Here is a 51,715-nt window from a genome sequence, read left to right as displayed (position 1 = left end):
TAGGTGTCATAACCAGCCATAAAATAATGGAATATCACAACAGGTGTTATGATGCCCATGTTATGACCTTGTCATAACGTGTTATGGCGCTGTGTGTCAAGTATTTATTTTGCCTAAAGATGGTGACACTACACACTTACAATAGGCCTAAATATCTAAAAATACATGCAGAAATTAACATCCCATCATGCTGGTCATGTTTAAAAATGTGTGTGTACACACACACTGAACAAAAATATAAACACAAAATGCAACAATTTCAATGAGTTAAAGAATAGATAAGGAAATCAGTCAATTGAAATACATTCATTAGGCCCTAATCTATGGATTTCACATGACTGGGAATGCAGATAGGCATTGGTTGGTCACCAATACTTTTTTTTTTTAAGGTAGAAGCATGGATCAGAAAACCAGTTAGTATCTGATGTGACCACCATTTGCCTCAAGCAGCGCGACACATCTTCATAGAGTTGACCGGGCTGTTGATTGTGGTCTGTGGAATGTTGTCCCACACTTCAATGGGTGTGCGAAGTTGCTGGATATTGGCGGGAACTGGAACATGCTGTCGAACACCTCGATCCAGAGCATCCCAAACATGATCAATGGGTGACATGTCTGGTGAGTATCCAGGCCATGGAAGAACTGGGACATTTACAGCTTCCATGAATTATGTACAAATCCTTGCAACATGGAGCTGTGCATTATCATGCGGTGATGGCGGCTGATGAATGGCACAACAATCGGCCTCAGGATCTCGTCACAGTATCTCTGTGCATTCAAATTGCCATCAATAAAATGCAATTGTGTTCATTGGCCGTAGCTTATGCCTAACCATACCATAAGCCAACCGCCCCCATGGGGCACTCTGTTCACAATGTTGACATATTCAAACTGCTCGCCCACACGACACCATACACGCCATTTGCACTGGGATTAATCCGTGACGAGCACACTTCTCCAGCGTCCATCGAAGATGAGCATTTTTCCACTGAAGTCAGTTACAACACATAACTGCAGTCAGGTCAAGACCCTGGTGAGGGCGACGAGCACGCAGTTGAGCTTCTTGAGAAGGTTTCTGACAGTTTAGAAATTCTTCACTTCTGCAAACCCCCAGTTTCATCAGCTGTCCGGGTGACTGGTCTCAGATGATCTCACAGGTGAAGCAGGATGTGTAGGTCCTGGGCTGGCGTGGTTACACATGGTCTGCTGTTGTGAGGCCAGTTGGACACACTGCCAATTTCTCTAAAAAGACATTGGAAGCGGCTCATGGTAGAGAAATTAACATTCAACTCACTGGTAACAGCTCTGGTAGACATTCTTGCAGTCAGCATGCCAATTGCACGCTCTCTCAACTTGAGACATTCGTGGCATTGTGTTGTGACAAACCTGCACATTTTAGTGGCCTTTTATTGTCCCCAGTACAAGGTGCATCTGCATAATGATCATGCTGTACAATCATCTTCTTGATATGCGACACCTGTCAGGTGGATGGATTTTCTTAACAAAAGAGAAATTGTTCACGAACAAGGATGTAAAAAAAAAATTGTGCATATGGAACATTTCTGGGATCTTTTATTTCAGTTTATGAAACATGGAACCAACACTTAAGTTTTATATTTTTGTCACATACACACCCTTCAGAAAGTATTCATACCCCTGGACTTATTCCAAACGTTGTTAAAGCCTGAATTCAACAGACTTTAATACCCCATAATACCAAGCAAAAACTTTTTTATTGAAAATGAAATACAGATATCTAGCTTAAGTATTCACACCCCTGATTCAACACGATATAATTATATTTGGCAACGATTAAAACTAAGCCTCAGAGCTTTCCACACCTGGTTCAAAATAATTGTAAAATGCTTCCAAGGTCTGTCAAGTAGATCATTGCTAGACAGCCATTTTCAGTTCTTGCCATAGATTTAATACAATTTAAGTCAAAACTGTAACTAGGCCACTCAGGAACATTAAAAGTAATCTTGGTAAGCAACTCGTGTATATTTGACCTTGTGTTTGAGGTTATTGTCCTACTGAAAAGTTTTAGTTAGAAAACAGACAACCAGTTTTAAGATTTTATTTTTATCCTAAAAATAAAAAACTCCCTTGTCAATGACGAGCACACATGTTGCAGCCACCACGTTTGAAAATATGAGTGGTACTCAGTGAAGTGTTGTTGGATTTGCCCCCAACATAACACTTTGTATTCAGCACAAAAAGTGTAATTCTTCGCAGTTGTACTTTAGTTTATTGCGAACAGGATGAAAGTTTTGGAATATTTTTGATCCTGTATAGACTTCCTTTTCACTCGTTTGGGTTTGTATAACTACAATGTTGTCGACACATCCACAGTTTTCTCCTTTCACAGCCATTAAACTGTTTTGAAGTCACCATTGGCCTCATGGTGAAATCCCTGAGCGGTTTCCTTCCTCTCCGGCAACTGAGTTAGGAATGAAGTTATTTACTCTGGATGGTGTATCAATACACAAATACGCACTACAAAGATATAGGCGTATATCTTTGTAGTGCGTATGTGTATTGATACACCATCCAGAGTAAATAACTTCATGCTCAATGGGATACTAAATGTCAGCTTTTTAAAAATGGATTCTTACCCATCTACCAATTCGTGCCCTTCTTTGCAAGGCATTGGAGAACCTCCTTGGTCTGAAATTCACTGCTAAACTGAGGGACCTTACAGATAATAGAGAGAGGTTGTCATTAAAAACAATAATGATATAGAGTGAGTCCATGCAACTTATGCACATTTTTAATCCTGAACATAATTAGGCTTGCCATAACAAAGGGGTTGAATACTTGATTTAAGCTTCTATACATTTCTAAAAACACAATTCCACTGACATTATAGGGTATTGTGTGTAGGCCAGTGACAATCTCAATTTAATCCATTTTAAATTCAGGTTGTAACAATGTGGAAAAAGTCAAGGGGTGTGACTACTTTCTGAAGGTCCTGTAGGTCAGGGATATGAGTAATCAATGAGGCAGGTGGTTTAACTCAACACTTAACTGTATCCATTCTAGTCAAACAGCAAAGAGAGCAATCAAAAAGCAATGTCGCCAGCATACGGTTGTTATTTTGCAGTCCATTTAGAACTAAAATACAGGGCACAAAGGAAATTGGGTGTTTTCCGGTGGGGTCTGAAGTATTATGTGCTGTTGGTCTGTGGTAGAACTGCAGAGAAATCCAGCGACATAGGATCCTCTTCCTCCGCTGAGAGAACACGATCAATCTGCTGCTTTAATTTATCATCCAGCAGGGCAAGGCCTATCGTGAAATAATCCTGCAACAAAATGCAGTGTTTAGAGACAAGATTAGCACAAAGACAATTCAGTCAAGTGGGCCTAATAACATTCTGGAATATATACAGTGCCTTGCGAAAGTATTCGGCCCCCTTGAACTTTGCGACCTTTTGCCACATTTCAGGCTTCAAACAAAGATATAAAACTATTTTTTTGTGAAGAATCAACAACAAGTGGGACACAATCATGAAGTGGAACAACATTTATTGGATATTTCAAACTTTTTTAACAAATCAAAAACTGAAAAATTGGGCGTGCAAAATTATTCAGCCCCCTTAAGTTAATACTTTGTAGCGCCACCTTTTGCTGCGATTACAGCTGTAAGTCGCTTGGGGTATGTCTATCAGTTTTGCACATCGAGAGACTGAAATGTTTTCACATTCCTCCTTGCAAAACAGCTTGAGCTCAGTGAGGTTGAATGGAGAGCATTTGTGAACAGCAGTTTTCAGTTCTTTCCACAGATTCTCGATTGGATTCAGGTCTGGACTTTGACTTGGCCATTCTAACACCTGGATATGTTTATTTTTGAACCATTCCATTGTAGATTTTGCTTTATGTTTTGGATCATTATCTTGTTGGAAGACAAATCTCCGTCCCAGTCTCAGGTCTTTTGCAGACTCCATCAGGGTTTCTTCCAGAATGGTCCTGTATTTGGCTCCATCCATCTTCCCATCTTCCCTGTCCCTGCTGAAGAAAAGCAGGCCCAAACCATGATGCTGCCACCACCATGTTTGACAGTGGGGATGGTGTGTTCAGCTGTGTTGCTTTTACGCCAAACATAACATTTTGCATTGTTGCCAAAAAGTTCAATTTTGGTTTCATCTGACCAGAACACCTTCTTCCACATGTTTGGTGTGTCTCCCAGGTGGCTTGTGGCAAACTTTAAACAACACTTTTTATGGATATCTTTAAGAAATGGCTTTCTTCTTGCCACTCTTCCATAAAGGCCAGATTTGTGCAATATACGACTGATTGTTGTCCTATGGACAGAGTCTCCCACCTCAGCTGTAGATCTCTGCAGTTCATCCAGAGTGATCATGGGCCTTTTGGCTGCATCTCTGATCAGTCTTCTCCTTGTATGAGCTGAAAGTTTAGAGGGACGGCCAGGTCTTGGTAGATTTGCAGTGGTCTGATACTCCTTCCATTTCAATATTATGGGATGTTTAAAGCTTGGGAAATCTTTTTGTATCCAAATCCGGCTTTAAACTTCTTCACGACAGTATCTCGGACCTGCCTGGTGTGTTCCTTGTTCTTCATGATGCTCTCTGCGCTTTTAACGGACCTCTGAGACTATCACAGTGCAGGTGCATTTATACGGAGACTTGATTACACACAGGTGGATTGTATTTATCATCATTAATCATTTAGGTCAACATTGGATCATTCAGAGATCCTCACTGAACTTCTGGAGAGAGTTTGCTGCACTGAAAGTAAAGGGGCTGAATAATTTTGCACGCCCAATTTTTCAGTTTTTGATTTGTTAAAAAAGTTTGAAATATCCAATAAATGTCGTTCCACTTCATGATTGTGTCCCACTTGTTGATTCTTCACAAAAAATACAGTTCTATATCTTTATGTTTGAAGCCTGAAATGTGGCAAAAGGTCGCAAAGTTCAAGGGGGCCGAATACTTTCGCAAGGCACTGTATATATATGGACAGAGAGGGAAGTACTACTGTACCTTCTTCTTTGTGGAAGGCGCTACCACTGGAGGATTGAAGGTCATGTCTTTAGCTCTGTAGTCCTCAAACAGCTCCACTGGGTGCCTGAGAGGTGTTAAAGGTAATTTACACCCAACAGAGGCTAGCGCTTTTACATACTGCACATGCACACATCTTTGGTTAATATCGCACGCACCGTAGAGAATGTCTTCAGGGTTCAAACACATTTTGACAGATGGAATTTCATTACCTTTAACCAAATTGCCAAGACAACAATTGGCAGCGTCTCTATGTATGTATAAAAAAGTAAGCACGACACTGGGAGGCTGCGCTCTGATCCCATGTACCATCTCCTGTCGTTGTGCAAGGCACTTACACCCCCCCCCCCAAAGTACAAAACCTGTTAGGGAACTATAGAAGTGTATTAATTCAACCATTAAAAAAACAAAAACAAGCACACATGACTTAAAAGCCAAACATGCACGAGTAGAATCAGAGGACAACACACAGTCTGGGACTTATTCCCATTGTGGTCCTCTACTGGGGCTGCAGGATTTGATCAAGCCCTGCTCAGACACATCAGAGACAGAGGTCCGGTTGAACAGATCATTTATAAAACGTGGTTTTGTTGGCGGGGGACTGGAATAAAAGCCTGCGTACCCATTGGCTCTACTGGAGGATGGTTGACCACCCTTGATGTATAAAATTACAACCAAACACGTTATGCCTTTTGAAATAATTTGCTCATTTAATATATCAAAGATCAAATGGCTATGGTAGTCTACAAATCTTTTTATTCAGCTGAAGCAAGCCCACAAATGTTCTTCAGGAAATGTACCTTTTCTAGTGTAGTCATATTTAGCTATCTTAGAAGTGTTTACTTTGAAGGGTGACTAGTATCTTGAGTTGCCATGTCCCAATCAACAAAACAAGTTTTGAAGCCACATAATCCGAAAGAAAGGCTACACCTAATATTTTTTCCTAAAATTACTGTTCGATTCACAGCAATTGAACCAAACCCCAACTAATACAACGATCGTATTGGTTGGGGTTTGGTTCAATGGCGAAGTGACTCATTCGTTGTGTGGCCTTACTTGCGAGTGTCGGAAGAGAGTTTTTGGGGACACGACGAAAACAAATACCGTAATTGCTGGACTATAAGCCGCTACTTTATTCCCACACTTTGAACCTCGCGGTTTATACAATGATGCGGCTAATTTATGGATTTTTCCCACTTTCACAAGATTCATGCCGCCAAAAAACAGCACCGTCACATAATGTGACGTAAATCGAGCGCGCTCAAACTTCCCATCATTCTGATTACGGTAGTCATTTTGTCACCCTCATCATGGCAAAGACACGGAGAAATGCATATGATGCAGCTTTCAAGTTGAAGGCGATCGATCTGTCTGTTGGAAAAGGAAATAGAGCTGCTGCACGGGAGCTTGGCCTTAATGAGTCGATTATAAGACTTTGTAAACAGCAGCGTGAGGAACTGACTCAGTGCAAAAGGACAACAAACCTTTCAAAGGGAAGAAAAGCAGATGGCCCAAAGTATTTGCAGCCACTCGACATCAGCGTAAATCGTGCATTTAAGGTGGCGCTCCGTGTTCAGTGGGAGGCTTGGATGACAAGTGGGGAGAAATCCTTCACTAAAACGGGACGCATGCGAAGAGCAATTTATGGTCAAGTCTGCCAGTGGGTCCTGACAGCGTGGAGCATTGTCAAAAAATCCACTATCATCAACGGGTTTCGAAAGGCTGGACTGCTGCGTGTTGAAGGGGCAGCATGAGCTCAGCGGGGTATTTGCCTCCGGATGAAAGTGAGAGCGACAATGAAAACGATCCAACATCGGATGAAGCAATTCTGAGGCTATTCAACTCCGACACCGAAGGAGATGACTTCAGTGGTTTCAGTGCACAGGAGGAGTCTTGGTAGGCTACTGTTTTAATTTTTGTTACAAGCCGTGTTTCGTTAAAGCCTATTTATTTTTGTTACAAGCCGTGTTTCGTTTAAAGGCTGTGTAAAGTTAATTTGTTTCAATGTACCGGTAGGCACCTGCGGCTTATAGACATGTGCGGCGTATTTATGTACAAAATACATATCTTTTAATAATTCAGTGGGTGCGGTTTATATTCAGGTGCGCTTAATAGTCCAGCAATTACGGTAATAAAGCGTTAACTAGAGGGTACAAGATATGTTTTGAATTCGCTGTCTCGTTATTAGTCTGTTCTCCATCATATTTTATAGGCCTACCTAGGGTGACCACATTTACAAATGCGGGACAGTGTAGCCTACATAAATAAAAACTCAAATCCCCCTCATGGTGTAGATTTTTTTAGGCATCGGGAACGCAAATAAAAATGACATTCCTCAAAACTTTGTACCGACAGATGTCTTGAATGTTATTATAGAATTGGCCAGTGCATAAAATTCATCCTCCAATTGCAACGTCTGCCAATGCCCACACATATTGACTCAAGAAAAGTTTTTTTATACCCTCAAACACCAAGTTAGAGACACCTAATTTCAAAATAAGGCTTCGTTGAATGATATTTCACTTTTACTGGTGAAACGTCCAAACTGCATCTGCATGCCAATCATTTGATCTCAATCAGTTTCATGGGAATATGCATTTGGGTCTTCTTGAATTAATATTTTGTGAGCAAATTAGAGCAGATGGTAAACTAATATAGCCTTCCTGGATTTTGTTTCAATCAAAGCACTTTCTGCCTAGTGGCACTCGCTGCTGAGTTTTGGCCACATTAGATTTATTTAGTTACTTTTCAGCTAAATGTCCTAAAATCTTTTTTAATTAGTTACACCCCCCAAAAAACACCTAACATTACACTATGCTACTAGATTTGGTTCGGTTGTGTAGAATACTAAATAATGATTGTGATATTCCAAGACATCAATTCAACTTTTAACTTGACTAAATCAGCACCAGTGTGAAGTGGCAGAGCCACGCTCTTCGTCAGAAGCATGCTTTTTGTAAGTTTCAGTTAGGCCTAACTGTTTGAGCTGGAAATGTTCCAAAGTTGAGCTGAAACAATAAAATGTTATTGGTTGACATGACATTGGCCTATGTCTTGTCTTGCGCTGCGCAGAATATCAGATATCAACAATGATTGGAGAAGTGTTAATCACCACCAGTACCACACCCGTTATGATACATATTTTCATTAGTGCAACATGACTGCAAGAGACAGGTTGGAATGTCTACCTGCAAAAGGGACAAATCAACCTTTTTTTCTAAATTAGTGGTGTTTGAATTTGTTGATCAAACGCAAGTGAGATGAGGGCAGTGGGAAGGTAGACACCTAAAATGGCGGGTAATTCAAGAAAGGCCAGTACATTGCAATGCATTTACAAAATAATACATATCGGAGCAGTCAGCATTGTACATCAAGACGCTAAACTTCAACACGTTTCGACTACTCAAGTCTTCCTCAGGCTGCTTTGTGGACGGAAGAGGACGTGTCTCTAGAAATAGAGGTGGGGACAGGGAAATAACTACCCAAAAGGTATGTGGACACCACTTCAAATTAGTGGATTTGGCCATTTCAGCCACACCCGTTACTGACTTGTATAAAATTGAGCACACAGCCATGCAATCTCCATAGACAAACATTGACAGTAGAATGGCCTTAAGAGCTCAGTGACTTTCAACGTGGCACCGCCATAGGATGCCACCTTTCCAACAAGTCTGTTTGTAAAATTTCTGCCCTGCTAGAGCTTCTCCGGTCAACTGCAAGTGCTGTTATTGTGAAATGGAAACGTCTAGGAGCAACAATGGCTCAGCCGCGAAGTGGTAGGCCACACAAGCTCAAAGAACGGGACCGCCAAATACTGAAGCGTGTAAAACATGTCTGGCCTCGGTTGCAACGCTCAGTACTGAGATCCAAACTGCCTTTGGAAGCAACGTCAGCACAATAACTGTTCGTCGAGAGCTTCAGGAAATGGGGTTCCATGGCTGAGAAGCCGCACACAAGTCTAAGATCACCATGTGCAATGCCAAGCATTGGCTGGAGTGGTGTAAAGCTTGATCAATCACTCTTCACCATCTGGCAGTCCAAAGTTCAAATCTGGGTTTGGCAGATGCCAGGAGAACTCTACCTGCCCAAATGCATAGTGCCAACTGTAGAGTTTGGTGGAGGAGGAATAATGGTCTGGGGCTGGTTTTCATGGTTCAGGCTAGGCCCCTTAGTTCCAGTGAAGGGAAATGTTCATGCGGAGGAGTATTTCTATCTGTAACTAAGCCCTTTTGTGGGTCGGCTCCCAAGTGGGTCTAATTTATTTATTTAAATTGACCGATTTCCATATTTGAAATAACTTGTTGCGTTTTATTTTTTGGTTCAGTATACAAAACAAATCTACAACATCACGTCAGTGTATAGACGCAACAAACGTGGGACATGATTGTTTGGTTGTAGGATGCGGGACTCTCTGGCACAATTTGGGACGTGTCACCCTAGGCCTTCTGCTGTAATGTCCGGCTGTCACTCTCTTCCCTTGAACAACGGCCAACTAGTCTCGCACACATGCAACTGATGCGCGCGAACACAGGCACACTAAAGTGTCCTTCCCATCCTGGATGATATGTAGATTTTTTTATTTGATTGATAAAAGAAAAACGGTGCCTAAATAAATTACATGAATAGAAATTATAATTAAATTACTAAAACTTTTTCTGGCCTGGATTTCTTTGGACTTTTCCAGGATTTTCATGACCATACAAACCCTGGGATTGTATGAGTATTTGTAAAATAACTGGAGGAGCAGCAACTGGCTTTTCAGAGGATAAATGAAATGTGAGATTTGAAGTTTGGGGATCCTCTCGTTCTTACCTTCTAGCAAGTTGAACGATTAGCGCTCCAGATCCTTCACTGGGAGCCCCTGCACAGAGGTGAGTGGCAAACCTCCTGACCACTGGGTGGTAATGTCTCTGCAACACAACAACAGCAACGCCATCAGCTATACCTGTGTGTGTGTGTGTGTGTGTGTGTATTTTTTTTGTGCGTGTGCTTTTTGCGTGTTTACCTTGAGTGTGTGTAGCTCCCACAGTGCAGTGTTCTGAGGGTTGCAGTACTCTGGCTCATCCAGCTCAGGAAGGAACACCCCACTACCCTGAGCCTCATTGTCCAGGAGGATGTCACACTTGGGGAAGGTCTGCGGAGAGAGGGTGAGCACAGTCTTATTAATCACACACACACACACACACATATATATGGTCACTCTTCATGGACTCTCTCACACACACAATCTCTCTCCATAATACACGCAGATGCACACACGATAAACACTTACATGCATCAACGTCCTGTTGGATGCCAGGATTCCCACGGTAGCATTGGGCAGTGTGTGCAGACTGAGCGTGCTCAGTCTCTTGACAAAGGCCAGGGCACGCTGCAGGGTCACCTGTTTCCTGCGCTTGGTCAGCATCACGTCGAGACAACGCAGCACGATGCTGATGTCATCATTAGATGCACCTGGGAAGAGCATCCACATTATTTAAAGGCCCAGTGCAGTCACAAACTAGATTTTCCGGTGTTTTATATACATTTCCACACTGAGGTTGGAATAATACTGTGAAAATGATACTGCCCTTTCAGTGTAAGAGATTTTTCAAATACACCCTGGGGGGGTGGAGTTTTGGCCTTCCATGGTGACATCACCATGCTGTAAATTAATTAACAGACCAATAAGAAAAAGTTCCACAGCTCTCTGCCAATAACGGCACATTTTCCCCACTCGGACCACTCCCAGACAGTCGTAGCAAAATTCTTATTTGAGAAATCGCTCTTTGCTAAGAAGTTATTTCTGTTTCTTTTTGACCATTTTAATTCACAGTAAGGTATTTAATAGTACCCAGAAATGATATGATATTGAGATACAGAACAGCTGCACCTTTTAACACTTATGAACAGTCACTCCAGGTACAGGTGGACCTTCAGAGCACAACGGATCTAGTGTCAACGAGCCAGACATGGGTTTAAATAAGCTCTTGGGTGGTTTGACTTACCAGCATTGAGTTTGAGCAGCGTCTTGTACAGGTGGCTGTAGAAATTCAGTGGGTCAATATTGAGGACATCACCTATCCGCAAAAGAGGGAAATTAATTAAAAGGAACAGTAAACTACGTCAACGTTCGTGATCCGGGACTGAGATAAATTACTGCGAAACAACACATTTAAGTTCTACGTGGTCCGTCTCCTAAATCAGCATTTTTTAGTGTCTGACATCACGCACCATATTGCCGCAGCAATATGTAGCTAGACATGTTTGAGTCGCATCTGAGATCATTTTAGCTAACCCTAAATATTTTCCTAACCTACCACGTTAATTCTCCTATTGACCCTCCAGGAGATTGGCGCTAAGATGGATACAAACGTTTGAACAATTCAAAAAAATCCTGTGACCCTAATACGATGTAAGCATACTGTGTCTAGAACACAATCAGCAATTTACATCGCCATGATGAAGTATATACATTCGCTGTATATACATATCGCTGATGGGCTAAATTTCTCAAAACCAAGTGAAATCTCAAAAATAGTGTCCTGACATATACATCCAAAATATGGATTTGGTTCAAAAAAGTGAACCTATCCTTTAAGCACATACAGTATGTAATATACACAGTATTCAGTGAGGTTAGACCATCACCGACCTTGACCAGAGAGAATGTTGAAAGCTGTCTGAATGCAGTGAAGGCTTTCCCGATAGGTCAGATCCTACAAAGAAAAAAGGTCATTAGCCAATGATACACGATGATGTGAATAGTATTTTGATAGGATTGGTAGAATATGTATACTCACTCCTGATTGGATAAGATGTTGAAGAACGTTCAACAAGTCATCAAAGAACTCCAGGTTGATTAGATGGGCAAACCTTAGGAGAAAAATATTTTGTCTTAAAAGAAAGCCTCCATATTTCATAAACAAATATTTCCATTTGTCAGGAAGTGACTCATGTCTCTGGGAACAGGTAGCCTCTCTTACTTTGCTAGACCTTCTAAAACAGAGGGAAGCAGGATAGACTTCTGAGCTTTCTTCAGTATTCTGAAGTATATCAAGAACACTATGTTCAAGGTCTCTGTGTGCTAGGAGAGAGAGAACAATTGGAATGACGGTTAGACCTTTTGTCGTGAGAAGCGAGAAAGTGTTTTCACAAAAACAAATTGAGTCATTTCAGGCCTGTTGTAACTTTGGGGAATAGACACTCACCAGTTTGAGCTTCTTGTCTTTGCTCTCTGATGCCTCAGCCTCTAGCAGCTCTTTCTCTAGTTTCTCTTCAGCCTTCTTCCACTGTAAGGATGACAGGACACATCCATTACACTCTTCTCACAGACACATAAAAAAAAATGTACACACAGATTGTACACAGACAGACACAATATAAGCAAGGCAAAGTGCAGTCAGCCTGTGCAATACGTTAGGAAATAAAGAACATTGTGTTCTTCATTTCACCTGCCACAATATTACGATGCTTACGGTAGTCGCCAGTCACGTGGTATTTTTATTTTTTTACAAGCACACAACAATGAGTCATTCACTATTGTGCAGCATGCGCCAGGTGATCTAATTACTGTATGGATTTCACAACTAAATGTTTGCCAGCTAGATCTCATAACTATTACGTTAATTGTCTGAAAACGGTGCCCCTTGTGTTCAGTGCCGGTATTACCAACTATCCCGGTATGGCACAAGGTATGACAATCTGGATACCTCCCAAGCCTAGTACAAAACCAAAGATATTGATAGTTTTAAGTCCGTAATTTTGTGCAATTGATGACCAATCCGAGCGAAAAACACTTTAACCAGGTGCTGTAGACTAGAGTGCCCATAGGGTTGTGCAGCAGGCTGAACGTTTGACGTCCCTACACACAGGTGCGTGGGCTACTGACCTTCCTTTGCATCCTGGACAGATTCTTCTTTTTGTCTTTATAGTTCATGAACTTCTTTTTGGGAGCTGTGTCATCTGTATCTTTCTTCACCTCCACCTCTTTTATCCTCAGGCAGAGGAGAACCTTGAGTAGCTGTGGGGGTGAAGAAGTGGGAACATTTTAGATGTATTTCTTTAAGAGCCATGTCATAAAAATAAAAAAAATAAAAAAACTTGAATAGTACCTCTGGTCTGACGTCATAATTTCTGCTTTTAACCAGTCCGGAGATAACTTTGACTGTCCCAAGTGAGGCATGGCCCTGTTTGTCCTGCTTCAGTAGCTTCTTGACTGCTTCACAGCACATGTCAGACACCTGGACAGACAACATAACGCCAACTCAGTCAGACAAGAGACAAACACAATCCTTCATATATCTAAGATAAAACCGCAGCCTTCGATTGATAGCCAAATGAATCTTAATTAAGAGAAACCCGCCTCTACAGAGCCCACTCCCATTGTAAAGTCTATAGCTAATATTGTAGTGAACCCCACGTGACAAGATGTAGAACTACGGGCTTGATACGGAGCCTCCCAGACTCACCCTCTTGACAGGGTCGTTCATCAGGGGCACCACCGTGACGATGATGTTGTTGTGGAAGTTGAAGTGTGGCAGGGCCACCAGCAGCTCACAGATACAGCGGATGGCCACCTCAGCCAGGCCCCTATAAGACTGCAGTGACACAGCCTCGCTCCTCTTTCTCTTCTTCTGCTTCCAGTCTACGGGGCAGGGGGTGCACACAGCAAATAGTTACAACCAACAGCAGCCACTCATTAATATCAACTAGTCACAACAAGTCATCAATGTCAACCAGTCATAACAAATAGACAAATTGGCTGACACCACGAAGATGATGTGCGCGCGTTGATGTGGACCGGAAGGTGTGCGTTGTGATTCTGAACGGTCAGATAGCTCGCAGCAATGTCAAGAAGCTGCCGTGTGGGGAATTGTAGGTGGCTCATTTCATCTCGTTATTGATATCCTGTCTTGTTTTGAGGTGTTTTGACTGATGTCATGTCCATTAGCCAGTCCCAGCAAACATTAGCCAGTCCCAGCAAACATCAGCCAGTCCCAGCAAACATCAGCCAGTCCCAGCAAACATCAGCCAGTCAGAACAAGTCATCAATATCAACAAATAGAGATAGAAGTGGACTACCTTTGACCGTTTGCTCCAGGTTCTCCAGGTAGAACTTGTACTGGCTCACCAAGCCCTCCTCAAACTCCCTCAGTTGCTGGGTCTCTTTCTTCACCTTTGAGGCTTTCTCGGTCTCTGTCAGGGGTCTGATTCTGTAGGAGGGGACGATGTCCTTGAAGACCTCCATCAGAGAGACCATGACCAGCTTTCTGACCGTAACGGCCACACAGGGGTCGGTCTCCATCAGCATGGCTCGCAGCTCTTTCAGCTTCTTGATCTGAACAAAGATGGAAAGTTCAGACATTGGCTTTACACAGAAAACATCAATACCAAGAACAGTGAAACAAAACATTTCCTAAGTCTACTTCTCTCTGCTATGTGATTATTGGTCTATGTGACATAAAATAATAATATTTTGCCATGGGGACTAGGAAGCAAGAGTAGCCCGATGGCGAGTCGAACTGAATAGAAGTAAAGAGCGGGTTGGCACGGTCGAGAGCTTTTCCTGACGTACCAATTGGTGTCATACAACAGCTCTCAACACCGCAGACTTCCTTGTTGGTATCAGGTCAAATTCAGGCATAACAGCAACCTCTTCTGTGTTAAAGAAAGCACAACGTTTATTGTACTAAAAAGGCAAAGAAAGACGACTCGCACACCTGTGCAGTGCGGAAGTTAATGTTTGCAACCATGAACATGATCCGTTTAATGTGTATCGGTTAACGTAATCTGTCTTCAGATTTCACAACTCCCTTTTACTAAGGAAGCCCGAAGTCTCCTCATCCCTAAAATAAACCACGATAGGTAAGTTAGCATGGCGATATTATGTGCAACGCAGACGTTCCATTTTCTCCTGAGATTGCAAAACTATTTGTATGTTGATGTAGTAGTGCCCATCGGTTTGAACGTGTTGAAGTCGTGTTTTTACTGTCAGTTGCTGGTTTTAAAAAACACCAAAAACTCCACTAACCATGATCCTTTTAGTGTTTCTGCCGTCACAGAAACAGACCCTGGGTCTGTTCTAACATCTCCACCTGCGAATCCAGGGTCATCATTGTGCTTCCGTTGTGGGTGCGGTAGCGAAGCAACCTTTATTTGCATGCAATTAACATATGTATCACCATTTCTCCCGACAGTGGAAAAACTGCTCTGGCGCGCAACATGAAGCAAGAGGCGTGCTTCACATGCACTGTACTGAGCTGTCGTCAGAGGTCCGACAAGGCGTACCGCGTGGTTTCAGACGGCACTCTATTCCCGCTCTTCCAAAGAGAAAGTGATGTATTTTTTGGGGTTCGGTGCGGAGATGCAGGGTTGTTCGAACCAGGGCTTACGTTGGTGGTGGGGTCTGAGAGGATGTCTGATCCCAGACTAGCGATTCGTAGTTTCCTGTTGGTCAGCTTCTGTGTGCGGAGCGTCAGCTGCTCCTGAGGGGTCAGGGCCGGCCCGGGCATAGCCTCATCCTCTGTGGAAACATACCAGCAACAGAGACAAGCACCTCATCTACTGATCAGGACTGGGCTACCAATAGTTGGTCTAACAATACATTCTACACAGAGAGGATGACTGACTCAAGTCAATAAGGGGTTCATGGTGCTGGTACCGTTTTCAAATTGCTCCATGCCAGTCGGGGCATCTCCTTCCTCCTCCTCAGCCTTTTTTTCTACAACTAAAAACAAGACAAAGCAATCCAACGCAATTGTATCAATAGAGCTGTAAATTCTAAAAAACTTTTAAACAATAAGACTTAGGTGGAAATGTAAACTTACAGGTGAAGATGTTCAGGGATAACACATATTAATCATCCTACCAGGTTTCTCCATGCTCTGAGGGATGAGGCCTCTAATCTTGTCTTTGATTGGCAGGAGGTGAATGACCTCCTTTTCCTCTGTTAGCTGCATCTTTCTGGGCATCTTCTCATAACTCTCTGGCCCCTGCTGCTCCCCCTTGCGCTTTTTGGCATGCACTGGACCACTGCAGGTATTCAAGTAAGGTTAAGTGAGGAGAGAAGTTAGACATAGCTATACATTTCAACATGTGTATTATGATCTACTTGTGATGGGATGTACATGAGATTGACAGAAAGATGGTACATAATAGTGATGGGGGGATACAGTTACATATCAGATATCATTTGAGACGATATGTGCGCTAGATGGCTGTACCTGCACCAAAATGGCAGTAGTTTTCCTTCATAGCTTGTTCTCCATCTTATTTTTAAGTAGGGCGCTAATTTGTTTTCTGCACTTTTATTTCCATGACTGATAAACTCGTTTTCTATAATCTCTCTTGTCCCTCTGCAGCAGACATATGGTGAGCAATCCCTTTGGAACATACGATCGTAATAAAATAACAATATCGAATCGCAATACATATTGTATCGGCATCTAAGTATCGTGATATTTTTCACATTATTGACAGTATGAAGCTTGGTGGGAGAAAGGGGACTCACTCAAGTAGCAGAGCAAAACTATAAACACGGATGTTACACATGGACTGACGGACTACATTTAACAAACCGAACATTGAAATAGCGTTACAGAAGGCAAGTACAACCCCAAATCGGTCCGTCAATCAATCAATACCGAAATATTAAGATACGGTATACCGCCCAGCCCTACATGTGTATACAGACCAGCCCTACAAAAATACTGTATGGACTGTGTAATTACCTTGACGACAGGTCTCTGGTAAGGAAGGAGGCTTTCTGAGCCATTGCCTTGATCTGCTCCAGGTCATCTTCCTCCATCATGTCCATTGGCAGGGACTCCACAAACTCCTCCTCCTCTTCATCCTCTGTAACAGAAACCAGACAGGGACATGTAATTAACGACACCAAACAGGACTCAAAAAAACAATAAACGATAATAACTTTATATAGGTTACGTAATTATTTTGATGCCATAGTGTGGAACAGTGCACGAATTGGAAACCAAACTATACTGATTACAGTACATGCATCATTCAGCTTGAGTGCTAGATGTCAGGGCCTAGATGTTAAGCTATACTACTGTATGGGTGGGTCGTCATACTGCACACACCTGGCCTCTTCTTGTAGCGCTCCAGGGGGAGGGGGGTCTTCAAGACAGCATCTTTGATAGCTGCCCGGAGCTTCTTCTGCTCCTTGCGGTGTTTCTTGTCGGTGCTCTCTTTCTTGAACTGACGATTCTTTAGCTTGTTGTCAAGCTTCACATTGCTCGTCTTCAGTAGCCTGCGAAAGCTCGGCTTCCTCTTCTTACTCCTTGGCTGTTGGTGAGAAAAGGTCGTCAGTGCTTTGTATTCATAAGGACAACCTGGGTGATGATTTGGGGTTGAATAGTTACGAGCTAGTACAGCTAGACTTGACTATGGTATGAAATGAATGCATGTCAAGCAATGTGAATTCTTATATAAGCAAACAACACATAGCTTGGGTTCCTCTCTGGTGAAAATCACTGTCAAACCTGCAAGCTGCAACTAGTTAGCTAATAGTTCGTGTAACGTTATTTCTATGTAGTTGAAGCAATGGTGACAGGCTGTTTACAATAGCCCAATTTCTCGAAAATATGTGGATAACACAGTGTCCACTAAAATAATGATGAGTAACAGTAGTTGAAAAACTGTTCAGTGTAAATTACAGCCATTCTGCTGACAAAATGAGTAACTACATAGATAGTAACGCTGCTAGCTAGCTAATGTCTATCTAGCTAGCTATCTAGCTATAACACGATGTACTTACCGGAGCCATCGTAAAATACTTATTTTAAAGATGGAGCGCTTGTTTAAGTCGATATCAAATACGTTGTCTGAAGTGTATTACAATAATAGTTAGCTATCAACTGTAAAATGTTCCCACACGTGCGTTTCTTTCCTTTTCCGGAAGTATATATTTTTTTCAAAGTAAAGATCATGGAAGTGTGTTCTCTTCACGGATGAAAAAATAATCTAATAAAAATAAATGCCACCTAGTGGTCGGGAAGACCTGTTTGCTTGGGTGTGTTGTGGGTGCGTACACCGGCAGTAAGGAAACACTGACTGTCTGGGAATAAATAGACAATATTTTAAAAATGCAATTATCATATCTTTGATTTATTCACATAATTCATAACTTCTGGTCTGATACAGTATCACAGAGGTACTTTTTAAAATTCATTTCAAATATATTTACAATTGTTCTAACATAGTAGTATGAAAACTGTACAATAGAGCATAGAAAAAATGCAAAAGAAACAATATACAACTTTTTTTATATCCAATATATAAGATATGAAAAATGTCCTGTAGAACCATGAACTACAGCATTGATTAAAACATATGTTGCATCTCAACATATAAGTCAAATGTAAAGTAACAAAAGATGCGAGCAACATCACAAACAATGTTTTAAAAGTAAATTATGTTTCATGAATAGGTGCTTTGAACAAGGGTCTCATTGCTCTTTCATTCACAACAATATTAGAGCTTCACTGTGGATTCATTCACACACAAAAGCAAAACAGAAACTTCATGTGCCACACGTTCTCTTTTGCACTTTCTATGGGTCTTTCGGAAACAAGTGCTTACTGCTCACTGTAATGAAAACCTATTACTGTTAGTTTAGTTGAGCAGAAACTATTCAATGTCAAGCTTCAGAGACTTAAGAAATGCATGGGCTGTGTCACTGTTTTCATTTTGTTCCATGTTGTTATATTGGCTTGGTCCATTAAATCATATACTGTAAATCTATGCTTGGAGGTGCATTTTCATTAAATATCTTATGTTAGTGAGATAAAATCCACAGGTGTAACTAAGGGCCTCACTCAATTAAGAAACTCCAGACTTTTGTGATGGGACTAGATAGATGTAATGAATTGGGTCTAACTTCAGTATGTCATCATACAGTACCAGTCAAAAGTTTGGACACCTATTCATTCAAGGTTTTTTCTTTATTTTACTATTATTTTAGAATAATAGTGAAGACATCAAAACTATGAAATAGCATATATGGAATCTTGTAGTAACCAAAAAGTGTCAAACAAATGTATTTTACATTTGAGATTCTTCAAAGTAGCCACCCTTTGCTTTGATGGCAGCTTTGCACACTCTTGGCAGTCTCTCAATCAGCTTCATGCGGTAGTCACCTGGAATGCATTTCAATTAACAGGTGTGCCTTGATAAAAGTTAATTTGTGGAATGTCTTTCCTTCTTAATGTGTTTGAGCCAATCAATTGTGTTTTGACAGGGGTGGGGGTGGTTTTCAGATGATAGCCTTATTTGGTAAAAGACCAAGTCCATATTATGGCAAGAACAGCTCAAATAAACAAATAGAAACGACAATCCATCATTACTTTAAGACATGAAGGTCAGTCAATCTGGAAAATAACAAGAACTTTGAAAGTTTCTTCAAGTGCAGTCACAAAAACCATCAAGCGCTATGATGAAACTGGCTCTCATGAGGACCACCACAGGAAAGGAAGACCCAGAGTTACCTCTGCTGCAGAGGATAAGTTCATTAGAGTTAACTGCACCTCAGATTGCAGCCTAAATAAATGCTTCAGAGTTCAAGTAACAGACACATCTCAACATCAACTGTTCAGAGGAGACTGTGTGAATCAGGCCTTCATGGTTGAATTGCAGCAAAGAAACCACTACTAAACAACACCAATAAGAAGAAGAGACATGCTTGGGCCAAGAAACACAAGCAATGGACATTAGACCGGTGGAAATCTGTCCTTTGGTCTAATGAGTCCACATGAGATTTTTGGTCCCATCCGTCGTGTTTTTGTGAGACGCAGAGTCGATGAATGGATGATCTCCATGTGTAGGTCCGGCCGTGAAGCATGGGGGAGGTGTGATGGTGCTTTGATGGTGACACCGTCAGTGATTTATTTAGAATTCATGGCACACTTAACCAGCATGGCTACCACAGAATTCTGCAGCGATACGCCATACCGTCTGGTTTGCGCTTAGTGTTACTATCATTTGTTTTTCAACAGGACAATGACACAACACACCTCCAGGCTGTGTAAGGGCTATTTGACCAAGAAGGAGAGTGATGGACTGCTGCATCAGATGACCTGGCCTCCACAGTCCCCCGACCTCAACCCAATTGAGATGGTTTGGAATGAGTTGGACCACAGAGTGAAGGAAAAGCAGCCAACAAGTGCTCAGCATGTGTAGGAACCCCTTCAAGCATTCCAGGTGAAGCTGGTTGAGAGAATGCCAAGAGTGTGCAAAGCTGTCGTCAAGACAAAGCATGGCTACTTTGAATCTAAAATCTATTTGGACTTGTTTAACACTTTTTTGGTTACTACATGATTCCATAAATGTTATTTCATAGTTTTGATGTCTTCACTATTATTCTAAAATAATAGTAAAAAAGAAAAACCCTTGAATGAGTAGGTCTGTCCAAACTTTTGACTGGTACTGTATATTCATGATATACTACCATAAACACTCTAAATTCAATAAAATTGCCAATGGTGTTCAAGGCCTCCATCTTCAAGTATGAAATTCTTTGAGGTCCATTTACCATGATCCATCTAAGGTGATCAAAGCCTCTCAATTAAAGAGAGGAACATGATCATTCAAATGTTCCACTGCTGAATCATAAACTCTTAAGTGCTGGGTTGCAATTCCTGTCCATGTCCTTGTTGTCCTTTATCAACGCGTGAAATACCTGGAGAGGAGAGAGCAAATCTTAGCATAAAACTGCAACTGGTCATTCTTTTTAGGCAAACACAATAAATAAACACCTGTAGGTGGTGCTGTGTAGCCTACATTTCCACAACAACAAAAAAGCAGACCATCATACAGGTTCTTTCCAATTTATTTCTGTAATTGACATACACCGAGTATACAAAACATTAAGAACATCTGCTCTTATCGATGATATACAGTAGACTGATCCCTTATTGATGTCACTTGTTCAATCCACTCCAGTCAGTGTAAATGAAGGGGAGGAGACATTAAGCCTCGAGACAATTGAGACACGGACTGTGTATGTGTGCCATTCAGAGGGTGAATGGGCAAGCCAACATATTTAAGTGCCTCTGAACAAAGTATGCTAGTAGGTGCCAGGTGCACTAGTTTGTGTCAAGAACTGCAGCGCTGCTGGGGTTTTCCACGCTCAACAGTTTCCTGTGTGTGTCAAGAGTGGTCCACCACCCAAATGGCATTCAGCTAACTTGACACAACTGTGGGAAGCATTGGAGTGAACATGGGCTAGCATTCCTGTGGAACGCTTTCGACACCTTGTAGAGTCCATGCCCCGATGAATTGAGGCTGTTCTGTGGGGCAAAAGGGAAGGTGTTCCTAATGTTTTGTGTACTCAATGTACATTCATTCACCTGTAGGTGGTGTAGTATATGAATTGTTGGACCCAACAAGTGCGAATCTATGATAAAGATGTCTTCCATATAGCAGTGGCTGAGTTATGTGTAATTTCTAAACTGCTCCTTGCCACACAAGTGGCACGTGACGGACGGGCAGACCAGGGACTGGACATAACTACAGGCTATTTTTGAGGAATTCTGGGAGGATGATCCAGTTCACTCAATAGGCTACAGAAATGGCTTCAACCCAACCACATAATAACATTATTGTATGTTTATTGTCACTCCGCTCAAACGTATCCATTTTCTCACTTTCATGTCTTCTTCTGTTTAGAGGAACTGACCTGGGACCATTTTCTGTTTCCATTGAGCATGGGCGCGGCCGCAATGCAGGCGAACAGCCTATCTGAGCCTATATCCTCAGGGAGGCGTGTCAGAAACTGGGCGCTGCGGATGAAATCCAACTGTAGGAGCACGTCCTCATACAGACGCAGAATCCCCAGACCCGTCCGGAACAGGAACTCCTCGCCGTCACGACAGAATACGTCCCACACGCGACACGCCACGTCCAATGGCAACGACTTACTGTACAGAGTGAAGATCCTGTACACAGACACAGAAGCATGCATTCACAAACGAACGAACGCAAGCAAGTTCACCACACACACACAAAAGTGGCAGTTAGCAGAATGGTGAATGCAGATGATTTAATCTAGAGCTGACAGTAGCTGTGCTCTTATAACTGTGAATACTGAGCTGATAGCATGACTGGAACTAAAAGTTGAAGGCCACACTAAAGAGAGCTGCTACATACCTTCAAATGTTCACAGAGATCCCATAGGTACTTACCAGTCTATGAGATAGAGATCTGGGGTGAGGTTGGAGCTCTGGAAGTGGTTAAATAGTCTTGGGAGGTTCTCTTCAAAGAACACCTCGAATGCAGCAAAGTATTTCAGCATCTAGAGAAGAAGAACGGTAGCGAGAGATTCAGTGACGACTAACTCAGTCCTGTTAAAGTCGTTTTTAGAGAGAGGACAATTTTTCCACAGTGGCCCCTGCGGAAGTGGGCCTCACCAGATCATGGTCCACTCTGAAAAAGGCCAGCTGACAGGGTTTGTTGAGCAGGTTGGCGAATGCGATGAAGGCATCAGCTTCCTCCAGGTTGAGGATTAACACTGCAGCTATGAAGGACATGCCCTGGACCTGAACGAGAACAGAGCCGCCATTTCACTTTACAACCCCTGCAGTATCGGAGATAATAAGGACAAAGAGTGCTGTTTGGACGTGTTACTCACATATCCCACGTCAGGTCTGTAACAGGTGTAGGCCCCCAGCACACTGTGGAGGAGATCATGATATGGCCCACCCTGTGGTTGAAGACAATCAGAGGATGAGAAATGCCATGGAGCGCACACACACACACACACACACACACACACACACACACACTCACACTCACACTCACACTCACACTCACACTCACACTCACACTCACACTCACACACACTCACACACTCACACACTCACACACTCACACACACGGGGTAAGATATTTACTGTACCTTCTGGAAGATAAAAAGAGGAGGGAATGTGCGGGATATGTCCAGCTTGATCAGGTCCAGACTGGACTCTCTGTCTGCCAGCGATGCCCCATCTCGGATCGAAACACGAACAAATTATGTTAAAAACATCATAAGAGAAAGGATAAAACGGAACCATTTCAGTTTGCTACAATAAACTGATCTCCAGCTTGTCTGACCTCTCTGTATCGTTGTTTGTGCATGATAGGCCGAGTAACTCAGCAATCAATGACCGATACAGAGACACTGATGCAGTGCCAATATTTTGTAACCTAAAACGATGCCAAGAGGAGACAGGCTGCAAATCTCTCTGTTCAGCTCTATTAAATCCTGTTGGATCCATCTCCTAAGGCTCTCGTTGGCAAAAAAACAGTCTTTCTAATGCGCTACAGATGTTAGCGCTTTGAATGTCACTATTGACTCTCAGTACTGGACCAATGGGCAGACAGTCTGACATGATGGTAGAAACAGGCGCTTTACAGATCACTGGAGGAAAAACAACAGAAAGCCTTTGCACCAAGCCTGCAAATGGCTCCTGAGTGAGGGGGATTTGTGCAGTAATGTGACGCCAATGTGGCGGCAGCACTGCTAAGTTTTAGTTCCACAATGTGTCAAGGACCTCAGATGTAAAAGCAACGAGAGGAAATAGCTTTGTCTCAAACAGGAAGAGAGGAGAATGGATGTGTGTGTGCGTTTGAGGCTGAGATTCACAGTCTTGTCCCCTGAGGGCTTCTCTCTCCCCCCCCCCCACCCACCCACCCACCCACCCCACCCCCGCCTCAGACCAACCGTCAGCCTCTGTTTCTGAACCCGTCTCACTGAAACTCCTCCATCTCTCCTTTGCTCTGGAGAGGAATATTTCATACAGCTCTGTAGAAAAAGGAAAGAAGATTACTCTCTCAATGAGTCAGGACGTCTACTTTGCATTTTTCTGGAAACCACAAAAGCACTTTCTGGCAGTGAAACATGGAGGCAATCCAGAAATTCCTCCCACTCACAACACAACAGGCTGGTACATATACTCCAGCTGAAAGTGGGGAAAGTGCTTGTTTTAGAAAACAAACAATACCCGCGCACTACATTTTTAGATGTACAACGTTGGCCATGTTAATACATTCCAATGTACTTTACGTGTATTGACACATAACTTGACTTTGGATGTATTTTTCTGAATGCAAATCTGATCCTATTCTGCTATACTGAATTATGCTGAGTTATGACTATTGAAACACCATTACATACCTGGGGTGATGTTGAGCTCGTTGCCTATGGCCAGGCTCCAGACCTTTCCTCGGACGTTGGGGGGCAAGCCCTGCCACCAGAGCTCTCGCACCCGTCGAGTGTTACGCCTACAGGGGGACACAAACAGACTGGCATGGGTCTGCTGCACATGGGAGCCCTGACCTATGCCTACAAGCCTACTGACCGACTGGTTTACTGACCAAGTTACTGACTGGCTGATTGAGTCGACTGGTTCACTGACTGATTGGCTGTCTGGCTGGCTAATTAAATGGCTGACTGGCAGAAAAACTGACTGAGTTACGGACTGAATACTGTCCCAGAGGAGGCTCCTCAGAGGGTGAAGGACCGTCCTCCTCATAGCTAAAACCAAATCATTGATTAAAACACTGTTTTGCAATGAAAGTCTACAGTAACATCACCAGCACTCTGTAGGGTAACGCCATGGTGAAGCCACAGGACAGTTAGCTTCTGTCCTCCTTGGGGGTACATTGACTTCAATACAAAACCTAGGATGCTCATGATTTTCACCCCCTTCCATAGACTTACACAGTAATTATGACAACTTCCAGAGGACGTCCTCCAACCTATCAGGGCTTGCAGCATGAACTGACATGTTGTCCACCCAATCAAAGGATCAGAGAATGAATCTAGTACTGAAAGCATAAGCTACAGCTAGCTGGCACTGCAGTGCATACAATGTGGTGAGTAGTTGACTCAAAGAGAGACAAAGACAATAGTTCAACTGTTCTTAACAAATTAATTTCTTCCAAAATTAAGGAGAAGCAAGAGAGAGAGAGATTTGGAAGTATTTTTTAAAAACGTTCACTTAGCACATGAATGCAGCTAGCTAGCTAGTTTAGCCTACTCAAACACTCGGCTCAAACAGAGAGGGATGCTATGTTAGCCAGCTGGCTATGGCTATCCAACACTGGAACTCTTCCAAATCAAGGTAAGCTTTTATTAAGTTATTGCCACCGGGGCACACCGGTGTAACTGCTAAACTGCTTTCTGACTGTACACTGTACTGCATGACTATGATGTGACAACAATGTAGGCTGTGTGTAGCGGTTAGCGGTCAATGGTCATGATTTGAAGGTTTGGCTTGGAAAGTTTTTTTTGCCTGGTCACAGACAGCTGATGTGTTGTGCACTGAAGTCCACAAGCGAAGGGGAAATGTGAGAGGAGGAGAGCGTGTAGATAGTTGGGAGAAGGAATTATATATACAACGAGCAAAGTGATCATGCTGTTTTTATGTGGCTACTATGAAAGTGAACTGTGTTTGCATGTGATCAGGGGTGTATTCATTTTGCCGATTCGGTTGAAAAATGTTTCTTAAACGGAAGCAAACGGAATGAAACGGGGATAACAATAACTGAATTTATCCAATAGAAACTCTCATTTGCAACTATTTGGACTAATGATTACACCCTAGATCAGATAGATGCAGACAATAATTTGCAAGGAGGTATTGAATGTGTCACTGTCTGTCATCTTGATTACTCAAAATTCTCTATCTGTGCACCTACGTTGTAAACTTTCATTCATAGGCTAGGTTGTAGCAACATCATGATGGGTAAAGGGAAAATTAGAGTATCATGTAATAGCCGAAACCTATCGATGTTACATTGAGCTGGGTGAATGGAATATGAATGACAGTCATCCAATATGCTGTAATAGAAACAAGGCCATGCTCATAAAAAATGTATCATCATCCCTCATCTTAAACGGCACCGACCGCCACTGTACTGTACTGACTGGATACTCTCCATCGCTTCCCCATGCCAGTGGAGAGTTGTTTAGCAGGAAGTGACTAGCTAGCTAACTCACGTGTTTTCCCAGTTGGGCAGGATGTCGTTGTTCCAGACCACCATGGCGTTGGCGATGCTTTCCTCCTGCTTAAACCTCTCCTTCATCTCTTTCCTCTTCCTCTGGGCCTCCTTCAATTCTGTGGGGAGGGGGGCACAAATCCTTTGGTTACACTTCATAATAACTTTTAATGAATACGCCATTAGAAATGCTTATAAATGTTAACAGATGCTTATAAACGCGTTAAAAATATATATATCTTATTTTCCTTCTGCTTTACAATTGTTATTATGATGTAAAGTGGCAAAAGTATGTTCAAGTTCTGGCTTTAGCAACGGCTTCAACTGACAGAATGAGCCAAGTAACATCTGGAGGTCTATACAGTGGACAGGTCAAATGCGGCTGACCTCCATTGCACAGCCCTGAAAAGACAGTGAAATGGAAGGGGTGAGAGAGAAATGCATTTAACAGTACCTCTCTTCTTGGCCTCGGCCACCATCTCGTCATACTCCTGGCGGTGACGCTGGGCCTCCTCCACAGACTTGGCAGGAAGGTTCCTGCCGAGAGAGCAGAGGAGACACAGTATCAGTGTCTGTCAGTGTCAATTTCACCGTAATCAGTGCATATCACATAACCGAGGACACAAAATGGTTACTTTTAGTCAAGTTCAACACATTGAGGATTAAAGAGAGATTAACACCTACAAACAGAAAGACTGACTTTGCCTTGTAGACAGTGTGTTTGTTATGGTTCAGGCAACACACTCAGATTTCATATATCTATTCTTAATGAGGGCCTGAGGTCTTGGATCAGAGAGAGCAGCTGAGGTGACCAAGGAGTCTCACAGACAGAGAAACTCAACACCACTTGTTTTTGGACGCTGTGTGCTTCTCACTGTGTTCTTAATAGACACCACACCCTGGCCTGAGCCTAGTTGAAAATAATGTAGTGTGTGTAATATAGATCCAGTGCCTTGCAAAAGTATTCACCCCCCTTGGCATTTTTCCTGTTTTCTTGCATTACAACCTGTAATTTATATGGATTTTATTTGGATTTTGTGTAATGGACATACACAAAATAGTCCAAATTGCTGAAGTGAAATGAAAAAAATAACTTGTTTTAAAAAATTATAAAAAATTCAAAACAGAAAAGTGGTGCGTGCATATGTATTCACCCCCTTTGACATGAAGCCCCTAAATAAGATCTGGAGCAACCAATTACCTTCAGAAGTCACATAATTAGTTAAATAAAGTCCACCTGTGTGCAAACTAAGTGTCACATGATCTGTCACACCATTTCAGTATTCATACCTGTTCTGTTCTGAAAGGCCCCAGAGTCTGCAACACTAAGCAAGGGGCACCACCAAGCAAGCAGCACTATGAAAACCAAGGAGCTCACCAAACAGGTCAGGGACAAAGTTGTGGAGGAGTACAGATCAAGGTTGGGTTATAAAAATAAATCAGAAACTTTGAACATGCCTCGGACCACCATTAAATCCATTATTACATTTTTTAAAGAATATGGCACCACAACAAACCTGCCAAGAGAGGGATGCACACCAAAACTCATGGACTACGCAAGTAGGGCATTAATCAGAGAGGCAACAAAGAGACCAAATATAACCCTGAAGGAGCTGCAAAGCTCCATAGTGGAGATTGGAGTATCTGTCCATAGGACCACTTTAAGCCATACACTCCACAGAGCAGGGCTTTACGGAAGAGTAGCCCAGAAAAAAAGAAGCAAACATGTTTGGTGTTCGCCACAAGGCATGTGGGAGACTCCCCAGACATATGGAAGAAGGTACTATGGTCAGATGCGACTAAATTTAGCTTTTTGGCCATCAAGGAAAATGCTATGTCTGGCGCAAACCCAACACCTCTCATCACCACGAGAATACCATCCCTACAGTGAAGCATGGTGGTGGCTGTGGGGATGTTTTTCACCGGCAGGGACTGGGAACTAGTCAGAATTGAAGGAATGATGGTTGGCGCTAAATACAGGACAATTCTTGAGGAAAACCTGTTTCGGTCTTCCAGAGATTTGAGACTGGGATGGAGGTTCACCTTCCAGCAGGACAATGACCCTAAGCATACTGCTAAAGCAACACTCAAGTTGTTTAAGGGGAAACATTTACATGTCTTGGAATGGCCTAGTCAAAGCCCAGACCTCAATCCAATTGAGAATCTGTGGTATGACTTAAAGATTGCTGTATATCTTCGGAACTCATCCAACTTGAAGGAGCTGGAGAAGTTTTTCCTTGAAGGGCAAAAATCCCAGTGGTTAGATGTGCCAAGCTTATAGAGACATACCCCAAGAGACTTGCAGCTGCAATTGCTGCAAAAGGTGGCTCTACAAAGTATTGACTTTTGGGGGGTGAACAGTTATGCACGCTCAAGTTATCAGTTTTTTTTTCTTATTTCTTGTTTGTTTCACAATAAAAAAATATTTTGCATCTTCAAAGTGGTAGGCATGTTGTGTAAAACAAATGATATAAACCCCCTAAAAATCCTATTTTAATTCCAGGTTGTAAGGTAACAAAATAGGAAAAATGCCAAGGGGAGTGAAAAGTTTCGCAAGCCACTGTAGGTCTAACCTTTCTCAAAACATTTGGCCTTTTCCCTCTGCAAGGACTGGAGGGCATAATAAACAAGAACAGAGGAACAGACAAAGAAATGGAAAGATGTGACAGAAATAAAGTGGAGAGAGAGTCAGAGGGAGAGATAGTGTGGACTTACGCAGGCCTGTCCTCCAGTATAAGAGCTGTGGTGGACAGTGGCTCAAACTCCAGGTTCTTCCTCCGGCCCTGTTGAGGCTGAGTAGGGGACATCCCAGCTGACGTTCCCCCAGGCCCAGCCTTGCCCACCCTGGCCTCAAACTCCTGCAGATACATCAAAAACCTGAATCTCTATAGGTACTAGAAAACACAGCTCAAATACAGGTCAACTAGCCTCTTGGGTTTACATTTGAAAGGGAGGAAAGATAGTGGCTTTAGCCGTGAGGGGTGACAGGATCAGCTGACAGGCTTGTGGAAATCACAAGGCCCATGCAGGCAGCAGCCTATGTGTCTGGGGAGGGAGAGAGAGAGAGGAATTAGAGAGAGAGAATGAGGGGACTAAATAGTGTGTGATGGTTGGGGGGGGGAGAGAAAATGGAGGGACTGTGGAGTGTGTGATGGTTGTTGATGACTGTGGAGAGCGATCTGGAGAGAGGTTGAGAGAGAGAGAGCATCCTTAGGGTGTACAGTTGAAGTCAGAAGCTTACATACACTTAGGTTGGAGTCATTAAAACTCGTTTTTCAACCACTCCATACATTTCTTGTTACCAAACTACAGATTTGACAAGTCGGTTAGGACATCTACTTTGTGCATGACAAGTCATTTTTCCAACAATTGTTTACAGATTATTTCACATGGAATTCACAGTATCACAATTCCAGTGGGTCAGAAGTTTACATACACTAGGTTGACTGTGCCTTTAAACAGCTTGGAAAATGATGTCATGGCTTTAGAAACTTCTGATAGGCTAATTGACATAATTTGAGTCAATTTGAGGTGAACTTGTGGATGTATTTCAAGGCCTACCTTCAAACTCAGTGCCTCTTTGCTTGACATCATGGGAAAATCAAAATAAATCAGCCAAGACCTCAGAAAGAAATTGCAGACCTCCACAAGTCTGGTTCATCCTTGGGAGCAATTTCCAAACGACTGAAGGTACCACGTTCATCTGTACAAACAATAGCAAGCAAGTATAAACACCATGGGATGACGCAGAAATTATACCGCTCAGGAAGGAGACGCGTTCTGTCTCCTAGAAATGAACGTACTGTGGTGCGAAAGGTGCAAATCAATCCCAGAACAACAGCAAAGGACCTTGTGAAGATGCTGGAGGAAACAGGTACAAAAGTATCTATATCCACAGTAAAACGAGTCCTATATCGACATAACCTGAAAGGCTGCTCAGCAAGGAAGAAACCACTGCTATAAAACCGACATAAAAAATCCAGACTACGGTTTGCAACTGCACATGGGGACAAAGATCGTATTTTTGTAGAAATGTCCTCTGGTCTGAGGAAACAAAAATAGAACTGTTTGGCCATAATGACCATCGTTATGTTTGGAGGGAAAAGGGGAGGCTTGCAAGCCAAAGAACATCATCCCAACCGTGAAGCACGGGGTGGCAGCATCATGTTGTGGTGGTGCTTTGCTGCAGGAGGGACTGGTGCACTTCAGAAAATAGATGGCTTCATGAAGAAGGAAAATGATGTGGATATATTGAGGCAACATCTCAAGACATCAGTCAGGAAGTTAAAGCTTGGTCGCAAATGGGTCTTTCATATGGACAATGACCCCAAGCATACTTCCAAAGTTGTGGCAAAATGGCTTTGGAGTGGCCATCACAAAGCCCTGACCTCAATCATACAGAAAGTTTGTGGGTAGAACTGAAAAAGCGTGTGCAAGCAACGAGGCCTACAAACCTGACTCAGTTACACCAGACTAGGTCTTAGGTCTTAGGTCAGTTAGGATTAATTGTCAGGAGTTGTGAAAAACTGAGTTTAAATGTATTTGGCTAAGGTGTATGTAAACTTCCGACTTCAACTGTACATCATGAGTCATGTCTAAGGGGTCAATAAATGCCCCTGATATCCAATGCGTTTGTTTCGTGCAAGTTGGTGCATTGACTATCTAATAGACCAAGTGACTAGATGTATCACCATACATCCCTCAGCTCCACTACACAAAACAAGACTCACCTTTGACCTTTCACCATGCATGAAACGGCTACTGTATGGATGTCAATGGCTACATTGTCTTGTGTTGTGGCTCCTTCAAGACATTTATGGGTAGTAGTTACAAAGGGGGCTATCAGAAGAAAAGGCTGGTAAGGACGGGGGAGGGGAGTGGCGTCTCAGGAGAGTGAGATTGACCAAAACCAGTGAAGAATAACAGCCACCATAGTAAAAGTGGAGAAATAGGCACTGCTTTTTCACCATTTGATTGCTGCTATCCTATAGTACTTAGAAAAGGTCAGAGTTGAACTGTGTTTAACCAACACCAATGCTTTTCTAGAGGCACACTATCATATATAATCACCAAGTGTATACCAGAAAAGCATATAGATCTCTGGGACCATTTGTAATGTCAAAGTGTATATACAATCATCATGTAATCAACTGTGTTTATTAATAAATGTCAAGTCAAATATATCAATGTAAGGTAAACCAAAAAAGCAATTCTTAGTAATTTTCCCAATTTCACTATCATCAAAATCAATCAATCATAGCACATTTTTGGACTCATGCAGTAGTATTTAACCAATTAAGTAGAAGTTTGTTGAAAAATAATGTTAAAAAGTAACATCTACATTCTTAAGACAAGTTGAAAATGGTACAGTAGCTGCTTTCTGTCATGTCATTTTGATTTATAGCTGTGTAAAAACACTGGTTTTAAATGTCCAAATTCATAATCAATATGCTGAAATAAGTTGTGATACTGCATGTTGAAGACCAAGACATAAACATTACTCCCTACACACTTGTCACGCTTGTGTTCAAATTCTTTGTATTTTGCTAAATTAGTAACTTAAAAACTGCTCATGCATCAACATTTGTCAAGCAGCCACGCCAGACAGAAATTGATTAGCTTGTTCTACTGTAATCAATAGCGTGCACAGAGGAATCACTCACATGGATATTGTATGTAAATCAATGGTACTGGGACAATTGTCTGCCGCTACCATTTTTCGCTCTTCTGAAAGACAAACGACAACGAACTTGGGTATACTACCAGTCAATAGATAAGAACCTGTAGTGGCCATTTATCAACTCATCGCCCTGAGGGACAAAGTTTACGGTAGATGACCAATACGAAAAAGTAAACAACAATGGACAATTTAAAAAAATAATTACTCCACAGGTAGTTCCACATAGTGACAGCTTGACTGTCAAATCTGTGTATTTGTTTGTGGCCAGAGGCTTTTAGAAAGAGTGCGCCCTGATTCTCCCATTGCCATTTGAGTTTGAAAAGGACAACCACGTTCTTACATGCTGACCACAGCGCTTGAGTCGCATGCGCGAGCGTCGCAAAATAAATGTACACATATATGTTATTCAATTATCGCGCACGTCTACGTAGCCAGGCACTAAAAATAGAACTTGGTTCTATTTGTAAAGCACAACGTGCTGCAAGTCCTGCCTCTCCCATCTCCTCATTGGTTTTTAGCAGGATATACCTACGTGCCATCTCCTCATTGGTTTTTAGGAGCATATACCATCGTGGGTGATTGAAAGATGAACTGAGGTCCACACTCCAGTTCAGTCAGTTGTGGTAATGCACCTTAAAGTTGGTTGCCAACCGCCATATAAAGTCCAGAGAAGAAGAAGCCTGAAGGAGGAGAGATTACTAGAAACGAACTCGGTTGACCGTTTTATCTGTGGATTAATTGTCAAAGTAGAGGACCTTGTGCATTTCAGGTAAAATAACAACCCAATGTTTATTTAGCAACAGCAAGCTAGCTAGCTAGATTGCCATAAATCTTAAATGCTTTTCGACCTGTCCCCAAATTAATAGAATTGGTTCAGAGTTTGTTTTGATATTTCAACCTGCGTGTCCTGATCGCGTCTGGTGTAAGTGGACAAAATCAACTTGCGCGCATGCAGTCTGGTCAGCATTGCTAGACATGCGACAGACAAGCGCATATGATAAAATCAATGGTACCAAACCAAAGATATTCATTTATTTAAATCAATCGATTTAGTGTCATCTTGATGACTATAAATGTTTATATTAAGTTCACCAATCTGAGGTTAAAATGTGTAATTTCACTTTGTTGCTTGAGGTGAAAATGCAAGCTTGTGTAAGGTAGTAACACAAACTGCCCACATTAGGGAAATTAGCGTATTATTAAATAACTGAATATGGCAAAACAACTCAACATGTCAATTTCGGATGTTAGAATATGTTGCCTAGTCAAACAATTGCAACAATGACATCTATTTTTCACTCATTTAACCATTTATAGTTTTTTTTTTTTTAAATGCCCTCAAACACAATTTAACTAGGAGCTCTAATCTAGTTTCCAGTGTGTCTGTGTAGCTTCCTGAACGTCCGCTGTCCATAATAAGGAATACAGGCAAATCTAATAGATCTATCACATTTGAGAACGGATGTAAGGGAAAATGGATCACAACATTCTGGATTACAACATTTTGAGCCACAGAGTCTATGAGCTGCTGGAGCTATGGCAAGAGTCTCAGAGACCTTGTGATTGTCGAAGATTACTTTGATACTGCATTAAATTCTGATAATTTTTTCCCCCAGCATGCATTTTCCCCTACTCTGTTAGTACTAGGGTGGGCATGGACATGAGTTGTATGGTCAATGGAAATGGTTGCTTAGCAGCCCCATGCAGATAGGAGATTGAGAAGATGACTGAAAAGGAAACTCGAGAAAGTCCATACCCCTGCGCTTAAGAGATTTGGTGTGGACACAGACGCGAGACCATCTGGAGTACTCTCCTGATGAAAGAAGAACAACGTTTAAACTCAGTTCAAAAGTGTCTATCAAAAAAAGAAGAAGAATAGTGTCAAGTAATTCAGGGTAACCACTTGATTTAGATAGTCTGTAGAGCATCTACAGATGGACTATCAGTAACATTTCAACTAACTATCTATTAACCCTATCCCAAACCTTAACCCTTATCCTAGCCCTAAGCTTAACCCTTATTCTAAACCTAACTCTAACCTTAACCTTAGCAGATAGTTTGTTGATCGTATGACCACCTGTAGAGCATCTACCGATGGACTATTCGGACTATCCAAATAAAGTGTGACCCTTCAGTACACATCCAATCCACATAAGCAACTTTGCCCTTTGGCACTGGAAAGGAAGATAGGCAACTTTATTGAAAGGGCCTCTGTTGGAGATGCAATTCAATCCCTACCCCTGCAGGTAGAATAACTGCATGAAGAATCAACCCATCACCTGAGCTTCTATACGGCACATTTCTGGAACACATTACAGATGGACCCTCTGACACCTAGATCCCTACTCTAACCAGTGTAGCTCACTCTAGATGAGGTCACTCTCTTTTAGTCATAATCTCAGTAGGACAGTGAGGCTTATAAACGCTCATCTCTCATCTCGTCTGCAGCTGTATGTACTAGAGTTGAGTGCACTACTAATCCAGTGAAGGGAGACATTTAACTGGCTTCAGTGTCTGTTTCCATCCAGGCATGAAATCATGCATTAGTGCCTCCAATGACTGTGGAGACGGACCTGTAGCTGCATGGCAGAGTAGGGGAGGGAGACAGGGAGTGAGGAGAAGAGGGAGAGAGAGGAAGGAAGGACATAGCCAGGGGCTGAGGGCAGGAGACGACTGAGGCCAGGAGATAAGGGCATAATTCAAGCTCAATCGAGGCTCAACATACCAGGCAAGAGGCATACACCTTGAATAAGACCTACTCTTTACTCAGGCAGCTAGCCAGCCCCAGGGACAGAGCCAGGCCCCAGGGCCTGCCAGGCTCCAACCTGGATGACCTGAACCCTACTCTCTCGTCAGTGTTGGGAAGGAGTAGGCCAAGTACAGGCCGACTAAAGCCTTTGTCACACCACTATATATAAGCTCTGATGCCATTATTACCAGGCACTCTATTATAGGATTCTCAGAAGAAATTATATCTGACATTAAAGAATCTACTCGAGCTGTGAGCATGAGATGCTATCAGTATGCTACCTGGTCAGACAAGTATAGGTGAGTTGTCAGAATAGGGCGTAGGGAATGATTGTTATGCTGTGTCATTGCGTGTTGCACAAGGCTGCAATTTTACTGTGTCAGTTTCAAGTGGCAACTAGTGAATCGTGTGATACAAAACAAAAGGGCTGCAATGCAATGTATCATAGGTGAAGGAGTTGAACAGAAGGGGTGTAAATTACTTGGAGATTAAACAGTTGTAGTCCTTTACTTTCTTTAAAGCATTAAGCTATGTTAACAAATTGAGGTTAGGTACATAAGGCTGACATAATCCCTATTCATTAGGGTTAAGTCCTGACTAGCACGTGGGAAAAAATTATCTAGGCTAAATATTGAGCTCATGGCATCCACCTCGACTTTACTAGTACATTCCTAGATGACGCACTTGCTGGATTCCCTCCAGGCGGGGTCAGATAGCTTTCTCTCCCATACACAATACTTTACAGGAAGTTAGGTCAGTTAATAGGTCTGTGAATAACTACTGTAGCAGTGACATCGGGGCCAACATTCAAAAAGCTTCTCAGAGTAAGAGTGTGGATCTAGGATCAGTTTTGTCTTTCAAATAATAATGAATAAGATTATATGGACAGGGATGACCTGATCCTAGATCCGCACTCTAACTCTCATATGCTTTATGTATACGGGCCCAGGGCCTCCATGTCAATGAAATCCTTTTCATTATGATCTAAAAGACACAGCTGATCCTAGATCAGCACTCCTAATCTGACATGCTTTATTCATGAATATGGGCCTGGGACACCAACCTGCTGTATGGTCCTGGAGTCCTTGGGAGCGCTCTCTCTAGCGGGAACCTTCCCAAACAGCTTCCAACCAGGAACATTCTGAGACGGACCCTTCGGCTCTCTCTGCTTCTTGGGAAATAAACTCCTGACCAGACAGAAAAGCCAGGACAATGAGTGGGCAATTTTTAATGATGACACACTTATTTCATTCCCCCTGTCAGCTAAACGGTTTTGATGAGTCGACGTACTGAGAAATCAGGGTTATTAAATGTCTTTCTGAATCACTTCCTAGATCGGACAAAAGTCATACTGATATGGTCAGTTCAGTTGCCACTGAAGGAGTGATATGCAGCCACTCTTATTTAATCAATTGGATCAATTTCACCTGATCCTATGCGGGACCATAAACCTAGGGGTTAACACTTCACATGAAGGTTCACAAAGGAGCTATACGTAGCTCATAAACTGTTATTTATTATATTATATCAATCAAATGTATTTATAAAGCCCTTCTTACATCAGCTGATGTCACAATATTATAGCTACCAATCATGGCCTAAGTATTTATTAGAGATGTATAAACTATCTATGAACTAATAATGAAGTGTTTCTAATTCATTAGCACCTACTGTAAAGTGTAACAACCTAGGGGACGTCCGTGTGTGGGAACACCGTTACTACAGTATTCACTGCAGCTGGCTCCATTTCCACCAGGTCTCTGCCTGCTCTAAATGTTGAATGAGACAGAGGCCTAGTTCTAGTCGCTGGCTTTGTTTGTTATGTCCTGGTGTGCCGTTACAATACCAATACACAGTTTTGCAAGGCGAGGAAGATTAATGGCAGTGACTGCTGTTTTAAAGGGTTTAAATTGCATCAATAATATGGCTATACGGAGTATAAAAGGCACACCTTGATGTAAAGCGAAGTAAGCACATGGTGACAAAGTTTGTACCTCTCGTTCCTTGCAGAAAATGCAAATAATCTCAGCCAACAAATACAACAACTCATTTACCTGCCAAAATACTCAGCAATGCCGGGTCTTTTGGACTGTAAAGCCAGTTCTGAGGGGTCTGCCGAGACTACACTCAGGCCCTCTGGTATATCCCCTGGGGCAGACTGACGTCTGCTGGACTCAAAGGTGTTCCTGGAGCTCAGACTGACGTCCATGAATCGGAGGTCACTGTGGCCCTGGGCCCCCAGCTCCGCGAAGGTCTCCCCATCCTCCTCCCCTGGACTGAGAATGGTGGAGGAGTCATAGCTCACACTGTTGGGCACAGTCCTGGTCCTGAGCGCCTGAGGATGGGGTCTGGAAGAAAGATCATCTCCTAGGTGACCAGATGCTGAAGGTTCCTCTCCCTGAATGGTGTCTGGTTTAGCACTGACCCTACAGGGGTCTTTCGTTGGTGCTGGGCTTGATGGTAAACCCTGAGAGTTGAGATTGGATGTAGCACCACCAGATAGATCTCCTGCTACGTTAGCTTGTGTCCTAGGCTGGGCCCCGGCTCCGTCAGGTTCCACTCTGATATTGCAGGATTCGTGATGTCCCTCCCTTGCACTCATTGCAATTGAGGAGGGTTTTTCACACTGTGTGTTAGAGAGACATGTTGCAGCTCCATCCAAAATAATTGTTACAACTGTCTCTGTGTGTAACTTGGCGCTGCTGTGTCCTATAAATAATCCACCATTTGCCATTTTGGCCTCCTTGTCAGGGGTCATACTCCAGTTAATAGGTGGCCTAATAACAGCATCACTGCTGAGGGTGCTCTGAATAACACTGTCTGTGTCCCAATTCGAGAGCCCCTCTGGAACAGTCCGGGAGGCAGCTGTGCAGCTCAGTTCAAGCTGTCCATTGCAGGAGTGTTTCAATGACTCTACAGTCTCAGCTGCTGTCACAAAGTTCAATGGTGGATGACAGGCAACTACTTCTTCTGCAGAGGATTCCTTGTTCTTCTCTGCCAGTGAAATCCTCTGGAGCGCATTCCCGTCCATTTCCTCTCGATTCACTGCAGCGACAGCAGAGGTCCCTGCCTTGGCGCCTACCATTGTTGACACAGTAAACCCGTTTGTAGCAGAGTCACAACCTGGCTCAGGAATAACACAATTGCTTACAGTGCCACCGGATGGACTGTCAGTAACTAAAACCGTGGAACGGCCAATATCCTCTCCTGCTTCACCCGATTCCCTGCTGTCACTGCAACCCGTTGCGTCCCTGCTGACATGTTTAGAGATACGAGCTGCCGCTTCGGCGGTACCGTGAGACAGCGGCTGGGTGACATATGTGCTGCTGGTCCCCTTTTCGTTCACACCAACACAGAAAGCCGGTGGAGAAGAGACATTATATGCCTTTTCCATGTCATTCACACTCCCTACACCACTGCTCCATAACAAAAACGCTGTGGTGGCTGGTTCAGCTTTGCTTGCTCTTTCCCCGTTTTTCCTTGTCTAGCTATTATGCCTATCATGATCTCAGAGAGTATCCCTCCTTACAGAATGACGCATAATCAAAATACGGTTGCTATTCCGAGCGACGGTGGCAGGAAAAGGGGGAATATCAGTCGCCTGGTCGTGTATAATTTTTGTTATTAGAAAAACCGGCAGCCGCCCCCATTTGGGCGGTGAGCAGGAGCCATTTTGAGATTCCAATGACGTAGAAGGGGAGAGCAAATCACCAGCCACGCAGACGGAAAATATGGGATGAGGGGACATCTGCTGTCCATACGGAGCTATAACACGCCTGGTTTATCCGAGACTAGTTTTTTTTAAAGCACAACGCGCAAGTATTCAGGCTTCGTTGGTTCAGCACAAGTATCCCGTCTTTTGTAACGGAACACACAACAATGGAGGTAGGCTAAGACCTGAAAAGAGTTGATCACTCAATAGGCTACAGTTTAATTTGGTTCACTTCATATACACAGACCACCTGTAGAGCCCAGTTTAGTTTCAGCACCATGGACAGCGCCAATGAAATAAACCACTTGGGCAGTGGACACTGATTCGTCTTATTTACCTGTAGATGCTTAAAGGCATCTAAATAAGAGACTATGCCTAGGGACATTAAACGTTCACCCTGCTGCACAGAGGACAGACCCTATAGTCCTGGGCCTTAGCATCAAAAACGTGACGTGGCGGATTCACACGTTCATTTACCGTGGCATGTGCTCATAGGACCTAGAATAAAAATAATGTATCTTTCATCTCTGTGTTTCATAATTTTCCAAGAGGCTGAATCTCACCGGAGAAAGCATCGGAGTGAGCAAAACAGCGTCCCTCTGTCTCTGTAACTGTTTGTTACATGCAATATGCTTTGTAGACTTCACCGGACAGATGTTGCTCTCCAGTTTTGTGATGAAACAAAGGAGTGGTTGAATTTATTCTGCCACTGTGTCTTCTTATTATCTTGGCCTTAGGCCTACATATCACAGTGGCAAGGCATATGCACTAACAGGTTATAGAGCGAACAAAGCAATTATCACAACACAGGTTGTAATATGGCTTTTTGTCTGGCTTGGCTTCCACAGTGATTTTACCCACGCGCTGCTACTGGCGCCAAATTTGGTAGAGATGCTCTTTGGGATTTACAGTGCCTTCAGAAAGTATTCATATCCCTTGACTTATTCCACATTTTGTTGTGTTAGAGCCTGAATTAAAAATGTATTAAATATACTGTTTTTCTCACTCATCAGCACACAATACCCCATAAAGACAAAGTGAAAACATGTTTTTAGACATTTTTGAAAATGTTTTGAAAATGAAATATCTCATTACATAAGTATTCACACCCCTGAGTCAATACATGTTAGAATCACCTTTAGCATGAATTACAGCTGTGAGTCTTTCTGGGTAAATCTCTAAGAGCTTTGCACACCTGAATTGTACAATATTTGCACATAATTCTTTAAGCTCTGTCAAGTTGGTTGTTGAGCATTGCTAGTGTGCTAACTTTACAAGGAATATCCACAAGCTTTTCAATGTTCATTTACTTTACATACAAACGGTGTACAGCCATATACAAACGGTAGAAAACAGGAGAGCGATATGCCCAACTCAACATGTGGTAGTGTCATGTTAATAATGCAACAACTCTGGAGGGTAAAGGTCACGGTCAACACCAATGTCCCTAATAACAATGCTCCCATGAATAGTAACAATACTATATTGCAGTTAAGTACACCACATATTCAGTAGGAATGATTTGTAGAGTAACCACAATATTATCGCTAGACAGCATTAAGTTAAGTCAAAACTGTAACTAGGCCACTCAGGAAGATTCAATGTGGTCTTGGTAAGCAACTCCAGTGTATATTTGGCCTTGTGTTTTAGGATATTGACCTTCTGAAAGGAGAATTTGTCTCCCAGTGTATGTTAGAAAGCAGACTGAACCAGGTTTTCCTCTAGGATTTTGAAAATAATAAAAGATAAAAGACAGTACTGTGCAGCCGTCTTCATCGACCTGGCCAAGGCTTTTGAATCTGTCATTCTTATCGGAAGACTCAATAGCCTTGGCTTCTCAAATGACTGCCTCTCCTGGTTAACCAACTACTTCTCAGACAGAAAGAGTTCAGTTTGTCAAATTGGAGGGCCTGTTGTCCGGACCTCTGGCAGTCTCTATGGGGGTGCCACAGTGTTCAATTCTTGGGCCGACTCTTTTCTCTGTATATATCAATGATGTCGCTCTTGCTGCTGGTGATTCTCTGATCCCCCCTATACGCAGACGACACCATTCTGTATACATCTGGCCCTTCTTTGGACACTGTGCTAACAAACCTCCAAACGAGCTTCAACGCCATACAACACTCCTTCAATGACCTCAAGCTGCTTTTAAATGCTAGTAAAACTAAGTGCCCGTCTAGCACCACTACTCTGGACGGTTCTGACCTAGAATATGTGGACAACTACAAATAGCTAGGTGTCTGGTTGGACTGTAATCTCTCCTTCCAGACTCACATTAAGCATCTCCAATCCAAAATTAAATCAAGAATCGGCTTCCTATTTCGCAACAAAGTCTCCTTCACTCATGCTGCCAAACATTCCCTCGTAAAACTGACTATCCTACCGATCCTTGACTTCGGCGATGTCATTTACAAAATAGCCCCCAACACTCTACTCAGCAAACTGGATGTAGTCTATTACAAAGCCATTAGTTTTGTCACAAAAGCCCCATATACTGCCCACCACTACGACCTCTTTGCTCTCCTTGGCTGGCCCTCACTACATATTCATCCCCAAACCCTGGCTCCAGTTATTCTATAAGTATTTGCTAGGTAAAGCCCCGCCTTATCTCAGCTTACTGGTCACCATAGCAACACCCACCCAAAGCACACGCACCAGCAGGTATATCTCACTGGTCATCCCCAAAGCCAACACCTTCTTTGGCCGCCTTTCCTTCCAGTTCTCTGCTGCCAATGACTGGAACGAATTGCAAAAATACTGAAGCTGGAGACTTATATCTCCCTCACTAACTTTAAGCATCAGCTGTCAGAGCAGCTTACCGATCACTGTACCTGTACACAGCCAATCTGTAAATAGCACACCTCATCCCCAAATGATTACTTACCCTCTTGCTCTTTTGCACCACAGTATCTCTACTTGCACATCATCAACTGCACGTCTATCACTCCAGTGTTTATGCTAAATTGTAATTATTTTCGCCTTCATGGCCTATTTATTGCCTACCTCCCTACTCTTCTACATTTGCACACACTGTAAATAGATTTTTCTATTTTTTCTATTGTGTTATTGATTGTACATTTGTTTATGTGTTGTTGTTGTTTGCGTGTTGTTTGTTTGTGTTGTTGTTTGTGTCACACTGCTTTGCTTTATTTTGGTCGGGTCGCAGTTGTAAATGAGAACTTGTTCTCAACTGGCCTACCTGGTTAAATAAAGGTGAAATAAATCAAATTAAAATAAATCTTGACTCGCTCATTTCCTTGACCATCCGGATCGATGGGCGGCTATGGGAACGTAAGAAGGAAAGGAGGTCCGATTCCACTCGCCCACCCAAGGATTCCACCTCGCCTCCGAGGCATCCCGGATGTCCCCGATGTCGCCGTTGCCGAGAGGACCCGAGGCTACCCGAGTTCCCCTGATACTCTCCAAAGTCTGCCGATTCACCTCAGCCGATGCAACTAGGCAGAGCTAGGCTGTCCCCAGCAGAACGTGTACACTGGCTTCACACGAAGAGTTGCCTGTATTGCGGGACTACTGGTAATTTTTTGTACTCCTGTCCACTAAAAGACCAGGCTAACCAGTAGGGGGAGTACTCTGGTGGGCCATATGGAAAACTTTTCCTCTCCCCTTACTCGCACCCCTTTCCATTGCCATTCTGCTGTGGGGGAACCAGTCAAACTCTCTCCGGGTACTCATCGACTATGGGGCCGATGAAAGTTTTATGGACGCTACGCTGGTGTCCGAGATGGGCATCCCCACTCACTGGAGCCCGTTCTGCCACGCACATTGCCTGAAGTCAGCGCAGCCTGCCCCAGGATGTGTTCCAGCAGGCTTGGAAGTTGCCCCGGACCTCTCCGCTATTCCCTCGGAGTACCAGGACAGGACATCCGGGAGGTTTTCAGTAAGGCCGACCGACCTTATGACTGCGGGATCGACATTCTCCCAGGCACCACACCACCGCAGGGACAACTGTACTTTCTGTCAGGTCCAGAGACCAAGGCTATGGAGACCTACATCGAGGACTCCCTAGCTGCAGGGTGTATCTGTCCTGCTACCTCCCCCGCTAGCGTAGGGTTTTCTTTTGTGGAGAAGAAGGACAAAACTCTGCGCCCATGCATCGACGACCGGGGCCTCAATGACATCTCTGTGAAGAACCGCTACCCACTACCACTCATCGCCTCGGCCTTCTAGCCACTCCAGGGGGCCACCGTTTTCTCCAAGTTGGACCTGCGAAACGCCTACCACCTGGTGCGGATACGGGAGGGGGACGAGTGGAAGAAAGCCTTCAACACGGCCAGAGGTCACTACTAATATCTGATCATGCCATTTGGCCTTACCAATGGGCCAACTGTGTTCCATTCCCTGATCAGTGACATTCTCCGCGACATGTTGAACTGGTTCGTCTTCGCCTACCTCGAAGAAATCCTTGTTTGAGGCCACTCAGACCAAGAACACGTGCTCCACATCCGACAGGTCCTCCAGCGCCTCCTGGAGAACCCGTTTTTTGTGAAGCGGAGAAATGAGAATTCCATCGCTCCACCATCCCCTTCCTTGGTTACATCATAGCTGCAGGGAATGTACAGATGGATCCCGGGAAGGGGAGAGCGGTGGTGGATTGGCCCCATTCTGCATCCAGAGTGCAGCTGCAACATTTCCTGGGATTTTTCAACTTTTATCGCTGCTTTATCCTTGGCTTCCCCCCTGTCAGCACCCTGGGTTCCCCCCTGTCTGCACTCACCTCTCCCAAGGTTCAGTTCACATGTTCCCTAGCTGCTGACCGGGCGTTCCGGGACCTCAAGCACTGTTTCACCACAGCTCACAAATTGGTTCACCTTGACCCGTCCCGTCTGTTTGTGGTGGAGGCCAATGCTTCGGATGTCGGAGTGGGGACTGTCCTGTCCCAGCGTTCTGCCCTTGACCTCAAGCTACATCCCTGCGCCTTCTTCTCCCATCGCCTCAACGCCACAGAGAGGAATTATGGTCCTCAGTTCTTGTTCTGGTTCTGGAAGGCTTTCTGCACTTTCATTGAGTCGTAGGCCAGTCTGTCCTCCGGGTTCCACCGTTAGGCCAACTGCCAGTCTGAGCGAGCCAACCAAGACCAGTAGACCACTCTTCGCTGCCTTGCCTCTGCCAACCCCACCACCTGGAGACAGCAACTCGTGTGGATTGAATATGCCCGCAAAATCCTCCCCTGCTCTGTCACTGGTCTCTCGCCTTTCGAGTGTTCCCTGGGTTATCAGCCTCCGCTCTTCCCGGAGCAAGTGGAAGAGGTCTGCATACCCTTGGCCCAGATGTTTGTCCACCTCTGTCGCCATACCTTCAAAGAGAGCCCGGTTGGCTCTTCTCAAGACCACCTCCAGGTATCACCGACAAGCGGACCGCCACCGGACCCCGGCTCCTCGGTATCGTCTCAGAAAGAGTGGCTGTCCACTCAAGACCTGCCCCTCCGGGTGGAGTCCAGCAAACTTTCCCCCTGCTTTATAGGCCCTTTCCCCATCTCCAAGATTATTATCCCCTCTGCTGTTCGTCTTCTGTTGCCCCGTACCCTCCGTATACATCCCACTTATCATTTTTATAGGATTAAACCTATGTCTCACAGCCCTTTGTCTCCTGTTTCCAGGCCCACCCCTCTTCCCCATCTCAATGATGGCCAACCGGCGTACACGGTGAGGCGCCTCCTGAAGGTTCGACCGCGGGGCAGTGGATTCCAGTACCTGGTTGACTGGGAGGGTAATGGCCCGGAGGAGAGGTGCTGAGTCCCCTCCAGGGGCATCCTGGACCCAGGCCTCATCGCCGAGTTCCAACGCCGGCACCCCGGCCAACCAGGTGTGCGACCAGGTAGGACACCAGGTGGTGCCGCTAGGGGGGGGGGGGGGGGGTACTGTCACACCCTAATTTGTTCACCTGTCTTTGTGCTTGTCTCCACCCCCTCCAGGTGTCACCCATCTTCCCCATTATCCCCAGTGTACTTATACCTGTGTTCTCTGTTTGACTGTTGCCAGTTTGTTTTGTTTCGTCAAGCCTACCAGCATTTTGTCCTGTGCTCCTGTCTGTCTCTAGTTCCTCTTTTCAACCTTTCCCAGTTTCTGACCGTTCTGCCTGCCTTGACCCTGAGCCTGCCTGTCGTTTTGTACCTTGTTATACCACCCTGGACTACTGACCTCTGCCTGTCCTGACCCTGAGCCTGCCTGTCATTCTGTACCTTTTGGAATCTGCTCTGGACTACTGACCTCTGCCTGCCCTTCACCTGGTGTTTGCCTGCACCCCTGTTTCTGTAATAAACATTTGTTACTTCGAAAACTGTCTGCATCTGGGTGTTCTCCTGAGCCTTGTCACTCTCTCTCTCAACTGCATTATGTTATTCTTCATTTTCCTTTTAGCAGGAAGCTTAGATGGAAAGATGGAGGGGGAACAAAGGGAAGGAGTACAGAAGTTATCCAGCCTGTTGACTAAGAAATGTAAATAGCCTATGTTTTGCTGTCTATGTCTCTATCTCTATCCTTCTGTCTGGCTGACTGGCAGATTGCTGAGGGGCAACATACAGTGCATTCGGAAAGTATTCCGACTCCTTGACTTATTCTAAAATTGATGAGGATTTTTCTATTTAATCCATTTACACACAATAACCCATAATGACAATGCGAAAACAGGTTTATAAAATGTCTGCACAAGATTCTCTGATTTGATGAAACCAAGATTGAACTCTTTGGCTTGAACGCAAGTGTCAGGTCTGTAGGAAACCTGGCACCATCCCTACGGTGATGCATGGTGGTGGCAGCATCATGCTGTGTGATGTGTGATGGTTTTCAGCGGCAGGGACTAGGAGATTAGTCAGGATCGAGGGAAAGATAAACGGTGCAAAGTACAAAGAGATCCTTGATGAAAACCACTCTAGAGCTCTCAGGACCTCAGACTAGGGCGAAGGTTCACCTTCCAACAGGACAACGTCCCTAAGCACACAGACAAGACAACGCAGGAGTGGCTTTGGGACCAGTCTTTGAATGTCCTTGAGTGGCCCAGCCAGAGCCCGGACTTGACACCGATGGAACATCTCTGGAGAGACCTGAAAATAGCTGTGCAGCGACGCTCCCCATCCAACCTGACAGAGCTTGAGAGGATCTGCAGAGAAGAATGGGAGAAACTCCCTAAATACAGGTGTGCCAAGCTTGTAGCGTCATACCCAAGAAGACTCAAGGCTGTAATTGTTGCCAAAGGTGCTTCAACAAAGTACTGACTAAAGGGTCTGAATACTTATGTACAGTTGAAGTCTGAAGTTTACATACACTTAGGTTGGAGTCATTAAAACTTGTTTTTCAACCACTCCACACATTTCTTGTTAACAAACTATAGTTTTGGCAAGTCAGTTAAGAAATCTACTTTGTGCATGACAAAAGTCATTTTTCCACAATTGTTTACATACATATATATTTCACTTATGATTCACTGTATGACAATTCCAGTGGGTCAGAAGTTTACACACACTAAGTTGGCTGTGCCTTTAAACAGCATGGAAAACTCCAGAAAATGATGTCATGGCTTTAGAAGCTTCTGATAATTGACATCATTTGACATAATTTGTGTCAATTGGAGGTGTACCTGTGGATGTATTTCAAGGCCTACCTTCAAACTGAGTGCTTCTTTGCTTGACATCATGGGAAAATCAAAAGAAATCAGCCAAGACCTCAATAAAAAATATTGTAGACCCCCACAAGTCTGGTTCATCCTTGGGAGCAATTTCCAAACGCCTGAAGGTACCACGTTCATCTGTACAAACAATAGTACGCAAGTATAAACACCATGGGACCACGAAGCCGTCAACTGCTCAGGAAGGAGACACGTTCTGTCTCCTAGAGATGAACGTACTTTGGTGCGAAAACTGCAAATCAATCCCAGAACAACAGCAAAGGACCTTGTGAAGATGCTTGAGGAAACAGGTACAAAAGTATCTGTGTCCATAGTAAAACGAGTCCTATATCGACTTAACCTGAAAGGCCGCTCAGCAAGGAAGAAACCACTGCTCCAAAACCACCATAGAAAAGCCGGACTACGGTTTGCAACTGCACATGGGGACAAAGATCATACTTTTTGGAGAAATGTTCTCTGGTCTGATGAAACAAAAATAGAACTGTTTGGCCATAATGACCATCGTTATGTTTGGAGGAGAAAGGGGGAGGTTTTCAAGCCGAAGAACACCATCCCAACCGTGAAGCACGGGTGTGGCAGCATCATGTTGTGGGGGTGCTTTGCTGCAGGAGGGACTGGTGCACTTCACTAAATAGATGGCATCAAAATGATGTGGATATATTGAAGCAACATCTCAAGACATCAGTGAGGAAGTTAAAGCTTGTTCGCAAATGGGTCTTCCAAATGGACAAGACCCCAAATATACTTCCAAAGTTGGGACAAAATGGCTTAAGGACAACAAAGTCAAGGTTTTGGAGTGGCCATCACAAAGCCCTGACCTCAATCCTATAGAAAATGTGTGGGCAGAACTGAAAAAGTGTGTGCAAGCAAGGAGGCCTAAACACCTGACTCAGTTACACCAGCTCTGTCAGGAGGAATGGGCCAAAATTCACCCAACTTATTTGGGGAGGTTTTGGAAGGCTACCCGAAACGTTTGACCCAAGATAAACAATTTACAGACAATGCTAACAAAGACTAATTGAGTGTATGTAAACTTCTGACCCACTGAGAATGTGATGAAAGAAATAAAAGGTGTAATAAATAATTCTCTCTCCTATTATTCTGATATTTCACATTATTAAAATAAAGTGGTGATCCTAACTGACCTAAGACAGGGAATTTTTACTAGGATTAAATGTCAGGAATTGTGAAAAACTGAGTTTAAATGTATTTGGCTAAGGTGTATGTAAACTTCCGACTTCAACTGTAAATGTGATACTTCAGTTTGGTTTTTTTCATACATTTGCAGACATTTCTAAAAACCTGTTTTTGCTTTGTCATTAAGGGGTTCTGTGTGTAGATTGATAAGGGGGAAAAAAACAATTTAAGAAATTTTAGAATAAGGCTGTAACTTAACAAAGTGTGGAAAAGGTCAAGGGGTCTGAATACTTTCCGAAGGCACTGCAGCCAATGTACTTGCTAGGCTAAGTCTAACTTAGTGAAGCCCTTACTTTTTAGAGTGATAAGCTGTAGTCAGGTGGTCATTACCATGTAATGAGGTGTTAACTATAACCAGTACGTAATATAGCACGTAATATAGTGTTCATAATTATGACCAGCTGGTCAGATAGAGGTCATAATTATGACCAACTGGTAGTTTTGTGGTCAGACAAATATGTCATATTCTGGTCCGTATTCCTTTTTTAACCAGTTTGCGTCCAGAAGAATACGTCCTAAAAATATATCATACTGACGTCTTTTCAACCAGGGTATGAATTCATTACCATCTACATTGGTGGCCATTTTTTATTTCCGCTTCCTGGTAAAGTTTGCAATGAGCACCCCTATGTTTTCTTGTCATCTAAGGAATGTTTGTACCAAATATCATGCTTGTGAACATCATGTTGCGTTTTTTTTAGCTAAAACTATGCTGACTACTAAGGATGCTCTAGTCTAGAGCGCCTGGTTAAATCTTGCTTAAGATAATTATGAAACTCTCTCCATGGTTAAAGTAGGAGGATATATATGTTATTGCTGTAAAAAAAAATGTGTGTGTGCTACATTTAATATCATAATTTTTTTAAATTATTACTTTGACATGTTGAATTATTTTATATTACGTTAATTTCCCTGTGGTGGAGAAAGCGTGTTACTACATACATTACACAAGCTTGCATTTTCACCACATAAAATTGAGTGGAATTACACATTCAGGGTCGTGATTCGTTAAAGTTAAATAACAAAGCAACTGATTTGTTGCCCCATTTTGGTAGCCTCCCATAATCTCTGTCCTACATTCTAGAATTTAGATGACTGTCTTCAACAAATTTTATTTTAACCAGTGATGTAAAAATGATTCTCAGATTCCGTGTGGCATTTGAATAGTGTTAGGGCATACACCCCAAATATTTGCCCCACATTCAATTGATTTCAACATCATATAGATAGTGATTAAAGCCCCAGTGCAGTCAAAAACGTGATTCTCCCGTGTGTTGTCTATAATCCTGGAATAAATTGGAATAATACTGTGAAATTGTGAAAATTATGATAATGCCCTTTTAGTGTAAGAACTGTTTGAAAAGACCACTTTTAATTTCAGCCTTCTTTGGCAACCTGGTCTCAGAGCATTTCGTATTATTCTGTACGTACAATGAATCCGAGACACCGCATTTAGTATGATATGTTGCGTTTTGTATGGTTTGTATTCATTAGTGGATGTCCATCACCCATTTTGTATGATATGTTACGATTTACAATTGGTATTATATGTTACGAATGAGCAAAATGTACAATATGTTACGAATTCGCAAAATGTATGATATGTTACAAATTCTAGCTTTGTGGCTAACGTTAGCTAGCTCGCTAACATTAGCTAGGCAAGGTGTTAGGGTTAGGGGTTAAGGTTAGGGTTAATTTTAGGATTTAGAGTAAAGGGTTAAGGTTAGGATTAGGATTAGGGGAAGGGTTAGCTAAAATGGTAACGGTTAGGGTTAGGGGAAGGGTTAGCTAACAGGCTAAGTAGTTGCAAAGTAGATAAAAAGGAGTAAGTAGTTGAAAAGTTGCTAAAAATGCTAAAGTTGTCCCAGATGAGATTCGAACTCACAACCTTTGGGTTGCTAGATGTTCGTGGCAGTAAATTAGTTAATAGATAAGAAAGAGAGTTCCAAACCTCTCTGCCAATAATAGCTAGTTTTCAGATCACTCCCAGACAATCCTAGTAAAATTCTTGCTTGATTAATTGCTCTTTGCTAAGAAGATATTTTTGTTTCTTTTTGACCATTTTAATTTAAAACAATCACAGCAAGTTACTTAATTGTTAACAAGAAATTATTTGATATTGAGATAAAAACGGCTGATTGGACCTTTAACAAACAAAAAATGGCCTTACACTTACTGCGCTGGCAACCCACTTGAATCAAAACGAGACACTTCAAAAACAGGAGGTTGGTGGCACCTTAATTGGGGAGGGCGGGCTCGTGGTAATGGCTGGAGCGGAATGGGTGGAATGGTATCAAATACATCAAACACATGGTTTCTATATCAAAATGCAAAATTCCTAAATGTGGCTGACTGTCTTCTGCCGGTTGTCCTCTAACCAGTGATGTATATGGGGCGGCAGGTAGCCTAGTGGTTGGACCAGTAACCGGAAGGTTGATGGATCAAATACCCGAGCTGATAACTAAAACCCTATTGTTCTGCCCCTGAGCAAGGCAGTTAACCCACTGGGTGCCGAAGATGTGGATTTCGATTATTAAGGCAGCCCCCCCGCACCTCTGATTCAGAGGGATTGGGTTAAATGCGGAAGACACATTTCAGTTTACATGTGTTTTTTTAGTTGTGGTAGTTTCAACAGTGCATATAACCTGATTTCAACCCTAATTGATATTAATGATTTATTGCCCCTTGTCACTAGTCACCAAAACGGGACCATCTCACCTATTCCCTATTCACCTTCTAGACATGCCCTCTACTTCCAATTCACCACACCTTAACTCACTCTGCTAATCACCACCAGTTTGCAATATTTACAAATATTTTATATATATATTTTATATATATATATAACTGATTAAATACTGATTAAACACACACACACATTTCATAACAAGAATTTAACATAATGGCATTTTCCCAGATTTTTTCATTGACACAGAGGTTGCAAATGAATCCCACCCCAGTTCAATTTGAGCATAGCTCATGAGCCCACCTCTGACACTGCTCACACTGTATCCAGTTCCCACAGGTAACACAGAAGAGCTTGTTACAGAACAATCATTCTGCATCCCCTTCTTTTAGGGTGTTTGTTGTGGTTTTGGAACCTGAAGCAAACTTTTTCAGTGGCGCCACAGTTTTCTTCAGTATCACAGCTTTCTCCCTTTGCTTTCTTCCTTCTCTCTTAGTTTTTTTTGCCTTGTCCTCCAGGAACCTCTTGTGGGGTTGAGTCTGTCAGGACTGTACTCAGCCTTAATAATCCTAGGCCTCGTCTCCTGTAACCTTGGCCTGGAGGACAACTCCAATATGACCTCTGCCGCTGTTTGTTGTTGTCAAACTGGTACTTTAACCTAGTTTAAGATAGTACACCCTAATCATTTTCTTTAATGTTCTAGGCTACTGACAGTGCTGTAATGTCCGGGGTGTAGTGGAGGAAGGAGTCAGACGCAGGAGACAGAGAGTTCAGATTAGGCACGTCTTTAATACACCGACCAGGTGAAAAAGCAGACGCCACTCAACACAAATACCCCAAACCACAGGGGAACTAAACTGTATCCCAAAAACAGCTCACGTACATGAAACAGCCGTGACATACATGCGTGCACGACAAGTACACATAGAACAATCCCGCACAAAGAGCAGGCCGGCTGGCTGGCTAATAAAGCCCAACTAATAACCAAAGTAACCACGGGTGTAACCAATAAACAGACAAGGAGGGGGAGGAAAAAATCAGTGGCAGCTAGTAGGCCGGTGACGACGACCGCCGAGTGCCACTCGAACGGGAAGGGGAGCCACCTTCGGTAGGAGTCGTGACAGTACCCCTGACGCGCGGCTCCCACAGCGCGCCGACTCCGGCCTCGAGGTCGACCCGGAGGGCGTGGCGCAGGGCGATCGGGATGGAGGCGATGGAAATCCCTCAACATTGACGGATCCAAAATGTCCCTCCCCGGTACCCAGCACCTCTCCTCCGGACCGTACCCCTCCCAGTCCACGAGGTACTGCAGGCCCCTCACCCGGCATCTCGAGTCCAGAATGGCCCATATCGTGTATGCCGGAGACCCCTCGATGTCCAGAAGGGGGAGGAGGGACCTCCAGCACCTCACCGTCCTGCAGGGGACCAGCTACCACGAGGAGAGACACATGAAACAAGGGGTTAATACGATAATAGGAAGGGAGTTGTAATCGATAACACACCTCATTTACTCTCCTCAGGACTTTGAAGGGCCCTACACACTGCGGCCCCAGCTTCCGGCAGGGCAAGCGGAGGGGTAGGTTTCGGGTCGGGGGCCTCACTGCGGTGGCGGTCAGCACTCCTCTTCTGCCGTCCACTGGCTTGTTGGAGGGATTCCTGGACGGCCCTGCAGGTCTCCTTGGAGCGCTGCACCCACTCCTCCACTGCAGGAACCTCGGTCTGACTCGGATGCCATGGTGCCAGGACTGGCTGGTACCCCAACACACACTGAAATGGGGACACGTTAGTAGAGGAGTGGCGTAGTGAGTTCTGGGCCATCTCAACCCAGGGGATATCTCGCCCACTCCCCTAGCCAGTCCTGGTAACACGACCGCAGAAACCTACCCACCTCCTGGTTCACTCTCTCCACCTGCCCATTAGTCTCGGGGTGATAACCGGAGGTGAGGCTGACCGAGACCCCCAAATGCTCCCTGAACGCCCTCCATACCCAGGACGTGAACTGTGGACCTCGATCAGAGACGATGTCCTACGGAACCCCGTAGTGCCGGAAGAC

General features: G+C 43.4%; 2 protein-coding genes across 3 annotated transcripts; both read right to left on the bottom strand.

The window, feature by feature from the left end:
* Positions 1-1,554: 1,554 nt before the first annotated feature.
* Positions 1,555-17,959, bottom strand: noc3l (NOC3-like DNA replication regulator). Its single transcript, XM_021575789.3, has 20 exons — positions 17,776-17,959; positions 17,099-17,303; positions 16,730-16,853; positions 15,868-16,031; positions 15,661-15,726; positions 15,392-15,522; positions 14,082-14,337; positions 13,469-13,644; positions 13,112-13,240; positions 12,889-13,020; positions 12,209-12,289; positions 11,984-12,084; positions 11,801-11,873; positions 11,653-11,716; positions 11,006-11,077; positions 10,291-10,472; positions 10,024-10,152; positions 9,831-9,928; positions 5,001-5,085; positions 1,555-3,302 (listed from the first exon to the last, which is right to left on the bottom strand). The coding sequence occupies exons 1-20, from the start codon at positions 17,782-17,784 to the stop codon at positions 3,168-3,170; spliced, it is 2,412 nt and encodes an 803-aa protein (XP_021431464.3). The 5' UTR covers positions 17,785-17,959; the 3' UTR covers positions 1,555-3,167.
* Positions 17,960-18,104: 145 nt separating this feature from the next.
* LOC110499004 (TBC1 domain family member 12) lies at positions 18,105-38,124 on the bottom strand. 2 transcript variants are annotated; one of them, XM_021575787.3, is made up of 14 exons: positions 36,481-38,124; positions 35,490-35,613; positions 33,434-33,490; positions 28,713-28,855; positions 26,452-26,534; positions 25,999-26,116; positions 24,172-24,278; positions 23,719-23,799; positions 22,912-23,003; positions 22,645-22,716; positions 22,424-22,552; positions 22,199-22,308; positions 21,694-21,952; positions 18,105-20,694 (listed from the first exon to the last, which is right to left on the bottom strand). In XM_021575787.3, exons 1-14 carry the CDS (start codon positions 37,818-37,820, stop codon positions 20,623-20,625), a joined length of 2,787 nt encoding a protein of 928 aa, XP_021431462.3. In that variant the 5' UTR covers positions 37,821-38,124; the 3' UTR covers positions 18,105-20,622. The 2 variants fall into 2 exon arrangements, with proteins under 2 accessions (XP_021431462.3, XP_021431463.3); XM_021575788.3 differs by lacking the exon at positions 33,434-33,490.
* Positions 38,125-51,715: the final 13,591 nt, after the last annotated feature.

This window comes from Oncorhynchus mykiss, chromosome 20 (genome assembly GCF_057628025.1).
Source record: "Oncorhynchus mykiss isolate SJ-2025 chromosome 20, ASM5762802v1, whole genome shotgun sequence".
NCBI lineage: Eukaryota > Metazoa > Chordata > Actinopteri > Salmoniformes > Salmonidae > Oncorhynchus > Oncorhynchus mykiss.
The sequence above is the reverse complement of the archived record's forward strand: the minus strand, read 5'-3'. Positions and strand labels throughout refer to the sequence as shown.

Bases quoted from the DNA above. Each gene is read 5' to 3' on its own strand.
- noc3l (XM_021575789.3), bottom strand. The intron at 11,874-11,983 runs GTAAGAGAGGCT...TTTTCTCCTAAG, and splicing joins GTTTTAGAAGGTCTAGCAAA to GTTTGCCCATCTAATCAACC. The intron at 10,153-10,290 runs GTAAGTGTTTAT...CTCTCTCCGCAG, and splicing joins CCAACAGGACGTTGATGCAT to ACCTTCCCCAAGTGTGACAT.
- LOC110499004 (XM_021575787.3), bottom strand. From the start codon at position 37,820: ATGGAAAAGGCATATAATGTCTCTTCTCCACCGGCTTTCTGTGTTGGT. The intron at 22,717-22,911 runs GTACAGTAAATA...CTTCAACCACAG, and splicing joins CTCTTTTTATCTTCCAGAAG to GGTGGGCCATATCATGATCT. The intron at 21,953-22,198 runs GTAAGTACCTAT...GTCTGTGTACAG, and splicing joins GATCTCTATCTCATAGACTG to GATCTTCACTCTGTACAGTA.